Source organism: Mya arenaria, chromosome 7 (genome assembly GCF_026914265.1).
Source record: "Mya arenaria isolate MELC-2E11 chromosome 7, ASM2691426v1".
Taxonomy (NCBI): Eukaryota; Metazoa; Mollusca; class Bivalvia; order Myida; family Myidae; genus Mya; species Mya arenaria.
In genome coordinates, this window is record NC_069128.1 from 27,374,851 (window position 1) to 27,431,301 (window position 56,451).

A 56,451-nucleotide genomic window follows, 5' to 3' on the forward strand; every position below is an offset into this window, starting at 1 on the left:
TTAGATGACCCTATTGATTTGAGGGGTCATCGGGTCAAAGATCAATGTCACAGTGAAGTTGAACGCTAAAAGATATGTCCGTGTGATAACTCGACGATGGCTGCACCCATGGCCATCAAACTTGACATTTAGATTGCGGGTGACCAGTAGATGACCCATATTGATTTTGAGGTCATAAAGTCAAAGGCCAATGTCACAGTGACCTTGAACACGAGTGATTGTCCGAATGATAACTAGGCAATGAGTACATTTTTGGTAAATACCAGACGGAGAAACTTTTGACGCATTTATTTCTAGTAACCGGGTATATGTGAGTTATCCTCAGCTGACCAGTCTTGGTCATCCTTTAATACAAGGTGTGTTTTTTAGATTTAGTTGTTATAAACTAACAAATATTGCTAAAATGTTGCAAAAAAGTAACTTTTGTCATATTGCTAATATTTTTTATTACGCATATTGATCATTAGAAATTGCGTTATATTTACTTATTCCCTGCTGCTAAGAGGATACATGTCTATCTGCAAATATCAGTCATCATCTAAACATGATCAAAACCTGTACCTTCTATCCTCACGCTTTGAATGGTCATAACTTTTAAACTTCCAATGTCAATGACAAATCAGCTGTAATTTGGGTCCATGCATAATTGATTGAACTGTCCAAATACTCCTGACAACATGGCGCCCAGGGCCACATGGTGTTTGACAAATATGTCTTGATTATATCATAGTTATAATGCAATATAAATATTTTATACCATAAAAAACGTTGTCGATCGGTTTGATATTAGGGATTTTACTACTTTCCGATGAATTTTGATTTAATACAGATATAATACAATCCATATATAAGAGATATTATCTCGTTATTTCTAAATTTAACTATACGATATAAAATTCAGGCATGCATCTATCACCACCACCATCATCATCATCATCATCATCATCATCATCATCATCATAACCACCACCATCACCACCAACAACAACAACAACACCACCATCATCATCATCATCATCATCAGTTTAGTTTTACAAGAAACTTGAGGTCATTTAGCTATTTTCCGATATACATAACATGACAAGAAATAAAAAATAATATATTTTTAAATAGGTTACATATTAAAAAGAATCAAGGGGGCTGGGGTACTGTTATTGTATTTTTTTTTTATTAAACTGCGTTTCTTCCTTTATCGGCGGCATCGGAATAATAAAAGGTTATTTAACGTTCGCTTTAACATTGAAATCCGCTATTACTTTAGTTTCATTTAATTCAATCAATTCACAACAAACACTATTTCAATGACTGGTTCGTTGTTATAACGGCGTTAAAATACAGCTGATAAACAACTGATTAAAAATGGAAATACATAGTGTTTTTTTTTTCATTTTATTGCAGGTAAAAAAGGTTTCAGACTTTATGCGATATGAGCATGGCTTCTCGTCGCATATAGGTCGTCTAGGAACGAATTATATGTGCTATGCATATACATGGCCACTAAACGCAAGTTCCAAAATTATGAAATCTAATATAAAGCAAACGATGTGTGTAGAAGTAAACGCAAGGCTGAGCTGCACCACAGATGTGTCGACAGCTAATTTTCTTTGCAACACTTAATGTTTGCATATCTGCAATTTCATTGGCTGAAAATGCATGTTTTATTTGGATTATATTAAGAAAATGACATCGGAAACACGTTGTTTATTTTTTTAAGGGAATACCATGGTAATCGCACACATTAATTGGTCGAACTTAGTCATGTGAATATTTGTTTTGTTTACATTTGAAAGAATACGAGCTTATATATAAAATCGCGAATCCGTGAACTAGTGGTAACACGCTTGTCTGTAAATCTAGGGGTCACAGGTTCGACTTCCCATCGCAACATTCAAAATAATTGATCAGCATTTTCCGGGAGGACATTAAATGGATGTTCCGCGCGACAGTGCTATACACTGATGCACGCTAAAGAACCAGGGCAGCTCTATCCAGGGTTATACTCTGTCTGTGCATTATGCCCCAAAAGAACTAGCATGACTTACAACCCTATCGGAGCAGGCACCTGTCTAACTATATAACTATATAACTTGCTGCACAGCTGCTAATTTCAGGGTCATAAGAGTCTATAATACATTACCTGTTGTGTTGGTTGGTAATATGCTTAACAAATATATGCAATCCTATGCAATCCTATGAAACTCATTTATACATTGAAATTGTGTTAATCAAATTACTATAATTGACATAATTATGTAATAGATGCCATTGTTTATACCGCTTGCATATGCATATATAATATGTCTTACCCTTTACATGACTGTTATGAATTGTTTTGCTATTATCTTTCTGAAAATTCAGTTTCAAACATAGTTGACTATAAACTATTTCATGGCGCCCTTTGCTGCTAAGCCTTTTTTCAGTTGATGTTCTGATTACTTCACGGAATATAGACCATTTCCTATCTTAATATTCATTTCAATCATAACGGACTATTTCATGGCACTCTTGTCAGTTCCTATACTGATTATTTGCATGGAATATAGTAGTCTATATTACTTCCCCTATCACTATGTTATGGTATTATTGGGATAAGTACGCAGGAAAAACAGACTATTGGAATTAGTACGCAGGGGAAAAGGCTTGGAATATAGACCATTTCCTTTCTTCATATTCCATTTTAATTATAATGGACTATTTCATGGCGCCCTTTGAGTCTTTGCCTTTTTATTTTTGTCAGTTCCTGTACTGATTACTTGCATGGGCTGTGACATTTAAATGAGGAAGTTGAAGAAGGGAGTTTATACTATAAACGTATGTGAAAATGATTTAATTTACGCATTACTGTGTTAAAGTTACGTTTGTTATCGTTTTAGATCAATGAAGGCATGGTTACGGAAGAAATTTTATTTACAACTATTCAATAACACCTTATTGTAGGTTTTGTCACCCGAAAACGATATCTTCCCCAATGAATGGTACGAATAAACTACAAGTGTTTTCAATGAAATTTGTATAGTAGATATAGTTTCTAAATATTATCAAATTGATTTTTTGTCTTTGCAATATATCTACAATGCGATCAGTTCAATTTCAAGAATGTGAAGGAAAAAAAGCTAGCAATTCAATTGTGACGGAGCTACACCACCCACTATTTGTAACAACATTTGACCCAACTTGAGATATGCAACTTTATTTTATTGATAAGGGCTAAAGAACATGAATTTCTAAACACTCAATATTGATTCATGCGTTACGTTTCTTAAGCGCAGTAGTATCAAAACATAAGAATCATGCTTTTTGTTAATTCGATCATAATTTATTTTAAAAAAGAACGGTCAATTTCTTTTTAAATTTCTCGGCAGACTGCTTTTACAGAGAACTGAATTACCATGTTTATGTTTGAATTAAATATTTTGCTATTTGGTCTTACTTCAAGACGCACATGCTATCAGAATGGAGTGTAATTGTTTTTAATACACTTAATTAAACGTTATCGCTCTCCTATTTCAATTAGAAACCTTGGAATTCATCAACATTAAACACATTCTTAATTCTTAGTTTTTTTAAGAATGAAACAGACTTGAACACATGCAATTTAAAAAAAATAATTTCTGACAGAATGACGATGATTTTTTAAAAGATAAATATTTCTTTATTTTATTCCTGCAACACAAAATTGCGCAGTGAACAAAAGTGGAATTAAATACAGATACTTATATTATGCATAAGCTTCATCTTTATGTCTTTCACAAACAATTTGCATTTGTTTAAGTTATTCATTTTTCTTAATGCCATATAGACTTGCAAAAAATACCTTAGGGTGCAAATTAGCCCCATTGGGAAATTTTCGGCATATAAACGCAGCGTAATACCTTGTTTTAATCTTGAAGTGAAATATTTTTCCAAATCAGAGATTCGATATTTCTGAGTTGGTAAATAACTCATATCAACTAACAATTATATAATTGTTTCATGTTTCATGCTTAAATAAATAGGGTAAGTATGTCAGATTATCTTCTTTTTTTCTAGATTTTTCGGTTACCAAACACTTTAAATTATATTCTTGTGTAACTTAATGTAAACTTGTTTATTGAATAATTCAATACGTCTGTTACAATCTTAATTGAAAAGATATTATAAATTACGGGCATCCAGCATTAATTACCATAATATATTTGTAAATATTCATAATGAGAGGCAAATACATTATAACTTAACGTTAAACATTCATGAAATGTTTAAATTGATTTTAAGTTATGCAAACATTGGACGTTGTAATGAATTGAGAATATAATATATAATCGAACTAAGATTAAGCAACATTTTGTACTTAGCATTTGCATGGTTGAGTGGGCCAATGACAACCGTGGATTATTCATATTTTCTGTGATAACTTTTACGTAAATGAACCAAAAAAAGTTTCATAGGGTATATTTAAGTCAGTCTATTTTCCCACCAAGAATTACATTTTAAACATGTGTCCGCTGTAGTAAAAGGTAGCATATACAGGGTGAGGAACCACGTGATTATAAAGGGGTTCTCACATGGTTCTCCACGGGTCGAAACCGAGATAAACAATCAAGTAAGTGACGTTTATTTCGAGATATTTTTTTACAGAAAAGATATGAAAATATTTCTTACTGTATGAAATAAAATGTTATTTTTTGCTTATACACGTGTTATTTTAGATTTGCGCGTTACTTTAATGATGCAATCAATGGCCAAATTATTTCAGCGTTGAATCGTTTTACAAAATTCCAAATAAGTCCAGAGTCCAATTTTGACAATTTACAGAAAATAGAGCGGGCTACCTCGACCAGCGGGTAATAGATGCAGAGTTACATAGAATGGAATAGAAATCGAAGTGCCGCTCGTATAATGAAATGGAGCATAGCATGCAATAAAATTGCGTCGAGAAAAGATGAAACTACTTGCATGCACGCAGTTTCTATCTTACAGAGTCGATTGAATAAAATGTATCGGGAGAAGAATGAAAAGGGTGGCAATGTATTGGAAAGATAAACGGTTGTAAAGAAGACACGTAAATTGTAAATACAGGGAAAGTATATCAACTAGGGAAAATATGAGTTTAAAAGTTAAAACTTCCCGGTATAGTCCAGTGGTTTTTAAAAGGTTTAACTATATGGATATAATTATAGATATTAATTGATTTGGAGCTAATATGCCACCGTGTGACAAAGTGATTCTTTCTTTGTTTTGGATTTGGGCTTTTATATTGGAAAATATATTTGCAAACGATGGAACATGTACACTGGTTTTGGTAAGTTGTTTTCTTACTCTCACAAGAAGATATGTTTGTTACATCTAGATTAAATTTTTCAACTCCGTGATAAATCGTGTGCATGGGTAATTAATTGCATATCTTCTATATTTTTAGCAGAAGAAGGCTAATCTGTGTTTTGAAAACATGCTACACCCTGCTGTTATCAAGTGCTTATACAACATATTATTTCGACATCTAGAGTGAATTTAGACTGTTAAAGCTACATTATCACAGATTGACCATTTAGACAATTTTTTAAACTTTATTTTGTCTCGGAATGAGCCTTTTTTTCGTGTCAGGACACGAGTGATATAAGACGGCTGTATGACTGTAGATTAGATCGCAGTTTCATATTCATGGTCGAAAATTGATGTTTTATGGTTAAAAGCGTTACTTATTGTTTTTCGAACAACTGAGATCTGTTCTTTTGTGTGTATACGACTGAAATGAAGGCATTGATGCATTGAGACAAAAATGTGAAAAACTGTCAATTATTGAGAGTGCTTTGAATTGTATTTAGGACATATTCAATAAATTAAATTATCTTGTTTGCGATAGGCTTCTGTTGCAAAAATGTTGTTTCCAAATCGTAAAGTAACATGACAGTTGTAGTGCCTTAAAGCATGAGGTAGTTGATACTAAAAAAGTATTTTAAGCACATGCTGGAAATCAGTTATCGTTAGATCTACTTTGTTTGAACACGTCATGTTAAAATAATTTAGGTGTCGGAATTACCAAATGGCGCGTATAGTATGACAACGTTCAAAAGAATGCAAATCAAACGATCGCTTTATCTAAATGCGTTCATAAGATTGCAACGTAAATGTGCATTGGAAAGCAAGCCGCAGAATCCTAAATTAATCTTGGTGCAGAACCGAGGGAATAGATACTTATAGATAATTACTCAACCATTGGAAATGTGCTGTCTTGAAGGATCTGCCGTCAAAACGTCCTCAACCAATATAGGGTTTCATTAAATTAACTCTTGAATACCAAAAAAAAAAAAAAAAAAAAAAAACTGGCGAGATGATATTCTTGCACATAAATGTTTCTCAGTAACTGTAATGAAACTAGCAACTTGAATACAAATCAATTTACATTCTTTATTCCTGGGTTATTACAGGAATTTATCGGTTACAGTTTTGGGCCACCTAAAACATATTTTAGATTAGATTATTATTGCCTGTGAACATAATTGTAATAAAAATCAAACAACGTTTGTCACGCATACAGCCTTGCAGTTTCATTGCAACCATTGCGTTCATTTATGTCATTGCTTTCATTGCTCACATTTCATAGCTTTTAGCACTACCATTGCTTTCTTTGATTTCGATGATTTGATTGCTTTCATTTATTTTATTGCTTTCATTGCTCTCATTGATTTGATTGCTTTCAACGTTTTCATTTATTAACTTGCTCCGATTGCTTTCATTGATTGATTGCTTTCATTTATTTCATAGCTATCATTTCTCTCATGTATTTGGTTTCTTTCTTTGCTCTCGGTGATTTGATTGCTTTCATTGCTCTCATTGATTTAATTGCTTTCAATGTTTTCATTTATTTAATTGCTTCCAATTGCTTTCATTTATTGATTGCTCTCATTTATTTCTCGCATGTATTAATTGCTTTCATTGCTCTTATTTATTTTATTGCTTTCATTGTTTTCGTTTTCTTTGTGTTTTGGTTTCATTGCTCTCATTGATTTGATTGCTTTCAAATATTTGATTGCTTTGATTGCTTTCATTTATTTTATTGCTTTCAATTATTTGATTGCTTTTATTTCTCTCGTTGATTTGATTGCTTTTATTGTGTTCATGGATTTGATTGGTTTTATTGCTTCCATTGCATTATTTTTTGTTGTTGTTGATTTCATTGCTTTCATTTAAACAATGACTAAGACCTTATAGAAGTGGCAAGGTAAATCCCTTCAGTAAAATCAAACAAGTATGTTTTGTGTTCAGCCTAGAAATATAAGACACTGAATATTAAATCATTTCCTTACAATAAAAAATAAATCTGTGTGATACAGTAAGAGCCTTTGGTCGATTAAAATCGATGGCAAAATATGAATGCTTTAAAAATCAAAAGAAGATTGATTGATCGAGACACAAAGTATGAAACAAGTATTTTTTTGTAATCCTTCATTTTCTAAAGAAATATTAAACATGTGTGTTTGTTTTCAGAATGAAGAAGGGGATTCTGAGCAGATTAAAATGAAGTCCAATAATATTACAGGTAATGTTTATAATGAATGATTCTCAAATTCATGTTTGTTCACTCTGAAATGAATAGTAATACTTCAGGCAAGCTATTTGCTTGGGACTCTTTTCAACCGACACTGCTAATATACACGCGTTTGTTTGCTATGCTTCCAAAGAACCTCATTGTCCTAAATATTTGTATAAAACCAATTGAAATATATTCTTAACAGATTGTACAGTTTCTTTATCGTGAGATCATTGCACATGTCGCCACATCCGTTTCTTGATGAACGGGTATAAAGCTGAATTCTCACATATTGAACTTTTTGACGACTTTTTTTCATTTTTTTGTCGTGGAATGAACTAATTTTTGCGAAAATAGAAACCAGTGATATAAGACTGCTGACAATAATTCAAATCGCAGGTTTTCATATTTATATTCAAAAATTGATGTTTTATTTTTTAAAGTGTTAGTAACGCTTTAAGCCACTAAACATTAGTGTTAGAACGGAAATATAAACATCAGCGATCTGATAATTTTTCAAAAGTATTATAATATGATCTTTTGTCAGCAGTATCATATCATTGGTTGTTAAATATTGACGCAAAATTTGGCTCATTCTTAGATATCAAATAAAAAAATGTAAAACGGTAAATCCGTGAAATTGTAGCTTTCACAAAACAGCTTGCACCAATGAGACCTTCATTAGAACTACTCAATATTTGTATATCTGTATTTGTTTGTTTTGTGTTTTGAAGCAATCTTTAGCTGTTTAATCAATTCAAAATCGACCATATAAGGTCCATATTGAGCTAAACAGATGCACTAAACTATCCTATAACTTCCGTAGTTTCCATAATACAGCTGCTTTTACGACGATACATATCACCTTGCAAAACTTGTAACGACCAGCTTTAACATGAAGTTTGTCATTTTTGCAAGGCATTCAACTTCTACATATTTAAAAAATGACTCAAAACCATCTTGATGCTTTGCATTTTTCGCATCGCAAAACTTACTCGAAAGTATGCATATTAAAAATCCAAAACAAAGACAAGTGACAAGGCAATATTTCATCTAAACAAAGATCACGCGAAATGCTGTAATATGTTCACAAGTATTGACCATAATATTTCCTAACGTCTACAAGACTATTTCATTCTAGAAAATAGTATACAGAAAACAAAGCAACGAATAAATCATTTTGGAAACACAAGACAATTCCACCCCCACTGAGCTCCGCTTAACTACTTTTCGATCTTAACAGCTTTCCGACGATCAAAGTGTTTGTTTCTTCAGAGAAATTTTGTGTTTCAGCAAAAATTCAAATCGTTTCAAGTAAATCAGTAGCAGGAGACTACTTCTCCACCTCTCTCGTGTTTCTATATTTGCTTTTCTGACATCTTTCTCTTAAATGTTCAGATAATTAACAGATAAACATAGATACATTGTACTGGGATTTTAAATTATTCTAACTTTAAAAGCATCTTTTGTTGGTACATAATGTTGAATGTTAATCGTTAAATAACATTCATGCTGTTTTGTGCAATGACTTCTCAGCTTGAGTAATTCCCGTTGTGATAAGAAGAAGACAAGCCATTTGATGTAAGGCCTCAAGTATTTCATAATCGTGCAATTAAACGTCTATTACACAAGCCTTTACTGCTTAAATGCTGGTAAATTTGAATAGATGTTTGAATATTATTACCTACCAAATAACTGGTGTAAATGTAGGATAATAGCTGTTTCTAATTACAATATGATAAAAAAGGACGCACACTACGCGTTTATTGACAATGAATATACAATGAGCAGCATGCTTTTATTTCATTGACAAAAGAAATACAGTTAATACAGCATACATGTGTTTGTCCTATTGTCGACATACTAAATATGTATTTTATTACAAAACTGATCGCATTCTTCATAAACGACGTTGCATTTGAATTGAATTTGTTATAACAATGCCTTCACTGATCGCGTGATTTACCTAAAGATACACTCTTACTTTTACTTAAATTTACCACAATTAATACACTTGTTTTAATTTACCGAAAATGATAAATATCGGAAACAATGGTTCTCATGAAAAATACTGTGATTTATTTCAAAGGAAGATGCAGAAAACACGGTATTTCTACCTCATGAGACGATAAATGATCACTGTAAATCTTTTATGACCAACCAGTCATTTAATATTTGTGCGTTTTCAGTCATTAAATACACTGTTACAATATTGATATCAGTAATTATATTTTCCATAAATGCATTATTTAGTAATAGTTAAAGGTTTATTACTCAAAACTTATGTTTGTAATACATGTGTATGCATTGATTTTAAATACGATTGTAACTTTAAAATGTAACCGTGTTATCAAATAACGTAATAATGTTCGTGTTCGGTTACGTACCTTATTTGGTTCCTGGGTTATCAAATAGCATGCTTTAGAATGTTTCTGTTCGGTTACGTACCTTATTTGTTTACCGGGTTATCAAACAGCATGCGTAATAATGTTCGTGTTCGGTTACATACCTTATATGTTTACCTGGTTATCAAACAGCATGCGTTATAATGTTCGAGTTCGGTAACGTACCTTATTTGTTTACCGGGTTATCAAACAGCATGCGTTATAATGTTCGTGTTCGGTTACCTACCTTATTTGTTTACCGGGTTATCAAAAAGCATGCGTGATATTGTTTGTGTTCGGTTACGTACATTATATTCCTGAGTTATCAAACAGCATGCGTTATAATGTTCGTGTCTGGTTACGTACCTTATCTGTTTACCGGGTTATTAAATAGCATGCGTTTTAAAGTTCGTGTTCGGTTACGTACCTTATTTGTTTACTGGGTTATCAAATAGCATGCGTGATAATGTTCGTGTTCGGTTACGTACTTTATTTGTTTACCGGGTTATCAAACAGCATGCGTTATAATGTTTGTGTTCGGTTACCTACCTTATTTGTTTACCGGGTTATCAAATAGCATGCGTGATAATGTTTGTGTTCGGTTATGTATCTTATTTGTTTACTGGGTTATCAAAAAGCCTGCGTTATAATGTTTGTGTTCTGTTATCTACCTTATTTGTTTACCTGGTTATCAAAAATATGCGTTATATAAATCGTGTTCGTTTACGTACCTTATTTGTTTACTGGGTTATCAAATTGCATGCGTTATAAGATTCGTGTTCGGTTACGTACCTTATTTTTTTGATAAGATGACGGTTATTTTGTTTCTACAAAAAACAAGTAAGGAAAACAAATAGCAGATGGAAGAAATAGAAATTTCTGGTAAAATAATGTCAGTAAAAACTACTTTCACGTTTTATGTTTAGACACAAAGTGTCAGACCAAAAACCATAAGAGTAATATGTCTTGAAAAAATAGAGTTAAGCAATAAAAATCATGTCTTTTGAACTTGTGTAAGACCAAAACAACATGCGTGTACTATATCTGGTAAACTTGCGTGAAACAAAAAAAATGCATGTACTATGTCTGGTGAACTTGTGTTAGACCAAAACAGCATGCGTGTACTATGCCTGGTGAACTAGTGTCAAACTTAAACAACATGTGTGTAATATGTCTGGTGAACTAATTTTAAACTAAAACAAAGTGTAAGTTCTATGTCTGGTGAACTAGTGTCAAACTAAAACAACATGTGTGTACTATGACTGGTGAACTAGTGTCAAACAAAAACGAAATGTGTGTACTATGACTGGTGAACTATTGTCAAACCAAAACAACATGTGTGTACTATGACTGGTGAACTTGTGTCAAACCAAAACAACATGTGTGTACTATATCTGGTGAACTTGTGTCAGACCAAACAAACATGCGTGTACTATGTCTGGTAAACTAGTGTAGGACCAAAAAACATGCATGTACTATGACTGGTGAGCTAGTGTCAGATCAAACAAACATGCGTTTACTATGTCTTGTAAACAAGTGTCAGACCAAACAAACATGCGTGAACATTGTCTGATAAACTAGTGTCAAACCAAACAAACATGCGTGTACTATGTCTGGTAAACTAGTGTCAGGCCAAACAAAGATGCGTGTACTATGTCTGGTAAACTAGTGTCAGACCAAACAAACATGCGTGCACTATGTGTGGTGAGCTAGTGTCAAACCAAAACAACATACGTGCACTTTGTCTGGTGAGCTTGTGTCAAACCAAAAAAGAACATGCGTGAACTTTGTCTGATAAACTAGCGTCGAATAAAAAAAGATGCGCGTACTTTGTCTTGTTAACTAATGTCTGACCAAACAAACATGCATGTACTCTGTCTGGTTAAGTAGTGTCAGACCAGACAAACGTGCATGTACTTTGTCTAGTTAACAAGTGTCAGACCAAACACGCAAACGTATACTCTATCTGGTGAACTAGTGTCAGACCAAAATAATACGCGTGTACTATGTCTGGTGAACTAGTGTTTGACCAAACAAACGTGCATGTTCTATGTCTGGTTAACTAGCGTCAGACTTAACAAACATGCATGTACTATGTCCGGCGAACTAGTGCAAGACCAAACATACATGCGTTTACTATGTCCGGTGAAATTGAGTCCGACCTAACCAACTTGCATGTACTTTGTCTGGCGAACTACGGTCAGACCAAACAAACATACGTGTACCTTGCCTGGTGAACTAGTGTCAGACTAAAAAACATGCGCGTGGTACATCTTGAGACCAACTAAGCAGATATGAACTATGTCTTGTAAATTAGCTTAAGTTTGATCGCTGAAATTTATGTTTTGCACCTATGAAAATATTCAGGCGCTATTGTCTAACTTCTTCGCAAAATTCTAAATTTCAAATGCCTTCGTTAAACTTGTGTGATTGTGCATAAATAATATATTGAATAAAACTGCCCACGTTTTTAATCGTTTTACTATGCTTTAAGCTCTGGTTGTGTATTTAGTACTTATATATTAAGAGCGATGTCTTTACATTGATTTTTAAATGAATTAAAAATACGTAAACAAACACTCAATATCCAATCGACATAAATATCAAGGTTTAGAAATAAGACTGTTTACCCTCGCAATTGAGTGAAATCCATTCTGCGAGCTTGGTACAATTTATAATCTTCTATTTGTACCAACGGTACCGGTTAAATTACCTGCATATAGCGGTAAGCCGCATCGCAGCGATATGCCGCGTGCATATTTTTGGAAGTCCTACGCGGTAGCAGCAGATGAACGCGGCGATGACGCGCACCACCGCGTTGGCGACCGTTTAACATATCGCCGCAATTTTCCGCAATGTCGCAATCTCGTCAGAGTTGGCAACGTGTTGTGTGCCAAAAAAACGCCTGGTTGGTAGTTTACTACGATTCTGCGCATGTTTGACAAAAACATGCATATTTTGTTGACACTAACATTATTGATTTGCTACACTCTGCTTAATTTTACAGTTTCAATAAAGTTTAAAAAAAATTCCTCTTTTTGTTATTTTCAATGACAGGAATCTAAAACATCATGCCTGATAAAACATCCATGCATACTGTACCTACTGCATGATATTTTGTTGCATCCACGTAATTACACAATGTCATTATTATTATATTAACAGGACTCTCAAATAAGGGAGCCATTGTATCGTTATCCCGAGAACCATGTGTCAACAACTCCACCATACAACTGACCATCTTACCGGAAGATATCAAAGGTAAGAAATTGACGTACATAAAGGTCTGTAAGCATATTAATACTCGCACTCGGGCATGGCCCATTCGGCGAGTGCTCCGATTAGATTGGTAGCCATTTTAGGTTTTAGAACATACTACACAGACAGAAAGTAACCCTGGTTAAAGCTATCTTTGTTCTTTAACGTGCACCAGCGTATAGCACTGTCACACGGGACCCCCATTTAACGTTCTTCCAGAAAGACGTTTGGTATTTTTTCAGTGGTGCGGCGGGGAATCGAACCTGCGACACCCGGATTGACTGGAAGGTGTGTTACAACTAGACTACGGATCCACCACAACATATACACATACATTTCCCCAAGATTCACCTGTATATTATTTATTTAAAACACGAATGGTCAGCCAAAATAATAGAAAACATACTTGTTTGCCTGAAATAATAAATGCCCTTCTGGTATTTAACTATAAATGACAATGCATTCTGGAATTGGGATACATCCACTATGACGAATGGCAGGCAATTGTATCGTTCTGCAGAACTATGAATATAATCGTTTCTCAGAGACGAAACTGAAGTTTCTCTTTGATTGTTTGTAGATTGCCATCACAACAGGAAATAATAAAAGATTTTAACGTCCATATTTTTTTTTAAATTTATAATGCATTAAAAAGATTAATGTCTTTTCAAATTTACCATTAATTAATTATTGAACACAATGCCTTTATATCCACAAAGGTTTTTCTTAAATTAGGTTATCTGCTCACAAGTAAGAAATTGGAGTCTAAAGATAAACTGGTATTGCGAGAGAATATAGACTATGTTGTAACGCTAATGTAACTGAACTTGAATGCCATTTCTTATCATGCTGTAGTAAATTCAGACACGCTTAAAATATCATGGCCAAATTCATATATGTTTAAACGACTTATGTTAAGCAAAAGAACAATTAAGATTTAAAATTATTAAAGAAGCCATGCATTTAGGAAATCCTTTCCTGGTAAATTACCATTGCTTTTTTAAACAATAATGTTACTCTTTGTTTATTTTCCATAAATGTTTAACAACTTATATTTTTATAAATAATTACATAATGTCTATTTATACATATTCCGTAATTCTCTCTGATAGTTAATAGTATGTTTTTGCCGTATTTATGTTGTTATTGGCTAGTTAATGCCGATTTGGTAATAAACTTTGAAACATTTTGATATAAATAGGAGAATTATTATCCAATTTGCCTGATATAATTGTATACCATTAGTAAATATGAAGCTTAATGTCAAAATGGATCATTTGATACAAACAGGTGTTCTTATTGTTACAATCAACCATGGGCTGGCAATCTCAGAAATTCCAAACCAATGCGTACTTTTTGGCAACCGATATTTCATGATAATAGTTTTCTGGAATTTATACAATCTCTGTGTACGAATATAATAAACAAATCATGAGTGCTGTTTGAAGTTTTATATGCATACGTATCAAACGATATAATTTATTTCTTGTGAAATACGTGAGAAAACGTATTAGAGATATAACGTAACTGCAACATAGTTCATATTATCTATTTTATTATATGCATTCCCGTGGTTTATAGAGATTTATCAGCGAAATAAAATAGATATTTCATTTTATCAAAATGTGACAATATCAATTTGATGTTTTTCACTTTCTTGAATGTCAGCCCGTTCTATCATTCAAATCAAACATCAGCGCGCACAGGGCTGTGACACAATATAAACGACGTCATTTACGAAATGACTTTACGTGCGCATACCCATTGGTGCGTTTTTAAATAAAATGTTATTAAATGTCTTTTGATTCCAATTTAAGGATATAATAAAAAGAAAACAAAAGTGTTTGTTTAAGTGTAAGATAGATAACAATATATTTAACCTCGTGAACATCAACAATGAACAATGAGTAAAAAAGAACACTAATAAAAATAGAGGATCTCAAATAAGTGTTTATCTTGTATCAAATGGATTAAACGAGTTCATTTTAAAACGATAAAAAACGAGTTTTTATCGTTTTAAAATGAACTCGTTTAATCAATTTTATACAAACTAATCACGAATTTGACATTCTATTTTTAACATAACTCAATTACGGTCGAAATCTAGGTCAAAGTTACTTCAATACACATTCTAGTGTCCTAGCGCGAATAATTTACATTGAGTGTTGTAACGTGCGAGACCAACAAGGCCAACAGATCCCTTCAGAGAAAAGCATGCTCGACCCTGAAGGGGTCCACCGGTCTTTATATACAGTAAATTCTCAATCCACACAGAGCCCGGGCTTTGCTAATTTGCATATTATCAACCAAGTTAACACACGTACTACGAACGTACTTCCGTTTATAACGGAATGTTATTATGAACGCACATCCGCAGCCAACAGCGAACCTTTACAGTGTTATTAGGATGCCTCATCCGCATGAAAGAAAATTGTCGGACATTAAAACATTTTATTTACAATACAAAACATTAAAGTCTGAATTATTATCAACCGATTTTCAAATGTGTCGCTTATAAACAAAGAAGAATACATATTTCAACCCATTATATTAAGCAAATGAATAATAAGAGCAATGTCATAACTGCGTGACGTCATTAATAATCAGGCGAGTGAGTACATGTTTTTTGGCGGTTGAAGTTTGAAAAGACCGTTAGTCAGTGTCACAGTCGCTTTCAGTAGTGCGAATTCGCTTTGAAGCTGTTGGTTAACATCCTGGATTTTTGTCATTTTGGTGCTCAATGAGTTTTACCTCCGTGAATTGGAGCACCAAAAATGTTGTAAATTCCAACAGAAAAAGTGAGATTTCATGTGGAATCAGTGACTGTGTGAACTTGAGCATTGCTGGCGAACTGTGTGCATAGACTGAGCATTGTGCAGGTATTTTCACTGGAGTACAATATGGGCATCATAATGACTTCTAATAGACGTTGTGTTTTGTTTTTGATTTAAATTCCAAAATTTATTTTGGATGGATTGACATCCATAGAGAGTTAAACCGTACGACAAGCCATTGTGATAAGTAGCTTTGTGGAGTGGGCTTTCCAATTTGGCAAAAACAGAATTTAACCATGATGCGAGAATCCAAACAAAGTTACTTCAGGGGAAGCAATGCACCTTATAATGATGTTAATATTATAAAAAAGTGGTACATGAGTGCTTATTCTCCACTGGCATGGCTCTTGTGATCAATTATATATTAAAGTCACATGACCATAATACGACTATATTGCAAGTCGATCCACATCTCTTAAACAGCTTGAAGGATTTCGAACTGACCATGCGACCAGAAACAATTGAGATAATGCAGATATGGGACGTTGACCGTACTGCCCCTAAACTAGTCTAAATTAAACCGAGTCTGACGTGTCATATTCTGTATGTAATGTATGTTTTCATAGGATCATTCAACAAGAAATGTCCGTATAGAAGGCCATGCATAATTTCATTAAAATCGGTTAAATTAAAGGCATAAATTTCAATTTTCAATTTCAAAAAGTTGTAAAATGAAAATTATCATTTTTATCAATTATTGAAAATAAGATGAAATTGCGCTTAAGTCGTAAATTACAAACTGAAAGCAATACATTTAATGAAGGGATCGCGTGTTTAGCCTTATATTAACGTTTAAATATACCTCGATATAGACCAACTGCATTTAATCAATAAAAGCCGCGTTCATTACAGTGGGAATTTTCAATGGGTCAGTGGCATATATGCGCTACAAATTACAGACTGCGTCGATACTTTTGACAAACAAACATCTGCCTGCCATTGATACTGGTACATATAAGGCTAACCATGGAATGTATGCTCTTTTATTGGTGACCAATTCTTACTGCTACCTTTATGCCCTCCCACTCCCCATTTACTTGCAGCTTCGGCCGTGAATGTTGCCGGTCTAATATCAGAGACGATGCACTGATCAGAGTAGCTCTTTATCGCCGATGGCCGACAATGCAATTCACTTCGTTATAATCTTATTAATATCAGATCTTAGTATGAAATCAATTAGGAAAGCCTCGGTGTTTATGAGGCAGCCTGATTAATATTTTCTATAAATCGTTTATCCTCCGTGCATTATGTGCAGACCAGAACCAATTTAAAAGCAACTGTCACTTAGGAGAATGAATAAGGTCTGATGAATTGATAAGCTAAAAGTGGAGAGACGGTGCTATTTGTTCCGTTGGAGTACATTCTCGTACACCAAAGTGATGATGCTATGTGTTGCACATGGTCATTGATCAATTTTCTTTCTTAACATTGATCAATAGTTAAGTATGCTTACGTATTGAGGTTTTGATTGGTTGATGCTGATAATATCAGGAAAATGCTTTATATATAGTTTTGAACTCGATTTTGCAGCGATTAAATCAGGGGTTAGATTTATAATGATCAAACCTCTGATGAATGAGAGTGGTAAAATACTGAATATAATTATATGCTGCTTATAATTTAGTCCCAATCAATTTACAAGCTTTTCTAGATCAGACACATACGTTGCACAATGTGAATTCAGATGAACGATTAATGGTTTCTATCGTATGCCGGTGACAATATGAAGGAGATTTAGTACGAGAAATATAGTTAGTCTCTTTAGTAATGAACTTTATATCTTTTTTTAAACCGCAAAACCAATTCTCGAGGTAGATTAATATAACTGACACTTAATTTCAAACTCAGTAAAAGCCATGGGATTACACTACACAATTTCGTTTCCATATAAAGCAGTAGAAAAATCAGCACGCTGAGTGCTAATTTTTACTGAATGACTTGTATTTAAGTTTTTTTACAATATAAACTTACTATTCAGTTACATATTTTTTTCAGAACCTTACTTTATTTTCTAATGTAGTTATTTCTGATGCATCTTATTGCTGATTTGTTTTTATATTCAAGAAAAAACACTATATTGTAATTTCTGACATTGAAATTCCGAAAACTGTCGTTTAACGTGCAGTTTTGTTGGTTTAAACTGAACGCGGTTCGTTTCAACATGGAAATAATCAAAGAAGACATGCGATAAAATAATCTAATAGTATGACGCTTTTCTAACGACCTGTATCACGTCTGTATCAGGGCTTGTTTGGTGTTTAAACAAGCATACGTCTCGACCGGTACGAGGTCTCGAAGAATACGTGTTTATACACAGAACTCGACATGATACAGGACGACAGAAAAGTGTCCTTTCATAACATTCCCTCAAACTCCTTAAAAATTGCGAAAAAGAAAAAAACAAAACCTTATTGGCAATGTTTTAGCTGTAAGCAGTCTAGATTAACGGCAAATGTTGTACGTAAACATATCGACAAAAATAGCTTGAACTGTTTTTGTGACAGACAGACAAATCACGGTCCATTAGTCGATGCAAAATGCAAAGAGAAACAGGGATACTCCTGACATTATGTATTAGTTACCAGAGTGATAAATTCTGTCATATGAAGTCCCAATGATGTCTTCATGTTTCAAGGGTAAAGTGATAACCATTGCAAAAGGCTCAACATTTCAACGGCATATTGACCATGAAAATATGTGAATTTACAACTGCATATTGACCATAAACAAACTGTACCTATATGTGTCAACGTTGTTATTCGACATTTCACCAAGAACAAAATGAGACTATATGTGTTTACATTTTTATATGATATTTGATCAAGAACATAATGTGATTTTACTATTGCATATTGACCATATAGAAAATGAGACTTTTTGTGTTCACGTTTTAATATGGCATTTGACCTAAAACAGAATGTGACTATATGTGTTCACATTTAACTATGACATTTAACCAAGACCGATCAAAATGTGACTATATTTGTTCACGGTTTACTATGACATTTGACCAAGAGCAAAAAGTGACTATATTTGTTCACGTTTTACCATGGCACTTTAACCAAGAACAAAATGTGACTGTATGTGTTTACGGTTTACTATGACGTTTGACCAAGAACAAAATGGGACTATGTTGTTCACGTTTTACCATGGCACTTTAACCAAGAACAAAATGTGACTATATTTGTTCACGTTCTACCATGGCATGTTAACCAAGAACAAAATGTGACTATATTTGACCACGTTTAACTATGACGTATTGACCATGAGTAAAATTCGACATTACTATGGCATATTGACCATGAAGAAAATGTGACTATACGTGTTCACATTTAATATGGCATATTGACCATAGACAGAATGCGACTATATATGTGCTTTACAAAACAAATTGATCAGTTGTATATGGCGTCATTTTCTTCTTAGATTTTCATGAATTTGTTGGGGTTGAAACCAATTTTTGGTACGCGGTATTCATGTGCTTTTAAATGAGTAATCGAACTCAAGTGAATGATACGTGGTACGCAGAAAACAAATATGTATCAATATTTGGTACAGAAACTCGCAAATAGATTTATATTATTTGTAATGGTAGAAATAAGGACTTATTCAGTACGCAAGGGGATTGGGTGTGGTTGTTGGGGTTATATGTTCAGTAAAGGACAATACTTTAGGAGATATATCGCCGTATTATTTGCACGCAAACACATTGAGACGACGAAACCCAACATTTATACATTTATGTATAAAGATATTTTGATAAAAAAAGTTATTGGTGTAAATGCTTGATGTTTTTGGCGATATTACGACCAATTCTCAATATCTCATATCATTTTGAAACAACACTGCCTCAGTATTTGATAGCAGATTGCTATCGAGGTAATCCAAATTCCAAACCCTCAATAAATGGCAGTAACCTTGCAAAGCAGAATTATCATAAGTCCTTGCGTGCAAGTGTCTTATTTGCTGGAAAATAAACTTTCCTTAACTTGTGTAAGCAAGGAAACTGTAATCTGTCTCTGTTATAGCAATTCACGGCATTTGTTGATAGAAGTTAATTAATGCCAGTCCGCATTAAGAATAACGATAAATGCGCCAGACTTTTTGTTGCCATTGTATAATAGAACTAGAAAGAATGATTCAAGATAAAAAAAAAGGCATTGATCATTTCATTAAAGGGCATTGTATGCACCTAACTTTAAATGTTGATTGTAATTTAAAATATCAGTCTAGCGGAATAATTTCACTTTCAAACTGTTACTAATGATAGTAAACAAGCATAGACAATCAATTCGTTTCGAAGAATAAGTGTTTGGCACCTCAAAGAGCGTAATTTCAAGCAACGATTTAATTAGCCGGATAACGTGAAACCGATGGAAATTATGGGTCCTTTGCAGGTGTATGAGCCTTCACCTTAGAAGTAAGTTTGATGTTGATGTGTAAAGGAATTGACGGTTGCAGTCGGGTTTGTTTTGTGTGAAATCGATATGTAGTCCTTGAATTGTTTTGGCGTAGAAAAGGCCTTGATAATTTAAAACTACAGACCTTCATTATAAGTTGAATTGCAAAAAATAAAAACAACGTAAAATTATGATATGTCTGTGTACCATGGAGAAATCGAAATCAACGCTGTTGTGGAAAAAATGATAAAAAATGTACAAACCATGGCTCAAATCATAAACGTCTTGATTCTTAGTTTATGTCGCGAGTCTTAGAAAAGCTTTGATTTTGTGGTAAAACAAATGATTATATAAAGGATAGTTTGTATAATAAACTAATTTCTTGTTCTATGTCTTATTTACTTTTTCCAGTTTCAATATGGTCTTTAATACTGAGTCTCAACCTCAGAATCAAGATGGTCGTGTATGTAGAGAATAATAGATTAGTGCCGTGGATGGAAGAAGTTTATATGAGAAGGCGGAGGAAATTATCGGGTGAATATTCTCCATCCACGGCCCTAACCTATTATTTTATGTATCATGTAGTTTTGTTTATTTAAACACTGCAAATATCCTTAAAATTATTAAGTTTCTTTAAAAGTATGGGGGGGAACTGTTTTTTCCCTGATTACTCATCACACTCGGTATCCATGTTTAAATCGTTCCCGAAATAGTTCTCAAAACTGTTCAACTTTTCAATACGCCTGCAGTCAAAGTCATTGCATTTTAATACGTCAATATCAATTAAAAACATAATAAAGCTTTTAAAAGTTCATAAACATGAATCAGTCACCATTATCTGTAACAATTATTCCGCAAGTCACAAAGTACAGTACACAGGTCATGGTTCAAGATCGCGAGTGTTTACAAACAATCCCCACATGTTAAATGCATTTCATTCGTGTTGATAGTGTTGAATGTTCAGAACTGCACCGGCAAAGAGATAATTCATTTCAGTTGTAAGTGAAATTTTGTCATTCACCACAGAAATGGATTTTACTATCGTTGAATGCTGCACAGTTTCCAGAATGTGCGGAGGGGTAAGATTTTCACATCATATGTAGAATTTCTTGTCGATTGTTTTACCATTGTCAATATTATGCAGAGTGATGGGACTTTATGGGCGAGTGATTGTTGAGGTCGGTTGTTGGCGGACTATTGATATTATACTAAAACATTATTTGTGCTTTTCCTCTGACATTTCAGAATTGAAAAGAAGTCCGTTTTCGCGGTCACACGACTAAATGCCTGTAAATAAACATCATGTGATCTACTATCCAAATAAACTAAAATTTACAAGTCATCTTGTTATTGGACCGATTTGTATGCAAGTGACAATATAAATAGTCTTAGGTTCTCATTCACATTTTACGTTCAAGATGGTCATACAAATGGTTTAAGATACTGGCTTTCATTCTCAGACTCGCGCTGGTCCAAAAATATCCAGTCAAATTCGACTTTAAATATCATTTCATTTTCTGCTGCAACAAGCCTCTGTGATATATACGTTCCAGTTTCACAACCATCTCGTGTAAAATTCATCTTTGCAGGTATGAAACCAGACAGGAGCAAGCACGAGCTACGCATATGTCTTGTCTTCAGTTCCATGCACTCCCTCAACTTTTTTCTTGCCACAAACAACCGGTTTTAGCCATTATCTTATGTTTATCTGCATTTGTTTTCAGCACTAAACTCTTCCTACGAGATTCCCTGAGCGTTGACGCTGAATATTGCCTACAAACAAGCGTTTGTCTGCAAATTCAATCCTCTTCATGCATGTTTTGTTTTACGATCTTTAATGTTGAATATCTATGTTTGCGGTTCTAACTTTCCCAGAAAGGACCCAGGCCAAGTTGACGCTGAATATTCGCTACACACTAGCGTTTCTCCGCAACTCCAGCCGCCTACATACACTTCAGCGGTCCGTTCTGCTGACCCGGTCAAGAGAGTTTAAACAACTGGTCGGTGGTGTTTTGACTCACTTTTTAATAAAGCGTAATGCCATATTTAACAAACGAACACTCTTTGAAATCAAGACGTTATCCTAACGATTTTTTATGGATAACTATCATACTATATTGTTATATGACACGGTCTATAAAACACAGTAGTAAACAGAAAACTCCAACAAACGGTTTTCTTGAAAATATAGGTCATGGCTATGGGAAGAAAACTAAACTGCCATTTCAACATCATATTCAAACAAGTGTCAATCGATGTAGATTTTAATATATAAACACGTTTACGACTATAACTTATTTCCCTACAAATGCTGGTTGCCAATCTTAAAACATTTTCCTGGCATCCCAGAAAAGAAAGCAGTTATGGTTTCTGCCAAGGAAACGGACTCGAGATTGATTCAGAAATATTTTATTGCCTTCATAATCGAGCTTAAATTAAGAATTTTTTTCCAAAGGTAACTTCAGATGAATCACACAAGATTGCTATCTGACCGGTTCTGAACAAACACATAAGAAAACAGACAGTGCGAACATTAAAACATCAATAAAATGGTGTATTTGTATAACACAATTTGACAATATGATAAACTATCATATTATTATCACGTTGAAACATTGTTTTCGATAAAATTGTCCGTCTATGTAGGTTTGAATATCCTCAACTGGTTTACAAGGACTTAAAATTGTTTCTTATTTTCCTAGATTTGCTGGCTGCCAATCTCAGTCTCCGATCATCTTCATATTGCCATCAATGTCACGGTTGCCGGTGACGAATATAACACAGTTGCCAGTTCAACGTTGGATGTTGTGGACCAAGGTTTCTTTGCTCTTATTATGTTTGAATTTGAATATTCGAGTGAATGGGAATGGTAATTCCAGGGTATCAGAAACTGTTGTACCGAAGCCACTTTTTCCAAGGCAATAAAACATGGAAACTACAGACACAATATCGCGGTTTAAAATTGAAGCATGATCCAGTTCAAACGCACACCTATTTTGCATTTATATAACTTAGAAAATGTACGATGGTGACTACAAGCTTACAACATTTTTAACTAAGAGTAGCTTAATCTTTAGAAGAGTAATGCTTAAAAGAGTAAATACAGGATTTCGCTTAATAAATATACTTTGGTATATGATGTTGCCTTGGTTTTTATAACACGTTGTGGTTATCTCTTTTAGTCCATTTTAGGCATTGAACCATGTGCCTCAATACTGGGTTATTCTAAAATGTATGTGTATTGGGAGTGTCCTTCTAAAATGCATTGTTATAAAGCCAGGGCGTCCAATTATCAATAAGCAATGTTATTGACCTTAATGAAAACGTTTTTACATACAAAGGAATTCCATTCCATCAAAAAGGTACGTTAATGATGACACATGTTTATCCAACTTTTTTGGAGTGCTGGCAACTTGTAGATCTGTTGATATTTCAATGCAAATCAATCGGAAATAAGGCATACACACTTGAATATCTTATCAGTTTCAATTTTGCTTATTAATTTCAGCCATCACTTGTCAAGAGGGATGCCAGTCTGATGACATTTTGTTCAACACATCATACCTGTGCTCAAAAAATGGAACATTCAATCACAAGCCGTCGGCACGAGTATACGGCGTTTCATTCGCACCATTTGACAAAGGTCAAACTACACTTAAACACTGGTCAGTTGTAAGTATCTTAAAATAGGTTACGATGATTATTTATTGCGTGTACCGTGAAATGGTGTCTCGTCAAGACCTGGTTTTAATTATTGGTCTTGATTGGATCTAAGAAAGATGTAGCTTATCGCATTATTTGTTATTAATAACTGACCAAAATTATGAATGAATTTAATCATATACGACCCTAAGATTAACTTAAGGTGCATATTGAATACCACCCCAGACCTATTTTGGTTCGTAAAGTTGTCACAAAACGAACATCGTTAAAACAGTCTTATGATTTAGTCAATAATGTGTTATCAATAAGTGGAAGCACGCTGTCGTATCGCTTAATGGAAGCATGTTGTCTTATCGATAAATGGAAGCATGCCAGTCTGACCAAGTAAAGAAAACACAGACAGCTACCTCATTTCGATTTTTTATCAGAAGTATCCGTTAATCTGTATGTATTTAAATACCCATTGTGTCTATACTATCGAGCTGTATTAAAACGCTTATTTATGAGGCGAAACCTTTTGACTTGCGCCCCTCCCTAAGAACCGAAATTCATTTGGTTTAAAAAAAACTGGCAGCCGTATTTGGTGTTACTCCCCGAAGAAATTGTTAACATTTTCTAGTCCGAAATGAAGTATTTTGACCTTATTTTATTACTCATTTGCTCCCAGATTTAAATAAAAAGCAATCTTGCACGAATTTAGGTGGGGTAGGGAAAGGCCGGTCGCGCTACCACCCTCCCTTGACCTGTTAGTGTTAAGAGCATATTAATACCTATAATTCAACGTATTTTGTTTGTAAAGTTGTCACAAAGCAAACATCGATAAAACAGTCTTATGATTTAGTCAATATTGACTTATCGCGGAATGGAAGCATGTTGTCTCATCGCTTAATGGAAGCATGTTGTCTTATCGCTAAATGGAAGCATGTCAGTCTGACCAAGAAAAGAAAACAAAGACAGCTACCTCATTTCGATTCTTTGTCAGAAGTATCCGTTATTCTGTACGTATTTAAATACTCATCGTGTCTATAATATCGAGCTGTTTTAAAACGCATATAATAGTCTGTTTTTAGGTCAAGCAGGGACGGATCCAGGATATGACGTTAGAGGGGGAGTAACTATGAGGCGAAACCTTTTGAGTTGCGCCCCTCCCCAAGAACCGAAATTTATTTGGTCTAAAAAAATTGGCAGCCGGGTTTTAACATTTTCTAGTACGAAATGAAACATTTTGGCCGTATTTTATTACTCATTTTCTCCCAGATTGAAATAAAAAGCAATCTTGGACGATTAGAGTATGGGGTAGGGAAGCGCCGGTCGCGCTACCACCCTTCATTGACCCGTTAGTGTTAAGAGTATATAAATAGATATAATTTACCGGAAACTTGCTAAGTTTTATTGCACTTTTTTATTCCATTCCTTTTTCAGACCAATTCAAGCATATCATTTCAATTTAACGACAAATACAATGGTATTGGAACGCTTGAGGTATGTCAGTGTACATAATACGTTAGACGCATGTTTAGTAAGCAGTGCTATCATTACAAAATATGTGATAATTAAATAAAATGAAAGTTTGAAAATTGATTACAAATTGCAAAATAAGCTCAAACTTTAATTAAATGTGATATTGTAAATGATTGTAGTCCTTGTTTTTGTCTAGATTATCGTGGAAGGCAAACTCCTTATCCTTGCATCTGTATATTCAGAATAGCGGATAAAACTAAATTGTTTTATGAATCAGTTATTCAATTTTAGGTCTCGTATCGACAACTAAATGCAGACCTTTACTGCTATGTGTACAGTAACATCATAATAGTTTGTGATCACGTGACGTCAAAATCCGATCCATATGGTAAGTTCATTAACAATAAACTAGAACTATACTTTGTGTTATGTTGGTTTTCGTTTAGTTGTGTCGTTGCTTTTCCTATTGCTTGAAAGCAGGTTTATGCACAGTTTCCTTGCCAACCAAAAAAGGAAATGAAAGCGGTTTAGTTAGAGCTGTAGTTATTGTCGTTTAACAGAAAGTAAATAAAGACCTTCTTGTTGAATGTTAAATTGAATCCTTCGTCATCCCAAAATGACCGATTTTGAGGGATTTCATACTGGACCTAAATTCACAAAACCGTAGACATGAGCTTCCCATGCATACCGGGCATGTTATTCTGCCTAACGCCTTCACTGTTAAAGTACTTGCAAACATTCGATAAATTTCGCATGTACCATCTCAAATTGCACGATCAAGTAATTCCTTTAATGTATGCAAATTGTACCATATGCTATCATCTTTTCTGCACATGTGTTTGCTTATATTTCGTAAACAATCCAAACGCCTTAAAAGCGAGGTTTACAAAATGATGTTAGTTTCTTTTAAAATAACCCCACATGTCCCTGTTTTTTTAATGCATGAATGATATTTAATGGAGCATTACCACATTCAGCCTAAGCAACCGTGTTTTTTTATCATTTGGCACTCCTTGGCCACTTTTACATCAAAAACAACCTCGAATGTATATGGACGGTTTACATTGTCAGAGATCTGATTATTTGACTTCGCTGCAAGTAGGACGCGTAATAATTTCAATTTAGCAGTTAGCCGAGGCGTTACGATTGTATTTTTATCCGTGTTCACCTTAAAATGTTTAAACCATTTAACTTTTAATCATTTGATTGCGTTATTTGCATGTGATACAGCATTCCTGTCACATATTGATATAATGGTAGAAATGGTTCTAATTCAGCAAGCATAAATACTTGGATTATTTTAACACTTATCGAACGTTTTATATGAATGCTCTACCGTTGCAGACGATACCGAATCCTTTGGGACGTTTGTGATATTTGGTCTTATTGTGATGACTTGTTTAACAGCCATCCTCGCTCTCATCATATTTGGTTAGTTATTTTTTTATATAGTTTTGTTAAGTCCGAATCTGCCTTTTAAGCTTCACTCTCACAGAATGACTGTTTTGACTGTTATTGTTTTATGTCCCCTGATTGTTTTGATTTATATAAATTTATCACATAAAACCCTTGAATGCGTTGAACACAGACAGTTGTCACTCATTTCAGTCTGTTATATATTTTAAAGTGTCATATACATGGCCAGAAGACGGTGTACTCTGTACTGTTGTTGTTCACTTTAAATTGTCATATACATGGTTTCAATTTGTCATATATACTTTCGCAATGCAGTGTGCCCTAAATATGAACATGAATTTCGATTTGTCATCTTTACTTCCGCAATGAAGTATACCATAAAAAATTGTCATTAATTTGAATGTGTCATATATACTTTCGGAATTGAGTGTACCATTACTTGCTCTTTCATTGCAGTCGTGCAGAAGCTAATGGGACTTCATCGTGCGTATAAAAATAGAAGAGGTAACGTCCTTAAGGTTTATTAGTCAACTAACTTTTCACATGTGCTATCATTTTTAGCCATATATGATGTATGATAAAAAACGGTATATTTTTGTTAAATTCGCACGATAAATAAAAATAGTTAATTGCATTATCACCTTTAACTCATTTAATTTAATGATTATGATTTGTGTACAGAAAAAAATATTGGCAAAATTTTGGCTCTTTTTTAACTCTTGAATTGGTTGCAACGTAACTAATAATAAAAAAATCACATTTATAAAGGCTAATATTTTTAATCTATAGACAAATCATATGCGTTTTTGTTTTGGCTTTGCTCCTAAATATCAAAATGAGTTGAACATGAAAATGCATTAAATTGAATTAAATTATATTTGCACATAACTAATGAAATAATTGTCTGCCCTTTACACCCCTATGCTATGTAGGCTTATCGCCAGATTATCATGATATCTAGTCGCGTATAAAAAAACTCTCCACACACCAATATTTCGTTTCCCCCAAACCCCTTAAATAAAAAAAATCAATATTGGTATTATTGTTAAGACAGTAATCGGTGCTAAAGTGCTAAATGTTTTGCTAAAAAAGAGGGATTAACATTAACTATGCTGTCTTTTGATAGACATTGGACCGATTATTCATAACATTAATTAAGTTTACAACTCTTATAAATTAATCGTTGTTAACTTTCAAATCTGTAATACTTACAATGTGTCATGGATACACATGTATTCTGTTATTCTATTCACAAATATTGAAACAACTGATTCAGCTATGCGTGTTTTACCTAAACATATCAGCACATCATAAAATATGTAAAATATGTTAAAGTTGACAACGATTCCGTTAACTACGCTTTAATTCTGACTAAGTTCTGAACAATCGGCTCATTTAAACAGAGATAAACGTAATTTGAAAGCAATCATGTAGTGTAGATTCAAAATAGCCTTTATAAATGTTACACTATTATACAGGAAGCAACCCCAAAGAACGTCGCCGCCGATCCAGTCTTCTAGGCCACTTGAAGACAGGTAGGTCTCTGTTTAATCCTTAAATTCAGGGCTGGCATTCAATTAAGGTATTTTTGGGGTCTTAAGACTGATGTAGCTAATCGGATTACTTGTTATTAATAACTGACCGATAAAGTGAATGAAATCAATGATGAATGACCTTAAGATTAACTTAATATAATTGTTAATACCACCACGTGCAAGCGAATCAGAATGCAATCAGTTGTTTATAAACTAGTTATAACTCAATCCCATTTATTAGTAATAGTTGACCTATTTTGCGGAATGAATACGCGTTTTACATATTTGCTACTTGATCGATAAATCATGTATGGTTAATATTGAACACGATAACGAAACTCAAATATCACTAAAATAGCTCGGACTGCCATATCAATGCTACACTTTAGTTTTAATACAAAGATAAACTTTCAAACTAGACGAAACGAAAATGCATTAGCAAGTACGGTACCAAAGATTAATGCGTATACTATTAGATCGTAAGTTGTTCCTGCAAACTGAAAATCCCCATAGTAGTGCATTTGTTTCCATATCTTTTTGAAATACCTCTTCAGTGATGAAAAGAGTAACGATAAAAGTACAACGCAATGATAATTATAATAGATTCATGCATGCAGAGAAGTAATGGTTTAGAAACTACTTGAAAGCTTTTGAAAAATCTGCGCTACTGTGCTTGACAATGTTGAATCAGCTCAGCTTAAAGTTTGACGAACTATTGACTTTGAAAAGATGTCTTTCTCATAATTAACGGTCGATTTGATGCGTCGGCATATTTATATCACACGTTTATTCTGCAGTATGTTGTATTTCATTTGATGTGGAAACAAAATTAAGACACAACGACAGCTTGACAAAACCAAGAAGTACATGTGAAGCAATAGGACAAATATTTCGGTGTTATTATCTAGTCTGTGGCTGTACATAACTCTTCATGCTACCATCGGTCCGGAGCCAATATTGGCTGCACATAACTTTTCATGCTACCAGTGGTCCGGAGCCAATATTAATTAAAATACTTATGTACATAGTTTAGTACTATCTTGTGAATCGACTGCCCAGTATAATACGTGTTTGTGTCATGTTTGATTAAAGCCATACTTTCGGATTTGGTAATACATAGTTTGTTTCAAGTATTTGCATAACTTGTAAATTTTGTTTTCAGATGAGATTATCAGAAACTCCATCCTTAATATGCATCAGATTGTCTCTGAGCCCGAGGCCCAGCCAATGCGAGGCCATGGCAATGGAACTTCTAGTGAACGTGAGACCAGCTTCCTGAGGAATTCCTCACACAAGAGTTCACACAACAGGATAGCAAGGTATTGTGCGCGTTTGTTGATTTATATATGGTTTAATTGGTTAATCCCTCCTTATTGTATTTGAAATATAAAACACATTTACATCGTTCTACTATTTCGAGAATGTGTGATGGGTAGGACAAAGCTATGGACAAACCCCGTTGGCTCTAACTCCCGGGGACCGGCAAAAATACCTCGAGCATCAGGAAATTTGCGCTGTCCTGTTACAGAGCCTGAAATATTTAACTTGTTTTTGAATAAATATAAATATAGCGTTTTACTCTTTTCAGTTTCTGTTTAAAATGTGATTCTTTGTTCTAGATTCGGTTAAACCAAATCAGATTTTTATTGTTAACTTGAGTACATGTACATGTATTCTTAATTGGAATCTATGTTTGTTGAAATAAAGTAGTTCTAGTTTATTAGGGTAAATTAAATGTTTACTTACATGTAAGTATATATATACATAATAATATACATTTATAAATATTTGCCTGAAACGCAGGCAATGCTTAAACGACTTATGTAAAGCAATACAGACACTTAAAACTGAATATATGTTTTGTCGTACACTATCCAACTTCTGAATATATATTATCTTATACTCATTAACTTCTTCCAGTGGCTCCTCCTGGGCGTCAAGTATTTTATCACAAACAAACTCAGGCTTGCCTTCGAAGACATCCAGTGGTAAAAAGCTTCAACGAAGCGTTACACAGGCTATGCTGGAAAACCTGGACGAAAGCAAGTGTTCAATTCTATTTCTAACTCTACCCTTCGACCAGTATACACGAGACGTTACCGAACTTCTTCGGAACGTTTTGTCTATTGAGGGTGGAATTCCAAGCCAGTGCTGCTTCGACCCCGATGTTTTGAGCGATTACCAGACCAATAGATTCGCTTTTATTGAAGAGATAACTGGAAATACAAACAAAATTCTGGTATTTGTGTTTCTTACTACATTGAGTTATGGAACCAAAGAAGAAAAGCTGATACATGACTTGCTAAACCACTGTCTCCTAAAACAGAGAATCATTCCTCAATGCAAGGTTGTCTTTCTTCACCTAACGGATGACAACAGTAGGCTAGAAACAAGATACCATGGTCAGCATATTCATCTGAAGCATGATAATGCTTATAAGAAATTTCTCTCTGTGATCTTGAGAGAATGTGGCATCAATGTTGATGAAAGAGATAAGGACAGTGAATTGCCCAAAAGAATGCTGTCATGCAGTGCCACTAAGCATTTATATCAGTTGTTATCCTATAATGGCGATAAGGCAGCATGAGTATTGAGGAATATCGTTTCTTACCTTGCTACACCTGTATTATGTATGTCTTTCAATGTCTTTCAATGTCTTTCAATATTGCTATGATTAAAATATATATGTATTAGCTTTAACATGATCATTCCTTTTTTGCGATAGCATTAGTGTTAAAGCTGGCAATCAAAAAAGACTCACTGATGTGTTCATTTTAATTCAAGAACAATAAAAAGTCTGGACTCTGTCTAACTGATCACCGCATGGTTATGTATTTCATTCAATTATTAAGTTTATTAAGCCCCCCTTTGCAGGAGAAGGGGATTATTGCTTTGCACATGTCGGTCGGCATGTCAGACGGTCTGTCGTTCGGTTGGTCCGTCCGTCCGTCGTTAGACCAAAGCTTTTCCCAGTAGATGACACCTATTTATTGTAGGGATCATCGGGTCAAAGGTCAAGGTCACTATGAACTTTAACGAGAAAAGGTTTTCAAAGCTTGTCCTACTGATAACTCAACAATTCTTACTTCTATGGTCATGATACTTGACATGGAGGCTGGGCCTGTCAAATAGATGAACGCCGTTGATTTTAGGGATCATCAGGTCAAAGGTCGTTTTCACAGTGACCTTGAATGCGAAAAGATTGTCCGAGTGATAACTCGACAAAGACTGCACCCATGACCCTCAAACTTGACTGGGAGGTGGGGCCTGACCATAAGATGACCCTATTGATTTTAGGGTCATCGGGTCAAAGATCATGGTCACAGTGAACTTGATCACTAAAAAATATGTCCATGTGATATCTTGAATATGCCTGCATCCATGGCCCTTTAACTTGACATTTAGGTTGGGGGTGACCAGTAGATGACTGATATTGATTTTGAGGTCAAAAAGGCAAAGGTCAAGGTCACAGTGTCCTTTAACACGAATGCTTGTTCGCATGATTACTAGACAATGGGTAGTTTTTTGGTGAATACCAGACGGAGAAACTTTGGACGCATTTATTTCTAGTAACCGGGTATATGTGAGGTACCCTCAACTGACCAGTCTTGATCATCATTTCAGACAAGGTGTGTTTCATTTTATATGTCGTTGTTATAAACAAACATACATTGCTGAAATGTTTCAAAAACTTATCTATTGTCATACTACTAATATTTGTTATAACTCATATTGGTCATTAGAAATTGCGTTATATTTACTTATTCTCTGCTGCTAAGAAGATACATGTTAATCTGCAAATATCAGTCATCATCTAAACATGATCAAAAACTGTACCTACTATCTTCGAGCTCAAATCAGCTGTCATTTTGATCAATGCATAATTGATTCAACTGTCCAAATATTCCTGACAACATGGCGCTCATAGCGGCATGATGTTTGACAAATATCTCTTGATTATATCATAGTTATAATGCAATATAAATATTTTATACCATAAAATACGTTGTTGCTCGGTTTGATATTAGGGTTTCTACTACTTTCCGATGAATTTAAATTTATTACAGATATAATACAATCTATATATAAGAGACATTATCTCGTTATATCTAAAATCAATTATACGACATAAAATTCAGTCATGAATCTATCATAATCGTCCTCACGGCCACTAAAGGCAAGTTCCATTAACAAAATCATGAAATCTAATAAATCAAACGCATGTGTTTAGAAGTAAACGCAAGGCTGAGCTGCACCACAGAAGTGTCGACAGCTAATTTTCTTTGCAACATTGCTGAGTCGTTTAGCTGGGGTTTAGTTGCCGTGTTATAGCTCGTGACAAACTGGACTGGATGACAAACTGTATGCGGCACTACAGAGCACTGTTTCAACACTCTTAATTTTCAAAATTCCACTTTAAATGCTATGCCGATATGCATCTATTCAGGTTAAATTGCAAACCTTTGTTTACATTTATGGCCATTTGTACGCAACTTTAATTGTGATGGCTAAACGTGTTGCAGTCAAAGACTTATTATAAAACTAAATTTACCATCCAAACTTATATTACAAAGACTGGTCAACTTTATGACCCTAACAAATTCTGTATTTCTTATCTGTATTAATCTAGCCATGCGTTAAACAGATTAATAATTGCTAAACTAGCCTATGTCAACGCAACTATTGCACTGAGAGGAGAGCGATATAAATCACCGTTATCCTGATAAGCTCCAAAGTTGGCAATGAAAACGCTAGCCTTTGCAACCATCAATATCCATGATATCAAACCGCCAAGTAAGCATGTTGATTTTATATGCAATCTAATTATGCCAGACACGGTAAGTAATTGAACTCAAGTGCGATGACGACTATGTTATAGTTAGACGACTTGAATTAAAATTGTTTAAGAAATGCCTAGCCTCTGCAACCATCAATATCCATGACATCAAGCTGTCAAGTAAGCTTATTGATTGTACATTCCATCTAATTACGCCAGAAACGGTAAATAATTGGACTCATGTGCGATGGCGACTACGTAATAGTTAGATGACTTGAATTAAAATTGTTCAAGAAATGCCTAGCCTTTCCAACCATCAATATCCATGACATCAAGCTGTAAAGTAAGCATGTAAATTTCACATTCCATCTAATTATGCCAGACACAGCAATCGGATTCAAGTGCTGTGGTGACGATATGGGGGGTGAGTGATTTTGTATCTATTCATTGTACGTTGAGTAGTTATGAAATTGCTTTTCAAGTGTTTGTCCTATACATTTTTAAGATAATTATAGCAATAATGTTTGTTTTCAGTAATAGAAATCTACTAATGTGGGTTTTTTTTATGCGTAAAATCTGAAGAAACAAAATACATTTCAACAAGCTTCGTCATTTATGATAAATGTATGTTCACAGCAAAACAAATTATGATGGAAACTAATCCTTGCTGTGTTTAATAGTTAGATGGCATGAATTAAAATCTTGATGATTAAGAATGAGAAAGCGTAGCGTAGCGAAAGAGTCCTTCTTAATCAATAATATTTAGATTCAGGTCATCTAAATGACTTAGAGTACAGCCTCATTGGCTGACACAACGCAAAGTCTAACGCAGGGAGAGTGTATCGGATGAACGGAAGTAGGTGGACCTTTGAACATCCGCGAGGATTCAAATTTCGTAATGATTAAGCATAGTACCTTATAATCAAATATCTGCAATTTCATTGGCTAAAATGTAGGTTTTATTCTTATTATTTTTAGAAAATGACATCGGAAACACGTTGTTTAATTTTTGAAGAGAATACCATGGTAATCGCACACATTGATTGATCGGGCTTAGTCCTTGGAATATTTGTTTTGTTTACATTTCATAGAAACGATCTATAATGTAAAATTGCGGATCCGTGAACTAGTGGTAACACATTTGTCTGTCAATCCAGGGGTCGCAGGTTCTACTCCACCCCGCACCACTCAAAAGAAGTACTAAGCATATTCCTGGTGGGACGTAAAATGAGGGTCCCGTGTGACAGGGCTGTAAACTGTGCATGTTCAGAATATGGATAACTCTATCCATGGTTACATTCTGTCCGTGCACTATGCTCTCGGAACACTCACCGAATGGGCAAGCCCCGAGTGCGGGTCTAAATAAGCTTACACACCACCACCATATTGTAAATATTTTGCATGCTATTCTAACGTTTTTTATGCCTACCTACATTACTATATACCTTGCTGCACAGCTGTAAAGTTCAAATCATGCGGGATTACATAACCTGATGTGTTAGTTGGTAATATCGAAATATAACTGAAGTGCTTTACTGAAGTATGCAATTCTATGAAATTAACGTATACAATGAAAATGCTGTAACAGTTTAAAACTACGTTCATCAAATTTCTATGTCACAGATGCCATTGCTTATACCTCTTTAAAATGCATGTAATGTATGTCTTACTCCCCACTCCCCCTTCCCACCAACATGTTATTAAAAAGTGTTTCTATTATCTTTCTGAATATTACATTTCAATCCTAGTGGACTATAAACTGTTTCATGGCGCCCTTTGATGCTTTTCTTATTTATTTTGTTATCAGTTGCTGTGCTGAATAGAATATAGACCATTTCCATTCGGAACTCCTCGGCAATTTTCCATCCAAAACAACTTCGGATGAATAAAGACGGTTTACAATGACATACATCATTACATTTATATACGCTGCAAGTAGACCGCGTAGTAATTTCAAATTAGCAGTTAAACTTAATGACTTTACTCTTGGGAAGCTTAATTGTGCAATTATTCTCAAGCAATCATATAAAACTTAGATTTACAAAATATATGTTAATACACTCAATTCACACTATTTTTTCATATGCTTAGATGATGAATTTAATATATAAAAGTGTAACTAAACGACTGTTGTATACGTTCTGTTTAATCTGTCAACCGGTGTCCTACATTTCTGTAACAGCTAGAACATAACATATTTATATTTAAGTTGATGAATGATGTTTCTTAAGCAGAAAAATGATTTTGCTTTGATAATTTGTACTTGAGTTAATACTAAAATTAGTCAGAGTAGGAAGTTACTGGCTGGGCTGTGACATTTAAATAAGGAAGTTGAAGAAGAAAGTTTATACTACAAACGTATGTGAAAAGGATTTAACTAACGCATTACTATGTTAAATTTACGTTTGTTATCGTTTTAGATCAATGAGGGCATGGTTACGGAAGAAATTGTATTAACAACTATACAATAACACCTTCTAGTATGCTTTGTTACCCGAAAACGATATCTTCCCCCAATGAATGGTACGAATACTATAGGTGTTTACAATGAAATGTGTATATTAGTGGTAGTTTCTATATATTATCTATTTAATTTGCTGTATTTGCAATATAGTGAAGATGCTATCAGTTTAATTTAAGTTAATTTAAAGAATGTGGAAGGAGCTATACCGCCCACATTTCGTAACCACATTTAACCCAACATGAGAGTTACAACTGTTTGTTTTTTATAGGGGCTAAAGAACATGAATTTCTAAACACTCAAGATTTATTAATGCGTTATCTTACTTAAGCGCAGTAGTATCAAAACATAATGATCATAATTTATTAATCTTTTTAAAGAATGAAACAGACTTGAACACGTTCAATTTAATGTTTTCTGACAGAATGACGGATATTTTTTTAAAAGATACAGATTTCTGTATTGTTTTCCTGCCACATAAAATTGCGCAGTGAATAAACGTGGAATTAAATACAGATAATTATATCATACACAAGCTTCATCTTTATGTCTATCACAATTTTTTTTTGCATTTTTTCAGATATTCATTTCTCTTAATTGCCATATAGACTTGCAAAAAATACCTAAGTTAGGGTGCAAATTAGCCCCCTTAGGAAATTTTCAGCATATAAACGCAGCGTAACACCTTGTTTTAATCTTGAAGACAGTGAAATATCGTGCAAAATCAGAGATTCGATGTCTCTGCGTTGGTAAATATCTCATATTAACTTAGGTGTGAACAATATTAGCTGTTTCATGTTTCATGCCTAAAATAAATTGGGTAAATAGGTCAGATTATCTTTTTATTTATTTTATAAGGCAAATTGTTTTTTTCGCGATCTTTCGATTACAATTATTTATTTTTTTGTAAAATGGTGTATTAATACTTCTGTATCAATCTAAATGGGAAAAATATTTTAAACTTTTAAATACACTTAATTAAACGTTAAATGATACGGGGTTCATAACATTATTAGCATATATATACGTAATATTCATATTAAGAGGCAAATACATTATTATTTTACGTTTAACATTCATAAACCGTTTCAATAGAATAAATTGAAGTAATTCAACCTTTAGACGGGGTAATGAATTGACAATTGAATATTTTATTGAACTCAGATTAAGCAACTTTTTGTACTTGGCGTTTGCATTTTTGTGTGGGTCAATGGCAATCGTGGTTTTCTCAACTGTTTAGTTCATAAGTTTTACGAAGATGCACCAAAATAGTTTCATGGAGTATATAAAAGTTCTCTTTTTTCCTCCAATGCTTACTTGTTAAACATTTTGTAGTAAAAGGTGGCATATACAGGGTGGGTAGTCACGAGACTTCAAAGGGGTTCTCATATGGTTCGACACGGGTCACAGCCGATGTAAACAGGCAAGCAAGTAATTGACTTTAATGTCTTAATAATTGTTTGGACAGAAACGATATGGAAATATTTCTTATCATATAAAAGTATAATGAAATGGAGCATTGCATGCAATAAAACTGCGCCGAGAAAAGATTAAACTACTTGCAGGCACGCAATTTCTATCTTATAGAGTCGATTGAATAAAATGTATCGGGAGAAGAATGAAATGGGTAGCAATGTATTGGAAAGATAACAAAACGTCCGGGAAAGAAGACACGTAAATTGTAAACACAGGGAAAGTATATCAACTTCAAAGTGCTTTAAGGGAAAAATATGAGTTTAAAAGTTAAAACTTCCCGGTATAGTCCAGTGGTTTTTAAAAGGTTTAACTATATGGATATAATTATAGATATTAATTGATTTGGAGCTAATATGCCACCGTGTGACAAAGTGATTCTTTGTTTGTTTTGGATTTGGGCTTTTATATTGGAAAATATGTTTGCAAACGATGGAACATGTACACTGGTTTTGGTAAGTTGTTTTCTTACTTTCACAAGAAGATATGTTTGTTACATCTAGATTATGTTTTTCAACTCCGTGATAAATCGTGTGCATGGGTAATTAATTTCATATCTTCTATATTCTCAGCAGAAGAAAGCTAAGCTGTGTTTTGAAAACATGCTACACCCTGCTGTTATCAAGTGCTTATATAACTTTTTTTCCGACATGTAGAGTGGACTTAGACTGTTTAAGCTACATTCTCACAGATTGACCGTTTAGACAAAAAAAAATTGTTTCGGAATGAGCCTTTTGTTTGTGTCAGGAAATGAGTGATATAGGATGACTGAAGATTAAAACGCAGTTTCATTTTCATGGTCGAAAATTGATGTTTTATAGGTAAAAGCGTTACTTATTGTTTTTCGAACAAATGAGATCTGTTCTTTTGTGTGTATACGACTGAAATGAAGGCATTGATGCATTGATGCCAAAAATTAGCTGATTCTGAGACAAAAATGTAAAAACTGTCAATTATTGAGAGTGCAGCTTTGAATAATTTAATGAATTATTTTGTTTGCGATAAGCTTCTGTTGCAAAAATGTTGTTTCCAAATCGTAAAGTAACATGACAGTTGTAGTGCCTTAAAGGATGAGAAAGTTGACACTAAAAAGTATTTTAAGCACATGCTGGAAATCAGTTACCGTTAGATCTACTTTGTTTGAACACGTCATGTTAAAATAATTTAGGTATCGGGATCACCAAATGGCGCGTTTAGTATTATACAGTTCAAAATAGTGCAAATTAAACGATCGCGTTATCTAAATGCGCTCATAAGATTGCAACGTAAATGTGCATTGGAAAACAAGCCGAAGAATCCTAAATTAATCTTGGTGCAGAACCGAGGGAATAGATATTTATAGATAATTATGCAGACATTGGAAATGTGTTGCCTCGAAGGTTCTGCTGTCAAAACGTCCTCAGCAAATATAAGGTTTCATTAAATTAACTCTTGAATACGAAAAAAGCTGGCGAGATGATATCCTTGAACATATATGTTTCTCAGTTACTGTTATGAAACTAGCAGCTGGTATAAAAATATCAATTTACATTCTTTATTATTGGGTTATGACAGGAATTCATCGGTTACAGGTTTGAGACACTTAAAATAATGTTAAGGTAATATTATTATTGCCTGTGAACAGAATTGTAATAAAATACATATATATATATATATATATATATATATATATATATATATCGCGCCTACAGTCTTTCAACGATTTCATTGCAATCATTGCGTTCATTTATTCGATTGCTCACATTTCATAGCTTTTAGCACCACCATTGCTTTTTTGATTTGATTGCTTTCATTTATTTAATTGCTTTCATTGCTCTTATTGATTTGATTGCTTTCAACGTTTTAATTTATTTACTTGCTTCCATTGCTTTCATTGTTTGATTGCTTGCATTTATTTTATAGCTATCATTTATCTCATGTATTTGGTTGCTTTCATTGCTCTCATTAATTTCATTGCTTTAATTGCTTTCATTTATTCATTGCTGTCATTGCTCTTATTGATTTTATTGCTTTCATTGCTTTCATTTATTGATTGCTCTCATTTACTTTATTGCTTTCATTGCTCTCATTGATTGTATTGCTATCATTGTTTTCGCTTTTTGTGTCTTGGTTTCACTGCTCTTATTGATTTGATTGCTTTCAAAGATATGATTGCTTTGATTGCTTTCATTTATTTTATTGCTTTGATTGCTTTCAAGTATCAGATTGCTTTCATCGCTCTCGTTGATTTGATTGCTTTTATTGTGTTCATGGATTTGATTGTTGTTATTGCTTCCACTGCTTTATTTATTTTATTGTTTTCGTTGATTTTATTACTTTCATTTAAACAATGACTAAGAAGTTAAAGAAGTGGCAAGGTAAATCCCTTCAGTAAAATCAAACAAGTATGTTTTGTGTTCAGCCTAGAAATACAAGACACTGAATATTAAATCATTTCCTTACAATAAAAAAGAGATTTTGCGTGATACTGTAAGAGCCTTTGGTCGATTCAAATCGATGGCAAAATATGAATACTTTAAAAATGAAGAAGATTGATTGATCGAGACACAAAGTATGAAACAAGCATTTTTTTCTGTAATCCTTTTTTTCTATTTTTCTAATATCTAACATGTTTGTTTGTTTTCAGAATGAAGAAGGGGATTCTGAGCAGATTGAAATGAAGTCCAATAATTTTACAGGTAATATTCGTAACGAATGATTCTTAAAATCATGTTTGTTCACTCTGAAATGAATTGTGATACTTCAGGCAAGCTATTTGCTTGGGACTCTTTTCAACCGACACTGCTAATATATACGCGTATGTTTGCTATGCTTCCAAAGGACCTCAATAAATATTTATATAAAACCAATTGAAATATATTTTTAACAGATTGAACAGTTTCTTTATCGTCAGATCATTGCACATGTTCCCATGTCCGTTTCTTGATGACCGGGTTTAAAGCTGAATTCTCACATATTGACCTTTTTGGCAACATTTTTTTTTTCATTTTTCTGTCTTGGAACGAACTATTTTTTTGAGGAAATAGAAACCAGTGGAATAAGACTGCTGACAAAAACTCAGATCGCAGGTTTTCATATTTATGTTCAATAATTGATGTTTTATCCATTTTTTAAAGCGTTCGTAATGCTTTTAGCCACTGAACATTAGTGTCAGATCGGAAATATAAACATCAGCGATCTGATGTTTTTTCAGAAGTATTATATCACTGGTTGTTAGCTATTGACGCAAAATTTGGCTCATTTTAAGACATCAAATAAAAAAGTGTCAAAATGGTAAATCTGTGAGATTGCAGCTTTCACAAAACAGTTTGCACCAAAGGGACATTCATTAGAACTACTCAATATTTGTATTACTGTATTCGTTTGTTTTGTCTTTTGAAGCAATCATTTAACTGTTTAATCAATTCAAAATCGACCATGTAAGGTCCATATGGATCTAAACAGACGCATTAAACTATCCTATAACTTCCGTAGTCTCCATAATGCAGCTGCTTTTACGACGAGACATATCAGCTTGCAAAACTTGTAACGATCAGCCTTAACATGAAGTTTGTCATTTTTGTAAGGCATTCAACTTCTACATATTTTAAAAATGACTCAAAAACAATCTTTATGCTTTGCATATTTCGCATCGCTTACTCTTAAGTATGCAAATTAAAGAAAACAAAAAAAAAACAAAGAAGGGTGACGAGTCAATATTGCATCTAAACAAAGATCACCCGAAATGCTGTAATATGTTCACAAGTATTGACCATAATACTTCCTAACGACTACAAGACTATTTAATTCTAGAAATAGTATACAGAACACAATGCAACGAATAAATCATTCTGGAAACACAAGACAATTCCATCCACTGAGGTCTGCTTAATTACACTTCGATCTTAGCTTTTCCGACTATCAAAGCGTCTGTTTCTTCAGAGAAGTTAAGTGTTTCAGCAAAAATACCAATCGTTTCAAGTAAATCAGTACCAGGAGCCTACTTCTCCACCTCTCTCGTCTTTCAATATTTCCTTTTCTCATATCTTTCTCTAAAATGTTCAGATAATTAACAGATACACATAGATACAATTATACTTGGATCCTAACGAATTCTAATTTTAAAAACACCTTTTGTTCGTACATAATTTGATGTTAATGACCGTAACTGATGTTAGTATAATTATATTTCCATAAATGCATTATCTAGTAATAGTTAAAGGCCTATCACTCAAAATATATGTTTGTAATACATGTGTATGCAATGGTTTTAAATACGATTGTCACTTTATGAAACCTTGTTATCAATTAGCGTGAGTAATAAAGTTTGTGTTCGGTTACGTACCTTATTTGTTTCCTCGGTTATCAAATAGTATGTGTTATAATGTTCGTGTTCGGTTACGTACCATATTTGTTTCCTGAGTTATCAAATAGTATCAGTTATAATGTTTGTGTTCGGTTACCTTCCTTATTTGTTTACCGGGTTATCAAATAGCATGCGTTATATAGTTCGTGTTCGATTACCTTCCTTACTTGCTTCCTGGGTAATCAAATAGCATGTGTTATATATTTCGTGTCCGGTTACGTACCTAATATGTTTACCGGGTTATCAAATTGCATGCGTTATAATGTTCGTGTTCGGTTACGTACCTTAATTGTTTACCGGGTTATCAAATTGCATGCGTTTTAATGTTCGTGTTCGGTTACGTACCTTATTTGTTTACAGGGTTACCAAATTACATGCGTGATAATTTTCGTGTTCGGTTACGTACTTTAATTGTTTTATATGATGACGGTCATTTTGTTTCTACAAAAACAAGTAACGAAAACAGAAAGCTGATGGAAGAAATACAACTTTCTGGTAAAATAATTAATGCCAGTAAAAACTACTTGTGTAATCATGTTTTATGTGTAGAAAAAAACCATTAGTGCTATATGTCTTGTAAAATATGGTTAAGCGAAAACAAAAAAGATAAATATATCTTTTGAACTTGTGTCAGACCAAAACAACATGTGTATACTATGACTTTTGAGCTAGTGCCACCCTCCCCCCCCTCCTAAAAAAACCTGTGTCTTATATACAAGTGTCGAAACAAAAAACATGCGTGTACTATGTCTGGTTAACTAGTGTCAGACCAAACAAACATGCGTGTAATGTGTATGGTGAACTAGTGCCAGTCCAAACAAACATGAGTGTAATGTGTATGGTGAACTAGTGCCAGACCAAACAAACATGCGTGTAATGTGTATGGTGAACTAGTGCCAGACCAAACAAACATGCGTGTAATGTGTATGGTGAACTAGTGCCAGTCCAAACAAACATGCGTGTAATGTGTATGGTGAACTAGTGCCAGACCAAACAAACATGCGTGTAATGTGTATAGTGAACTAGTGCCAGTCCAAACAAACATGCGTATACTATGTCTGGTTAACTAGTGCCTGACCAAACAAAAATGCGTGTACTGTGTATGGTGAACTAGTGTCAGACTAAACAAAAATGCGTGTACTGTGTATGGTGAACTAGTGTCAGACCAAACAAACATGCGTGTTCTATATGTGGTAATCTAGTTTCAGATCAACCACTATGAGTGCATTATGTATGGTGATCTGGTGTCAGACCAACGAAACACGCGTGAATTATGCATGGTGAACTAGTGTCAGACCAAACAAACATGCGTGTTCTATATGTGGTAAACTAGTTTCAGATCAACCAATATGAGTGCATTATGTATGGTGAATTGGTGTCAGACCAAACAAACATGCTTGTACTATTTCTGGTGAACTGGTGTCAGATTTGACAACTTTACGTGTAGTGTATCTGATGAAATGGTGTCAGATTTGACAAATATGCATGTACTCTGTCTGGTGAAATGGTGTCAGATTTGACAAATATACGTGAACTGTGCCTGGTGAACTTGTGTCTCACAAATGAATTTTAGGGAATTACATAGTCACCACCCAAACAATCGATAAAGCGTCTGAATAGATGGATAAACCGCGAGAACATACACTTCTTACCACGCGTTGTTTGCACATTTCGCACATCGCCGCGATATTTCCTCACCGCGGACATACTTTGTATATGAATTTTTACTAAACGCCGCGATTGAAGCATAATGCACACAGCGTGCATTTCTTTTTTCTTTTTTCCCGCGTTTCACCGCGTCGAGTCAATGCGATACGCGGCGTTGCGAAGTGATTATTTACGACAATTAAGTAAATTTAAGGTAGCTGTCAATTTCCTGAAGGCTTTATCTTTGTTCCCGTCCTATAAATATAATTCAGTTTTATTAAACTCATACAAACTCGATCCGTAATCTACAAATTCGTACTCAAAACGTAGTTCGATTTTTGAAATTATGCTTTTCAACTATTAAATTTATTCAGATGCTAGTGTCACCTTATTTGCAAAAAATCTAAATTTCGAATGCCTTCGTTAAACTTATGTGATTTTGAATAAATCAAATATTGAATAAAACTGCGCACGTTTTTTTAATCGTTTAACCATGCTTTATGTTCTGATTGTGTATTTAGAACTTATATCAGAGCGATGTCTTTACATTGATGTTTAATTGAATTAAAAATACTTTAACAAACACTCAATATCCCATCGACATAATTATCAAGTTTGGGGAATGAGATTGTTTACCCTCAGAATTGAGTGAGATTCTTTCTGTGAGCAGGGTTCAATTCACATGAACAATCTTCTATTTGCACCAACGGTACCTGTTAAAATACCTCGCAGCGATATGGCGCGTGCATGTTTTTGGAGGTCGTACGCGGTAGCAGCAGAAAAACGCTGCGATGACGAGCACCACCGCATTGGTAACAGTTGAATATATCGCCCAGATTTTCGGCAATGAAGCGGTGGCAACGCGTTGTGTAAAAAAAACGAGTGGTTATAGTGTACCACGATTCTGCGCATGCTTGATAACAATAACATGCATATTATGTTGACACTAACATTATTGACTGGGTATACTCTGCTCAAGCTCAGAGTTTCAATAAATGATAAAATAATACCTCTTGTTGTTCTTTGATTACAGGAATCTAAAAACTGATAAAACATCCATGTATACTACCTTCTGTATGTTTTTTTGTTGAATAAACGTAATTTCACAATGTCTTAATTATCATATTAACAGGGCGTTCAAATAAAGGAACCATTGTATCGTTGTCCCGAGAACCATGTGCCAACAACTCCACCATACAACTGACCATCTTACCAGAAGATATCAAAGGTAAGAAATATCCGACTTTGGTGGTCTGTAAGCATAATATTCGCACTCGGGCATGGCCCAATCTACGATTGCTCCGATAAATTTGTTAGTCATAGGTTTTTAGAACATACTGCACCGACAGAAAGTAACCCTGGTTAAAGCTATCCTTGTTCTTTCATGTGCACCAGTATGTAGAACGTCACATGGGACCCCTATTTAACATCCCTCCAGTAATACAAACAAAATCAATAACAGCGTAAATCAGAAAATATCTATGTTGTTTCAAATTTTCAGAATTAAAAACACTCGCACACACAGACACACACACACGCACGCACATGCACGCACGCACACACGCACGCACGCGCGTTCACACACACACACACACACATAAACAGTCCTTAACCCAAACATAAGCAAATTGACGTTCAAACATGTTCCCAACATTTTCACCTTTTTATAATGTTAGTAAAAAAACCCGAAATGGTCAGCCAAAATAGTAGGAAACATACTTGTTTGACACCGTTTTTGACCAGCTTACCAGAAGATATCAAATGTGAAAAAATGACATACAAACATTTTCCCAACATTCACCTTCATTGAACTTCATTAAAAATAAAATGGCCAGGCGAAATAGAAGGAAACATACTTGTTTGCCGAAGGTAATTTATGCCCTCCTGGGATAAAACTGTTAATGACAATGCAGTCAAAAATTAGAAGGCTATTTTATCCTTCTTCAGTGAATATTATCATTTCTTAGAGATGAAAATGAAGCTCTTTGATTGTTTGTATATTGGCCTCACAACAGGAAAAAATAAAAGATTTAAACGTCGATAACTTTTTCTTATATTTTATAGTGCATTTAGAAGATTTACGTATTTTTAGAATTGCCATATATTAAACATTGAACATACTGCCTTGATATCCGCAAATATTTGTCTTCCATTATGTTATCAGCTCTCAAGTAAGAAATTGAAGTCGGAAGATAAACTGTATTGCGAGAGAATATAGACTATGTGGTCACGCTTATGTAATTGAACTTGAATACCATTTCTTATCATGCTGTAGTAAATTCAGACACGCTTAAAATACCTAGGTAAACAATCGTGGCCAAATTTAGATATGTTTAAACAACTAATGTTCAGCAAAATAACAATTAAGGTAGCAAGCACCATTAAAAAAGCTATGCATTTAGGAAAAACCTTCGTTGTACAATAGTAATGCTCTTTTTTATAACAATGGTAATTTTGTTTGTTTTTGTTCTAAATGTTTAACAACTTATATTTTTATAAATAATTACATAATGTCTATTGATACTTATTCCGGATCATTTAATACAAACAGGTGTTCTTAATGTTACAATCAACCATGGGCTGGCAATCTCGGAAATTCCAAACCAATGCGTACTTTTTGGCAACGGATATTTCATGATAATAGTTTCCGGCAATTCATACAATCTCTGTGTATTTCAGGTGAAATACGTGAGAAAACGTATTAGAGATGTAACCCGAACTGATAGTTGATCTTATCTATTTTATGGTATGCTTTCCCGTGGCTTATATAAATTTATCAGCGAAATAAAATAGATTTCATTTCATCAAAATGTGAAAATATCAATTTAATATTTTTCACTTTCTTGAATGTTAGGCCGTTCTATCATCCAAATCAAACATCAGCGCGCACAGGGCTGTGACACAATATAAACGACGTCATTTCTTTATTGAATTTACGTGCGCATACCTATTTGCGCGTTTTTTTAATAAAATGTCTTTTGATTTCAGTTTTAGGGATATAATGAAAGAAAAAGTGTATGTTTTAGTGTAAGATAGAAATATATTTAGCCTTGTGAACACCAAAAGTAAACAGAAAGGAATAAAAAGTACACGGAAACAAACAATTATTCCCTATTTGTTCCCAGTAAAACTCTTTAGTTTACATGGACGAACCGCTTAATGAAATCATTATAGTGGACCTTGCTTAAAGGCACAAGGATCAAGTCCAAGTGAGACAGAAAGAGACATGCAACCCAATAAGACAACATACATAGAGTTTTACATTGTTATATTCTTATTTTGTCGATTTCCAATTCATAGACGTTGAATATAATAACAAAGTAAGTTATTGACCGCTAAGCACTCTCATTCGTAAATTTGTTATAAGAGACAATAATAGCATGAGCACTAGCATTATTTCGATGGAAAACTTAAAAGATTGATCTTAGATCTCAAATTTCATGTCATAGAGTTTTATCTTTGAGTACGTTCAAAAGTGTTAGCACACAAGATAAACTCAAAGCAATACATTTAATGAAATAACCGCGTGTTAAGCCTTATCTTAACGTTTAAATATACCTCGATATAGACCAACTGCATTTAATCATTAAATAACGCGTTCATTACAATGGCAATTTTCAATGGGCCAGTGGCAAATAAACAAATCTACAGATTGCGTCGATACCTGACAAATAAACATCTCTCTGCAATTGATTCGTGTACATATAATGCTTACCATGGAAAGTGTGCTCTTTTACGTATTGGTGTCTGGGTTTATGCACTTAATGTCAGAGAAGATGCACTGGACAGGGTCGCACTGTTTTGCAAATGGCCGGAAATGCCTTTCACTTCTTTCTAATATTTTATTATTGAATCAGAGGTTAGATTTATCATTATCACCAAACCTCTGATGAATAAGAGTGGTGAAGTAATGATTATAATTTTATGCTGCTTCTAATTGAGTCCAATGTCAATTAACAAGCTTTTCTAGATCAAGTCAAGTCAAGTCAAGAAATTTAATAAGTAATCAAAGGCCACCGGCCCAAAATACGTGACATACATAATAAAACAAATAATATACGAGTTGTGTCAAGAAAAGGAATTTAAGCATGAGTATATCTTTTTAATTTTTAATTTCTAAAAGAAGATGATATACATAGAAAGACAACTTACTTAGAGTCTCATAATTAGTTGTTTTCATAAGGTTATAAAAGTCATTTAAATCTATACCAGCAGAGTACCAATTAAACAAAAATTGTCTATTTATATTGTCATACTTTCTACAGACAAAAATGCATGATATTCACAATCTAAGACAGATAAATGTTCGTTATCATAACAAAAAGTACATATACGATCATCTTTTGGTATGTTTTGATGCCTACCAGTTTCTATTCTCAATTTATGGTTTGAACATCAAAATTTTGAAAGTGATATCTTGTGCTTAAATGGTATAGCTACTGATAGGTATCTTTCAACATTCAACAGTGTTTTATAGTTTTTGTAATGAGAACAGCGACCAGAATTATTTACAGATTCAAGCCAGTTTTGGTTATAACAATCAATAATTCTCTGTTTAAAGATTGTTAAAAAAACGTTAACACTTCCAACGTCTTGAGTTATCCAAATATATCCAAATCCATATGTTAACAACATGTTTTTAATATTTGTTACCCAACAAGTTCGTCCAACTTCATCAAGAGATTTAAGCCACCATTTCTAAATACAATAATTTCTGTTTTCTGATCAGACACATACGTTGCACATTGTTTTCGTAAATTAAGACGAACGATTCATGGTTTCTTCCATATGCCGACGACAGTATGAAGGAGATTAAGTACGAGCAATGCAGTTGGCCCGCTTTAGTAATGAACTTATCTTTTATTTTAAACCACAAAACCAATTCTCGAGGTATATTACATGTAAATATAACTGACATTTATTTTCAAACTCAGTAAAAACGAAGGAAACACACTACACTATGTGGGCCTGACTGATGCCATTTTTAAGTATGGAAGCCAGTAGGACAACCATTGTCACTAACGAAGCAAGCTAGACATTCATTCAAAATAACAATTACATATGTATAGGAATGTTACGTTGACATTAACCTGTGACCGGGTTGACGTACAATCTAAGATGAGAAAACGTTGTCCCGCCTGAAGTGGAATAGTGGCTGAAAAACATTACCTAGTCTGTGATGCTACTTAAGTGTGTTCATGAAGCTGCCTCCTCGTTCACTTCATGATAGTTGTTCCAATATCTTAAAGTACTGGTTCGGTATGTCAAGCTTTTTGTTTCGATATAACAGGGTAATTATTGCTGCAACCGGAAGATTTGTTTTACTCTAGACTAGTTGAATTTTGCGGATTACGATTCCGCGCACCGCTAACGTATTTTGCGGCATGTAGCTACTTCAGACTCATTATAGGCATGAATTCTGGCCACATAAAGCAACGTGTTTCATGTAATGGCTAAGAGGAGGGTTGTGAATAATCTAAATAAGGAATTTGCCATATCATACAAAAGTATATATACCTTCAATTCCTGGCAAACTAACATATTTTTCTCTTCATTAATATGTATATATAAAGCCCATATAAACGCGTTGTTAATGTTATTTCAATAATGACATTTTCGTTATGTTACAGTTTGTGCCCTGATTGTTGGAGATGATGCACTTACACACTAGGGTGTAACAGTGATGGCCCAAAACTATCTTTCTAAACAATTTCGACTATGAAAGCAATACAACTTCAAAGTTGCATGTGCATACAAGTATTAAATAATCGTAGATATAAGGTAAATGAATAATTCTTTTACGATATGCCTATCAATTTCTTTTTCCATATCAAGCATTGGAAAAACAGCACGCTGTAATGATATATCCGTATCGCGCTACTGTTGTTTTCGAAACCCGCATGAGCTGAGTAGCATTTGTTGAGTGGTACCTTTTACAGAATGACCTGTACTCAAGTTTTATACAATTTAAATTTACTATTCAGTTACATATGTTTTCAGAAACGTACTTTATTTCCTAACGTAGTTATTTCGGATGTATCTTATTGCTGATTTGTGTCTATATTCAAGAAAAAAATACTATATAATGAACGATATTAATTTATGACTTTATTTCTGACATGGAAATCCGGAAACTGTCGTATAAAAGTGCAGTGTTGTTGGTTTAAACTAAACGCGTTTCAACATCGAAAAAGTCAAAGAAGACATATGATAAAAAATATAACAATAGGACGCGTCTCTAACGACCTGTATCACGTCTGTATCAGGTCTTGTTTGGTGTATAAACAAGCATACGTCTCGACCGGTACGAGGTCTCGAAGAATACGCGTTTACTCACAGAACTCAACATGATACAGGACGTCCGAAAAGCGTCCTTTCATAACATCCCCTCAAACCCCTTGAAAAACTGCGAAAAGGAAATATTAAAACATTTTAGGCAATGTTTTAGCTGTTAGCAGTCTAGATTAACGGCAAATGCTGTACGTAAACATATCGAAGAACTGTTTTTGTGACAGACAGACAAATCACGGTCCATTAGTCGATGCCAAAAGCAAAGAGAAACAGGAATACTCCTGACATTATGTATTAGTTACCAGAGTGATAAATTCTGTCGTACGATGTCTTTATGTTTCAAGGGTAAAATGATAACCATTACAAAAGGCTGAACGGAAAGGTTTCGTTCTTCATTTGTTCTTTAAATTGTCAGTGGCATATTAACCATGAGCAAAATGTGCCATCACATTTTTGTATGACATTTGACCAAGAACATGATGCGACTTTATGTGTCAACGTTGTAATGTTTACATTTCACCAAGAACAAAATGTGACTATATGTGTTAACAAGAACATGTGATTTCATTTGTTCACGGTTTACTATGACATTTTACCGAGAACAAAATGTGACTATATTTGTTCACGTTTTACCATGTCATTTTAACCAAGAACAAAATGTGACTATATGTAAACACGTTTAACTAGGACATATTGAACATGAGCAAAAATGCGACTTTACTATGGCATATTGACCATGAATAAACTGTGACTATATGTGTTCACATTTAATATGGCATATTGACCATAAACAGAATGTGACTGTATGTGCTTTATAAAACCAATTGATCAGTTGTATATGGAGTCATTTTCTTCTTAGATTTTCATGAATGTGATGGGGACGCCGTGTTCATGGACTGTTAAATGAGTAATCGTACTCAAGTGAATGATACGTGTTACGCAGAAAACAAATATGCATCAATATTTGGTACAGAAACTAGCAAATAGATTTATATTTTTTGTAATGGAAGAAATATAGACTAATTCAGTACGCAAAGGGAAGGGGCGTGGATGTTACATGCTCAGTAAAAGACAAGCCTTTAGAAAATATATTGCCGTACTTCTTGCACGCAAACACATTGAGACGAAACCCAACATTTATGTATAAAGATATTTTGATAAAAAAGTTATAGGTGTAAAAACTTGATTTTTTGGCAATATTACGACCAATTCTCAATATCTCATATCATTTTGAAAACAGCACAGCCTCAGTATTGGATAGTAGATTGTTATCTAGGTAATCCAAATGGCAAAATGTTTTCCAAACACTCAATAAATGGCAGTAAAATTGTAAGGCAGAATTATCATAGGCCCTGACGTGCAAGTGTCTTATTTGCTTGAAAATCAACTTCCGTCAACTTGTGTAAGCGAGGAAACTGTAATCTGTCTCTGTCATAGCAATTCATGGCATTTGAAGTTGATTGAAGTAATTAATGCCAGTCCGCATTAAGAATAACGACAAATGCGCCAAGTAATTTTGTTGCCATAGTATGATATAACAAGACAGGCTAATTCAAGCTACTAAAGTCATTGATCATTCCATTAAGGACATTTTATGCACCTAACTTTAAATTTTGATTGTGATTTAAAATATCAGTCTAGCGGAATAATTTTACTATCAAACTGTTACTAATGATAGTAGAATTGAAAAGGAAGTCCGTTTTCGCGGTCATAGGACCAAATGCCTGTAGATAAATATCACGTGATCTACTATCCGGATAAACTAAAATTTACATGGCACCTTGTTATTTGACCGATTTGTATGCAAATGACATGATAAATAGTCTTAGGTTCTCAGACACATTTTACATTCAAGATGGTCATACATATGGTCTAAGATAATGGCTCTCATTCACAGACTCGTAATTGTCCAATATTATCCAGTCAATTTCGACTTTGAATATCATTTCATTTGTTTTCATTTTCTGCTGAAAGCCTCTGTACTACATACTTTCCAGTCTCACAACCGTTTAGTGTAATATGCATCTTTGCAGGTATGAAACCAGACAAGAGTAAGCGCGAGCTAGACATATGTCTTCCCTTTAGCTTCATTGCACTCCCTCAACTTTGTTATTGCCACAAACAGCCGGCTTCAGCCAGTATGTTGATCTACTTTTGTTTTCACCACTAAACTCATTCTACGAGATTCCCTGAACGCTGACGCTTAATGTTTCCTACAAACAAGCGTTTGTCTGTAAATCTAATCTTCTTCAAGCATGTTTTTTTACGGTCTTTTAATGTTTAAATTTGTGTTTGCAGTGTTGACTTTCCAGAAAGGACCCAGGCTAAGTTGACGCTGAATATTCGCTACACACTAGCTTTTTTTCGCAACTCCAGCCGCCTACAGACACTCCAGCGATCCGTGCTGCTGACCCGGTCAAGAAGAATTTAAACAACTGGTTGGTGGTGTTTTGACTCACTTTTTTATGCGAGCGTTATTCCATAATTAACCAACCAACGAACACTCTTTGAGATCAAAACGTTATCCAAACAAAACTTTAGGGATACGTATCATCCTATATTGTTGTATGACTCGGTCTATAAAACATAGTAGTAAACAGAGAATTAATCTACCATTTCAATATCATATTCAAACAATAAAGTGTCAATCGATGTAGATTTTAATACATAAACACGTTTCCGACTATAACTTTTTCCCCTACAAATGCTGGTTGCCAATCTTAGAACCTTTCCCTGGCATCCAAGAAAGGAAGCAGTTATGGTTTCAAGGAAACGGAGCCGAGATTGATTTAATAAATATTTCTATTGCCTTCATAATCGGGCTTAAATTAAGTAATTTCTTTCCAAAGGAAACTTCAGGGACATAAACAGATGAATCACAAAAGATTGCTATTTGACCCGATCTAAACAAACACATACGGAAGCAGACAGTGTGAACATTAAAACATCAATGAAATAGAGTATTTGTTTAACATAATTTGACAACATGATATACTATCATATTATAATCACGTTGAAACATTGTTAAGTGTACATCTTTGTAGGCTTGAATATCCTCCAATTGTTTACGAGGAATTAAAATTGTTTTTTATTTCCCTAGAATTGCTGGCTGCCAATCTCAGTCACCGATCATCTTCATATTGCCATCAATGTCACGGTTGCCGGGAACGAATATAACACGGTTGCCAGTTCAACGTTGGATGTTGTGGACCAATTTGAATATTCGATTAAATGGGAATGGTAATTTCTGGATTTCAGAAACTGTTGTTCCAAAGCCACTTTTTCCAAGGCAATAAAACATGGAAACTAGAGACATAATATCGCGGTTTAAAATTGAAGCATGATCCAGTTCAAACCCACCCCTAGTTTTGCATTTTTTTAACTTAGAAAATGTACGATGGGGGAGTACAAGCTTGCAACATTTTAAGCTAAGAGTAGCTTAATCTTTCGAAGAGTCATGCTAAAAGAGTAAATACAGGATTTCGCTTAATAAATATACTTTGGTATATGATTTTGCCTTGGTTTTTATAAGACGTTGTGATTATCTATTTTAGTGCATTTGAGGCAATAAACCATGTGCTTAAATACTGGGTTATTCTAAAATGTATGTGTATTGAGAGTGTCCTTCTAAGTTACATTGTTATATAGCCAGTGCGTCCATTTATCAATAAGCAATGATATTTACCTTAATAAAAACGTTTTTACATAAAAGGAATTCCATTCCATCAAAAGCGTACATTAATGATGATTCATGTTTATTCGATGTATTGGAGTGCTGGAAAGGTGTGGATTTGTTGATATTTCAATGCAAATCTTGTAGAAAATAAGGCATACACACTTGAATATCTTATCAGTTTCAATTGTGTGTAATAATTTCAGCCATCACTTGTAAAGAGGGGTGCAAGTCTGATGACATAATGTTCAACACATCCTACCTGTGCTCGAAAAATGGAACATTAAATCACAAGGCGTCGGCACGAGTATTACGCGTTTCATTCGCACCATTAGACAAAGGTCAAACTACATTTAAAAACACGGGTCAGTTGTAAGTATCTTAAAATAGGTTACGATGATATTTTATTGTGTGTATCGTGAAATTGTGTCTTGTCAAGAGCTGGTATTAAATATTGGTCTTGGTTGGATCTAAGAAAGATGTAGCTTATCTGATTACTTGTTATTGATAACTGACCAAAATTGTAAATGCAATTAATCATGAACGACCCTTGGATTAACTAAAGGTGCATATTGAATACCACCCCAGACCTTGTTTTTGTTCGTAAAGTTGTTACAAAACAAAGATCGCTTAACAGTCTAAGGATATAATCAATCTTGTCTTATCAATCAATGGAAGCATGTTGTCTTATCGCAAAATGGAAGCATGTTGTCTTATCGCTAAATGGAAGCATGTCAGTCTGACCAAGTAAAGAAAACACAGACAGCTAACTCATTTCGATTCTTTGTCAGAAGTATCCGTTAAACTGTATGCATTTAAATACTCATTGTGTCTATACTATCGAGCTGTTTTAAAAGGCATATCATGGTCTGTTTTTAAGTGAAGCAAGGACGGATCCAGGATATGACTTAAGAGGGCGCATAACTAAGAGGCAAAACCTTTTGACTTGCTTCCCTCCCTCAGAACCGAACTTTATTTGGTTTGAATATTTTGGCAGCCGGGTTTGGGGTTACTCCCCCAAGAAAGTTTTAACAATATAAATACATATAATTTAACGGAATCTTGCTAAATTTTATTGCACTATTTTATTCCATTCCTTTTTCAGACCAATTCAAGCATATCATTTCAATTTAACGACAAATACAATGGTATTGGAAGGCTTGAGGTGTGTCAGTGTACATAATACGTTAGACATAAGTTTAGTAAGCAGTGCTATCATTTCAAAATTTGAGATAAGTAAATAAATTGAAAGCTTGAAAATTGATTGCATATTGCAAATTGCAAAGTAAGCTCAAACTTGGAGAGCCCAATCATTTAATTTAATGTGATATTGTAAATGATTGTAGTCCTTGTTTTTGTCTAGATTATCGTGGAAGGCAAACTCCTTATCCTTGCATCTGCAAATTCAGAATGGCGGATAAAACTAAATTGTTTTATGAATCAGTTATTCAATTTTAGGTCTCGTATAGACAATTAAATGCAGACCTCTACTGCTATGTGTACAATGACATCAGAATAGTTTGTGATCACGTGACGTCAAACTCCGATCCATATGGTAAGTTCATGAACAATAAACAAGAACTATACTTTGTGTTATGTTGGTTTTCGTTTAGTTGTGTTGCTGCTTTTCCTATTGCTTGAAAGCAGGTTTATGCACAGTTTCTTTGCCAACCAAAAAGGAAATGAAAGCGGTTCGATAAGAGCTGTTGTTATTGTCGTATCACAGAGTAAAGACTTTCTTGTTGAATATTAAATTGAATCCTTCGTCATCCCAAAATGACAGATTTTGCTCCTACCTAGAGGGATTTCATACTTGACTTAAATCCACAAAACCGTAGACATGAGCTTCCCATGCATACCGGGCATGGCATCCTGCCTAACGCCTTCACTGTTAAGATATTTGCAAACATTCGATAAATTTCGCAGAAATTCTAAGATCACAACAAAGTAATTCCTATTAAGTATGCAAATTGTACCACATTATATCATCTTTACTGCACATGTGTGTGCTCATATCTCGTATATGACCGAAACGCCTAAAAACGAGGTTTACAAAATGATGTAGGTTTCTTTTAAAGTAAGCACCCATGTTCCTGTTTTGTTTTAATGCATGAATGATATTCAATTAAGCATGACTACACTCAGCCTAGGCAACCGTGGTTTTTTTATCATTTGGAACTCTCTCCTCGGCCACTTTTACATTGAAAACAACCTCGAATGTATATCGACGGTTTACAATGTCAGAGATCTAATTGTTTAACTACGCTGCAAGTAGGTCGCGTAATAATTTCAATTTAGCAGTTAAACTTAATGGCTTTACTCTTAATTATTTAAGCAGTAATGCACTTCACTGACAACAAATTTAACTTTGTTATACAAAATACATGTTGAAACAATACAATTAACAAATGATATCGTTTTTAAATTTAACAAACTACTTCTACTCATGTACGGGAATACATCCGAGGTTGTTTTTGATGGAAAATAGCCGCGGTGTTTCAAATTGTTTTTTTACCCGTGTTCACCTTGAAATGTTTATACCATGTTGCGTTTAACCATTTGATTGCGTTATTTACATGTGAAGCAACATCCCTATCCAGTATTTATATAATGGTAGAAATGGTTTCAATTCAGCAAGCATAAACATTCGTATTACTTTAACACTACAAGTTGTCAATCGAACGTTTTACATGAATGCTCTACCGTTGCAGACGATACCGAATCCTTTGGGACGTTTGTGATATTTGGTCTTATCGTGATGACTTGTTTAACAGCCATCCTCGCTCTCATCATATTTGGTTAGTTTTTGTTTTGTGACAGTTTTGTTAAGTCCATATTGACTGTTTTGATTTTTATTCTTTGTCTGAAAACCAGCTGATTTGGGCATCAACGCCTTCAATTCAGTATATTATGATATCATACTAAAGATCATATCTCAATTAATTAGAAAACTGTCGTAAAAACATTCTTCAAAAACGATAAGGACACTTTTAGTAAAAAACATCAATTTTCGGGGGTAATTTTGAACAACTGCAATATTTTCTTTTGTCAGCAGTCTTTTTATCGTTGGTTTCCAGACAGTAACGTCCAAAAATTGGCACAATGCTTGACAAAAATAAAAAAAAGTTTTCAAAGTGGTCAATGTGTGAGAATACAACATTGTCCAATTTAAAACATAAGTTAACCTCAAATATAAGTCGACCTCAAATATAAGCACCATCCAAATATAAGGACACCCTAAATATAAGCACCACCCAAATATAAGAACACCCTTAATATAAGCACCACCGAAATATACGTACCCACCGCCCCCAAATACAATC

General features: G+C 34.1%; 1 protein-coding gene across 2 annotated transcripts; it reads left to right on the forward strand.

The window, feature by feature from the left end:
- The first annotated feature begins 5,040 nt into the window (after positions 1-5,040).
- On the forward strand, positions 5,041-31,255 carry LOC128240028 (uncharacterized). 2 transcript variants are annotated; one of them, XM_052956512.1, is made up of 13 exons: positions 5,041-5,281; positions 7,468-7,519; positions 13,060-13,155; positions 22,262-22,386; positions 23,089-23,203; positions 23,895-24,058; positions 25,472-25,531; positions 25,802-25,898; positions 26,855-26,941; positions 27,383-27,430; positions 28,405-28,461; positions 29,624-29,780; positions 30,382-31,255. In XM_052956512.1, exons 1-13 carry the CDS (start codon positions 5,183-5,185, stop codon positions 31,046-31,048), a joined length of 1,824 nt encoding a protein of 607 aa, XP_052812472.1. In that variant the 5' UTR covers positions 5,041-5,182; the 3' UTR covers positions 31,049-31,255. The 2 variants fall into 2 exon arrangements, with proteins under 2 accessions (XP_052812472.1, XP_052812473.1); XM_052956513.1 differs by lacking the exons at positions 5,041-5,281; positions 7,468-7,519; positions 13,060-13,155 and adding an exon at positions 21,345-21,465.
- The last annotated feature ends 25,196 nt before the right edge of the window (positions 31,256-56,451 follow it).

Excerpts from the sequence above, each read along its gene's own strand:
- LOC128240028 (XM_052956512.1), top strand. The coding sequence starts at position 5,183 with ATGCCACCGTGTGACAAAGTGATTCTTTCTTTGTTTTGGATTTGGGCT. Across the intron at positions 26,942-27,382 it reads CCTCGCTCTCATCATATTTG|TCGTGCAGAAGCTAATGGGA; the intron begins GTTAGTTATTTT and ends CTTTCATTGCAG. Across the intron at positions 29,781-30,381 it reads TCACACAACAGGATAGCAAG|TGGCTCCTCCTGGGCGTCAA; the intron begins GTATTGTGCGCG and ends AACTTCTTCCAG.